Below are 72089 nucleotides of genomic sequence, written 5' to 3'. Positions count from 1 at the left end.
CACTTTCTATAGCCCTCCACTGGGAGAACTGTCCATTTATTCCTACTCTCTGCTTTCTGCTTCTTAACCAATTCCGTATCCACGAGAGGAACTCTCCTCTTATTCCATGACTGCTAAGCTTCCTCAGACGTCTTTGGTGAGGTACCTTGTCAAAAACTTTTTGAAAGTCTAAGTACACTATGTCCACTGGATCACCTCAATCTATATGCTTGTTGACACTCTCAAAGAATTCTAATAGGTTACTGAGACAGGACTTTCCCTTGCAGAAGCCATGCTGGCTCTGCTTCAGCAAGGCTTGTTCTTCTATGTGCTTAGTTAATCTAGCTTTAATAATACTTTCTACCAGTTTTCCAGGGACAGAAGTTAAGCTAACTGGCCTGTAATTTCCAGGATCCCCTCTGGATCCCTTTTTGAAGATTGGCGTTACATTTGCCACTTTTCAGTCCTCAGGCACGGAGGAGGACCCGAGGGACAAGTTACATATTTTAGTTAGCAGATCAGCAATTTCACCTTTGAGTTCTTTGAGAACTCTCGGGTGGATGCCATCCGGGCCCGGTGATTTGTCAGTTTTTATATTGTCCATTTAGCCTAGAACTTCCTCTCTCGTTACCACTATTTGTCTCAGTTCCCCAGAATCCCTTCCTGCAAATGTTAGTTCAGGTTCAGGGATCTGCCCTATATCTTCCACTGTGAAGACAGATGCAAAAAATTCATTTAGCTTCTTGCAATCTCCTTATCGTTCTTTAGTACACTTTTGACTCCCTTATCATCCAAGGGTCCAATCGCCTCCCTAGATGGTCTCCTGCTTTGGATGTATTTATAGAATTTTTTGTTGTTGGTTTTTATGTTCTTAGCAATGTGCTCCTCAAATTCTTTTTTAGCATCCCTTATTGTCTTCTTGCATTTCTTTTGCCACAGTTTGTGTTCCTTTTTATTTTCTTCATTCGGACAAGACTTCCATTTTCTGAAGGAAGACTTTTTGCCTCTAAGGGCTTCCTTGACTTTGCTCGTTAACCATGCTGGCGTCTTCTTGGCCCTGGTGGTACCTTTTCTGATATGCAGTATGCACTCCAGTTGCACTTGTAATATAGTGTTTTTAAAGAACTTCCAAGCATTTTCGAGTGATGTGACCCTCTGGACTTTGTTTTTCAGCTTTCTTTTTACCAATCCCCTCATTTTTGTGAAGTTTCCTCTTTTGAAGTCAAATGTGACCATGTTGGATTTTCTTGGCAATTGGCCATTTACATGTATGTTTAATTTAATAGCACTATGGTCACTGCTACCAATCGGTTTGACAACACTTACGTCTCGCACCAGGTCCCGGTCCCCACTGAAGATTAAGTCCAGGGTTGCCGTCCCTCTGGTCGGTTCCATGACCAACTGGTCTAGGGAATAGTCATTTAGAATATCTAGAAATTTTGCTTCTTTGTCATGACTGGAACGCATATGCGGCCAGTCTATGTCCGGGTAGTTGAAGTCACCCATTACTACCACATTTCCTAGTTTGGATGCTTCCTCAATTTCATATCTCATCTCCAGGTCTCCCTGAGCATTTTGATCAGGGGGACGATAGATCGTTCCCAGTATTAAATCCCTCCTGGGGCATGGTATCACCACCCACAACGATTATGTGGAGGAGTCCACCTCTTTTGGGGTTTCGAGCTTGCTGGATTCAATGCCTTCTTTCACGTATAGAGCGACTCCGCCACCAATACGTCCTTCCCTGTCCTTCCAATATAGTTTATATCCAGGGATAACCGTATCCCACTGGTTCAATATTCTCCTGTAAGACCAAGCACTCCAGTTCTCCCATCTTGGTTCAGAGGCTTCTAGCATTAGCGTACAGGCACTTGTAAGCAGTGTCTCTCTTCAAGCGTCTTTGGCACTTTTGGTTTGGCCTGTGGTAAGACTGTTCTTTCTTTGAGAACAGAAAATGTACAGATCTTATAACAAAAACATGTACTCTTGTTGAAAATCAATAAAATAATGTGTTTCCTTACAAAGCAGCATTTAGCTGCTGAACACTAAAGTGAATCATCTTTTCAGCCAGTGTTTTTAAAAAAACCTATTGAAAAGATGAAATTCACTATGGTGAACCTGGACAGGGAATACTATCACCTCTTATTTTAAACTCAGTACCAAGTCAGAAGTTACTGATTGGATGTTGTTGTTACACCTTCAAGAGAAAATGCCTTCAGTTTATCACACAGTGCAGCTGGGATATAAGAAAGCACCTCAATGTCCCTGCCATCACAATAGGATAGAGAATTCTAATACTGGTACTTGCCCTGGTTAGCAATTTGAGAGTCACTCCATCACTTTATACTGATCCCTCTAATCCCAATAACTGATGTTGTTGTTGTTGTTAGATTTATTTAAATATATTAGTTGCCTGCTACCCAAAAGTCTCCAAGTGAATTATAACACTGTTGAAAACAAGAACAAATATACTATAACAACAAACCAATAACACAATACCCCCATGTAGCCACAGGAAGTTTTGGCAGCATACTAACAACAGACATGATCTCAATCTATCAAATCCCTGGGGGGAAAAATAAGCCTTTACCTGGCACCACAAAGATGTCAAGCAAGGCACCAGGTATACCTCATTGGGGAGTGTATTCCACAGATGGGAAGCCACAGCTGAAAAGTCCCTCTCCCTTGTCACCACTCTCAGAGCCTCCCTCAAAAGAGGGGCCTGGAGAAGAGCCTCAGAAGAAGATTTAAGGGTCCAGGTAGGTTCATATCAGGAGAGGTGTTTCAGACGTTATTGGGGTCTCAAGCTGTAATGAGCCTTTTATATGTCAAAAACAGCATTTTGAATTAGCCTCGGAAGCTTACTGGTAGCCAATGTAAATGGAACAGAATTGGTGTTATATGATGTGCTTGCCTTGAACCCATCAACTATCAGGCAGCTGCATTCTGCACTAACTAAAGCTTCCGAACCATTTTCAAAGGAAACCCCACATAAAGCACATTGCAATATCCAACTTTGATGTTACCAGAGCATAGAACACTCTGCAGGTTATCCCTATCCCAACAAAGTTGCAGTTGGGCTACCAGCCTAAGCTGATGGAAGACACTCTGCATCACTGAGGCCACCTGTGCCTCAAGTGACAGCACTGGATCTAGAAGAATCCCCAAACTACGAATCTGCTCCTTCAGAAGGAGTGCGACCCCATCTAGAGCAGGCCACACACTACTCAGCCAGTCAGAGGAACCACCCATCAACAGCATCTCAGTCTCCTTTGGATTAAGCTTCAGTTTATTGGCCCTCACTGAGTCCATTATCACAACCAAGCACTCCTAATAATAATAAATAATAATAATAATTTAATTTTTGTGTCGCCTATCTGGCCAAGGCCACTCTAGGCGACGTACACAATTAAATTCCAGTAAAATACAATTTAAAATACGATTTAAAATACATAGCAATACAATACAGTTGACAATAAAGGATTAAATTACAGCATAAAACAGTATGTAAACAACGGGCATTCAGTAATAGTGATAAAAGCTTAGCCCACCCCGGAGGTCCCGAAGGCCTGTCCAAAGAGCCAGGTTTTTAATGCTCAGCGGAATGCATCCAGGGAAGGGGCATGTCGAAGATCGAACGGGAGGGAGTTCCAGAGAGTGGGGGCCGCCACTGAAAATGCCCTCTTCCTAGTTCCCACCAACCTAGCTGTTTTCGTTGGTGGTACTGAGAGAAGGCCCTGCGTGGCTGATCTAGTCAGGCGGCTAAGTTGGTGGTACTGGAGGTGCTCCTTCAGGTAAACTGGGCCGAGACCGTATAGGGCTTTAAAGGTTAATACCAACACCTTGAATTGGGCCCGGAAAGCAACTGGAAGCCAGTGTAGATGAACTAACACCGGCGTAATGTGATGACGGCGGCGGCTATTTGTAAGTAAACGGGCCGCCGCATTTTGTACCAGCTGTAGTTTCCGGGTCGTTTTCAAGGGTAGCCCCACGTAGAGCGCATTGCAGTAGTCCAGTCGAAAGGTGACCAGTGCATGCACTACCAGTGGGAGCTGATGAGCAGGGAGGTAGGGTTGCAGCCTCCGTATCAGGTGTAACTGATACCAAGCTGCCCGGCTCACTGCCGAAATCTGAGCCTCCATGGACAGCTTGGAGTCAAGAATAACCCCGAGGCTGCGGACCTGATCCTTCAGGGGCAATCTTACCCCATTGAGTTCCAGGTCAACAATACCCAACTGTCCCCTGTCACCCACAAGCAGTACCTCGGTTTTATCAGGATTGAGCTTCAGCCTGTTTCTTCCCATCCATCCACTCACGGATTCCAGGCACTTGGACAAGGTCTCTACAGCCAACTCCGGTGAAGATTTAAACGAGAGATAGAGCTGCGTGTCATCAGCATATTGGTGACACCGCAGCCCAAATCTCCTGATGATACCACCCAGCGGTTTTAAATAAATGTTAAATAGCATGGGAGAGAGAATAGAACCCTGTGGCACACCCCCTCCCTGCCTTCTGACCCTCGGTTGCTGCGCATAATGGAAACCTGGTGGACACATGGCCCCAAGAATGGGTGCTGAGGCCTCGTCCAACCAGGTTTCCGTAATACACACCAGGTCTGCACACTCATCCAGAATCATATCATGGATGATAGATGTTTTCTATCCTAGGGAGGAGTACAGTGACACAGGGTGTGTGTTGGGCAGGGCTGGCCCAAGGCGATTGCTGCCTGAAGTGCCCCCTCTTCCACATACAAAAAGCCAGTTGGGCAGGCAGGCTGAATATTACTTCAGCACTGGTGATGATGCAGTTTTTTCCAACATATCTGATGACAGCAGGTAGCTTGGGGCTCAACGCTGACTGTGTAAAATACTGTGTCTTCCAACACCTTGCCACCACTTACTCACTGCTCCGCCTGGGCATAGTGTTCACTGCCCAGTCAAAAAGATCCTGTGGCAGCAGTGCCATTATTATTGTTGTTGTGTCACTTTCCTTGCAAAGCAACCCAAAATGACTTACAACAACATGAGTCCCTAGAAGAGCCTCCCATACCTGTAAGGCCAGGGCCTGGACCTTCATGGGCACCTTCTCCTGAGCCCAAGGAGCCAATGCCTTCCACAGGACCTCACTGGTCCAGTGGCAGAGAGAGTGCACCAGGCAGGAGGCTAGGGAATGGAGGAGTATGCATCTTCAATACAGAGGGTTGCCATTTGAGAATCTAAATTTAGCCACAAGAGGGCAGAATCTGGGAGAGGTAGTTGGCGGACAGAGGCTTCAACAGGCTCAGTCTGCTGTCAACCTTTGTTGGAGCAAGTTGCTCACTTGGAGCTATCTTTGGTCCTGCAATGTCTGACTTGCCTAGGGTTGCCATATTGCCCGGTTAGCCGGGTTTTACCCGGATTCTATGCATGCCACCCGGCACCTGGATTCTCAGCTTTAATTTAAAAAAAAAATTAAGTTTCTAGGTGGTCCGGTTCTCGAGATATACATAAAAACGTCAGCCGCCCCCCCGACTGTTAAATCTTTCTTTAAACAGTACTGTATAGCACTTCGTAGCTTTAACCCCGCCCGTTCAGGATTACAGCCAATCAGGGATTGTGTTTCAGTTTCATTGACCTTAGGCAGTGTCTAGAAAACAAAATGGTGGTTTCACCCCGTTTATCTGAAAATCTCATAAATTGGGTAAGTATATACATTTCAGTTTTTTTCCTTCTTGCATGCAGGAGTCAGATCTTGGGCAGTGTTTTGAAAACCTTCCCAATGCTTGCTTTTTGTAAAAGCAATGCTAATCCCATATGCCCAGAGTAAATCCCATTGAATTCAATAGGATTTACTTTTGAGTAGACATGGTTATGAATGTGCTGAAAATCAATGGGACTTTGGAGTGAATGTAAAAAAGAATTGTGTTTGTGCCCTCCAGTCCTATTTTAAAGCAAGTAGGCAGGGCTTACTTAGGTATTACAGTTTTTATTCTGTAGAAAAATAATACTGATTTTTTAAAAACTAATACTGATTTTTCTGCAATGACCAACTGGTTTGACAATAAACTATTATATGGGCTGTATGTATTTATACATCTGCAGTGTGTGCGTGTATGGAGTCTTTCCAACACCCCTGTGAGGTAGGGTTGGAAACCAAGGCAGCTCACAACAAGAAATAAAGCCATTTAAAATCCAATAACCATAAAAACAAGTATAAACAGTTGCAAAACAGCGTAAAGTGGCATGATTCGGAATTTTGGGTTGTGTGAATGAAGTTGCTTATCACTTGAAGTTGCATTTCTGTCCCTGTTTGAGTAAGCCCCACTGAATACGCTGGGACTTGCTTCTGAATAAATAAACCTAGGATTGCACTATAAATATCTTTACAGTTTGTGTAAATAATAAATATATTTGATAGTCATGCTTTTATATAAATATTTCTTCATTTATCATATTTTTGGTTGTGAGATGCTTAGTTTTCTGCCTTACTCCTAGGAATCTTGTTGTGGTTGGTATGGTATTACATTTAGGAAAGTGTTACTGCCTTTTGTGTTGTTTTTTTCCTGTTTGCATTTCACTTATCTTTAACCTCACTCCGTTACAGCCATAGAAGCAACAGCAGCATATGCAAGATAATTAACTCCCATTAGTGATAAGAACAAGAATTTATAATTATTATTTCAATTAAAACAAGAGGCTTATCAATACTTTGAAGAGGACCAGATATTTATTTTCTTTCTGAGCCCAGGACTGGGTCTTTCATGATGCCCGGGGGGGGGGGAGCAGGAGAGTAGTCGATAAGACAGACATCCTGGCATTGGTAATCTAATTAGCAAGGTATGTGTGGGGTTGTTGCACATTTCCAGGCCCAGTTTCATTTTGAGTATGGAGGTGGAACCTGTGTAGATGTGGTTGATCAAAGGGAGAAGAAATTTTGAGTTAAGCAAAGCTCTGCTTTTATAAAACCTAAGAAACATACAGATACTTTGAATGTCTGAGTGCCTGCACCAGTGGAATACTGGAGGAACTTGTAAAGCTTGCTGCAACAGTATTTACAACTGAGCATGTGGTGTGAAAGACTCCTTTTCCTAACATCCCACCCCACCACATCTTTGAAATATATCGTATATGGTTAACCGTACTGTTGCCCTGACTTACTTTGTTTGTTGCTATTTTGTGTTTTTATTATGTTTTTATATTGATTGTGTATTTTTATTGTTTTTATTATATTTGTAAGCTGTGCTGAGCTCTGTTTTTAACAGCAAAAGGGCAGGATATAAATTCTCTTAATCAATCAATAAATACTCCATAGTGTTGGAAACTAGAGTCTAGGCATTTAAGGCTAAAAATGTTGCTTTTAAAAAAAAGATTTCTCCCATCTTTCCCCAGTTTTGGTGGTAATTCCTAGGCACAAAAACAAAACAACTGGACAATCCAAGTATTAATATGCAAATATTTGCATAATATGCAAATAATATGCAAATAATTCGCATAATATGCAAATAGTTTACATAATATGCAAATTAACCTGCCCGGATTTGTGGAACTGGAATATGGCAACCCTAGACTTGCCTAGATGTTGCTTAAATGTGACAATGTGTCACGCCTGCTGGAGTGTCTGGGCTGGGCTAGCTGCTTGCTCACTCAGTCAGGGTTTCTGCTGATGCTGAGGTCTTGTGAGAAGTTGGCTAGTTGAAACAGTCAGCCAGGCCAGGCCAACAGACACCCCTGGGGCACCAACTCAGATAGATGGGAATGGCCTGGTCTCTCAAGGGGAATGGCAGAATGACAGGCATGGCTGCTGCAGCCTCCCACATCTGCTACCTGAGGTGGCCACCTCCCTCTGCCTAATGGTAGGGCCACTCCTGGTGTTGGGGAGAGGAAAGAAATTGCCAGCAAAGACAAATATTAGATACAGGTTTCTACCTTGTATTAGTAACCTGAGGTTCAGGCAATATGTGCCAATCAGTTGTCTGATTGTCCCCAAACTTTAAAACTGTCGCAGAGGCTGTACAAAGGAATGGCAGGGGGGAAATGCTGCTTAACCCTTTCATTTCCCTTCCCTTTTTTGTCTGTTCAAATCACTCTTTCTCTCTCTCATACACACAAATGCACACACTCAAGTTGTTTCTTACCCACAGGGAAAAAGATTTGGAGGGCATCACCATATCTTTCTCTCTGCAAGACACTTTGGGGAGGATGATTTTGGAGCAGAAAAATTGTCAATAGGCAAACGTCTAAGCAGAACCTCTGCCTGCCATTTCTTTGCTTGAACTGACAAGCTTCTGCTACAGAGGGGAAAACCTGCACAATTGATTGTTGCATGTAGTGTGATGTGATGAGAGACTGCTATAGCACAGAGCTATCGTAACACCTCCCCAAGCATCTGACACTGTTTGTTCAGAAGAAAAGGCAGTATTTTCCTGTATGCTATTCCCCTGCTAAGTATGAAGTGCTAATACACATTCCCTCTTTGCCAGCACTGGCAGAACTGCCAAACCACCTTCCTAGATTTGTTCAGCATTTCAGTTGCAGCACAGATCCTAAATTGCTTAACGCTAGATTGCTTAAGACTAGGTTGCTAGGCTATGATAATTTAGCCAGTCTCATTTCCTCTTCCTCCCATCTAACACTGCTTCCAGATCTGAAATATGTGGCATCATCAACCTGAGTTTATTATAATTCCTAAGAAGATCAAGCAGAAATGCACCCACATAAAGAAGAGGAATGGATAAGAGAAATAGTGGGAGAAGCTTAAAGCCTAAGCTGTAGACCTGGGGTCCCCAACATTGAGCCTGTGGGCACCATGATGCCTTCAGATACTCCCTTGATGCCCACCAAGGCCCTCTGTCTCTCCCAATGGTTTTTCTAAAACATTGTGTGGGATTCTTCTTCTTCTTCTATTGGAGAAGTTGTCTGGGTTTTTTTGGGGGGGGTAGATTGCTTTTTTGTCTATGTTTTATTTGTTGAGGAAGTGTTGCTGTTTTACCTGTTTCATTGGGGGGGAGTCTGAGTATTGCAACTTTTTCTACTATGAAATGGATATTTTGTGTTGCCCATAACAGTTTCTTAGTTTTCCAAATGTGCCCCCAGCCCCCAAAAGGTTGGGTACCCCGCCTTACTGCAACATGGAGTAACAACTGAAAGCTGATTGGTCTTTTGATTTTAGATTATAAAACAAATTCAACACAAAAACAGTTAACTATTATATCAAGGTGAAAACAGAGGGGACTTTTGCATTCTAAACCCGTGTGTGTGTGTGTGTGTGTGTGTGTGTGCGCGCACATGCACACATGAGAGACAGGGAGAGTATAGACAGATTTATTTATTTAAGATAGTTATAGGGACATTGATAAAGAAAAATCCAGGGTGCAGTAATCTTCCAAGAACTATCCATTAACAATAGAGTAAGTATAACAGGATAAAATATAGCTCATACACTTATCTTATTCAAAGTTCCAGGGCTTGCTGAATAATGTGTTAAGTAATTAAGATGGTACTCAGCATCATCATGAGAAAAGCATTTAGAGCTAAAAGCCCTTAAAGGCAGGACAAAGAAAGCCAGCCCCATTTTATAAAGTACCTTCCATGGGAAGCACAAAATAGTTCAGAGCCCTCAATTATACCAGCTAAAAGGCAGAAAAGGAAAAGAGAAATGGCCTTGGCCTACTTTTAAAGATGCCAGAAAGACTGGAATTGCTATCCTAAAGTCATGAGCAGTACTTCAAGAGCAAAAGAAATTCTTGGTGCTTTTGGGGAGTCCTTCATTTGTTGCTACCAAATATGGGAGAGGGGGAAGTGGGGCAGTTTCTCTTCAAAGGCATTCTTTTGAGACATAATTCTAGTTCTCAAGGGATTTATTTTCCCTTTTAGAAGGTACTATGTGAACATGGCATGTGGTACCCATTCTTTCCTACATCTGAAATACATCTCCTATGAATCCTGCTAATGCTGAATACAATATGGACGATACTATTTTTTAAAATAAAGTATGCATTCTAACCAATTTAGGTTTTCTGTTTCATATACAAATGGGAAATGTAGAGCCAAATGTAGGCATCACCTGAGGAAATGATCTAACATAATAAATGGTCTATATAGCATTTCTGGATGTAGAGAAACTGAACATTTTTATAGAGCTACCATAGGCATGAAATACTCAGAAGTAGGTCTGTTGTGTTCAATGTGCCTTACATTTATTCTTAGTAACTTTGTTTAGAACTCAAGCCTTCTAGCTGTGGAGATGAAAAGTCCTCATTGCATTTAATATAAATGTGCCTTTTCTTCCACAGATCTAACTCTGAAAATCCAGTTCTGCAAGTTTCCAGCATTGTCAGTTTGTAATGAACAAACATACTGCTTGAAGGGCTGTAGCTCAGTGGCAGAACATTTACATGCAGAAGGTTCCAGCATTTTCAGGTGGGACTGGGAATGTGCTCCATCTGAAACCATGGAGAGCCGCTGTCAGCCAATGTAGACCACTGTTCTTCAACCTTGGTCCCTAGATGTTGTTGTTGGACTGCAACTCCCATCATCCCTGACCATTGGCTAAGCTGGCAGAGGGTAATGGGAGTTGTAGTCCAACAATATCTGGGGACTCAAGGTTGAAGCACAGTAGTGTAGACAATACTAAGCTAGAGGGGTCTGACTCAGCATAAGGCAGTTTATTGGTTATTGCTCCTAATAGCTCCAATACACAGCTCCAAAGTGTTTGGCCTATGTTCTTTTATTTATTTTTTCTTGGCAAATTGAAGGATGGACATGTCGACAAATGCAACACTTAAAAAATGACAATTAAGGCAGACAGCCTGCATGTTGAATGAGAGGCAAGAAAAGCACACGGGCTGATCCAGCATTCAGTTTGCTGAAATGTCGGTCTGAAATGCACATTTTGGAAGAACCTGCTAGACTGGTCTTAAAATCTCTCATTTGTCTTCATCCTCAAACAGCCAGCCTATCAAAGTGTTGGTGCAACTGATATATATATATATTTAAAAAATCAGCCTATGTAAGGCTGAAAACAAAAACCTGCTTATGCATCTGTTGTAAACAGTGGATATTTTAAAAAGAATCCTGATAATGGTTTTGCTATGGGACGCTTCCACACAGCAATGAATTGTGGACTGTTCTGCTCGTATATGCAAGGTTTGTCTGTTTATTTGGCAGTATCCACATGTTATCAAAATGTCATTGTATATTTTCCCCCATTTAATCTGAATTTACCATTTCTGCAGATTTTTTTTTTCCTTATCAGATTTTCAGCAGAAATAATACATCTGGATTTAATAAGAAAATTGTTGAGGGTAAAGCACCAAGCAACTTGAACCAGTGGGGGTGATAGACAGAATGCTGTTCCAGCCTTTGGCAGGGGCGTGTTTGCCGCCACCCCATTGCCTGGAAGACTCGGGAAGGTTCTAGAAGCTTTTTAGGTAGTCAGGTGGTTTTCTTGCCCTATCAGGCGAAGGGATGGAGCAGCTATAAATAGTGTGCGCCTCCCTAATATTGTGCCTGATTGCCTTGCGGCACGCTGTGCAAGGGCTCTGTGACTGTTTGGCCTAGATCTTCCTGCTCATCGTAACTAACCTTGATCCTGAGTCGTCGTTGGTGATTGTATTGTCAAAGAGGTTTCTTGCTTTTCTACCCGCGGTTCTCAATAATTGTTTAGGCGGGCCGGAGCAGGTGTGTGTGTGTGGGTGGGTGTCCCCCCCTTCTCCCCCTTGTCCTTCCCCACGCATTAGCTGGGGATCAGGGGGCAGGTAGCTTTCCTCCCTGCCTCCTGGCCCTATAGTATACCGCTGCTCTGTGCCTGTTCTTGCTGGCTTGCTCCGCAGCCCTGAGCAGCGGCTGCTCTTTTAACGTTTGAGCCCCTTACCACATGTCAGCTGTGCAGCGTGCATCGGGCCGGCCTATTCAGCTCGCTTGTTCATCTGCCTCGCAAGCCAGTTCTGCGCTTGATTGTGGCCACCTGCGTTGATTTCTATTCCCAGCTGGGCGGCGCATGCAGGGTGGCTTTCCTGGCTTGTCCGCTGCCGCTATAGTAACGGCGCTAGGCATGCCTCCGGCTCTGCTTTAAATTGCTGCCCCATTGTCCATTATCTTTGCCACCTCTAGGGCCCAGCTGGGTGGCTTGAATTGGACTGAGGCAGTTTTAAATCTCCCCTTCCCACGGATCAGCTGTGAGGCGGGCACGGGAGGCTTTTATAGGCTCGTCTGCTGCCTCTGGGGCCTCGGCACTGTGCCTGCCTCTGGTATTTTCATTCAAATTTCCTGCCTCTGTGTACATTATCTCCCCGCGTTCCAGACTCAGCCGGGTAGTTTGCGAGTTGGGATGAGGCCGGGGGCAAGTTGTCCCCTGTTGCTTTCAATTAATTAATAAGTTAAAATATAAAAATATATTTGATTGTAATTCATTGGTATTTTAGAAATAAATAAATATATAAATAAACATTTAAATTTAGGCTTAAATATATAAATATCAATAAATAATTAAATTGATTCGTTCCCTCCCCCCCATTTAATTTCTTGGTGGCTTAATTGATCTGGCAATTGGGTTGTGCATGTGATTACTCTCCACATTTTAAGGTCTTTGTTGCTGTGGTTTTGTAGGTTAATTTTATAAAAGGCTTTTGGCTTGAATTGCATCTTGCTAATAATTGTTGTGGTTGTGGTTGTTGTTACTACTAAAAATACTTGGAATTCAACATGCCACCAAAGAAGGTTCAGCAAAAGAGAGGGGTTCGAGTGGTGAAGCAGACTACTAAGTGCCCTCCCTCACGGCAAGAGTGCCTGTCTTTGGATGATGAAGAAGATATAGGGACAATTCGTGCTTTGGTGGCAAGGGTGGAGGCCCTTGAGGGAGAGCTCAGGCGTCCTTCAGAGCCGGGGCTGGGCCTAGCACCGCCCCTTCAGGTAAGAAATCAGCCCGCTTGGTGGCTAAGGCAACGAAGTCACATATTCTTTCTGATTTGGTTGCCAGAATTGGTGTTCTTGAAGCAGCGGCACGTAGAGATGAGTCCACCGTCCAGGCTGTACAAGCCTGTCCATCTGTGGCACCTTCGGTATTCACTTCTTCCCCACCTCCAGTCTCTGCAGGCACTGCTACTCCCCAGGAACAACTGTATCTTGCTCAACCTGGCAATCAAGCTCTTTCTACATATCCTTCTGTGGTGGTTGCGCCTGCTGTAGTTGCGTCTCCAGCTGCTTATATGGGTGAGTGGTTTGCACCATCACATGCTTCAGGTACACAGATTCAACAGATAGAGCAGTATCCTGCAGCTCCTCAGGTGCAAGGTGGGGCCCAGCAATCTCTAGTGTATATGGGAGGTGTTTTAGTTCCACAGCAGTCTGTGCTTCCTTGGCCAGCTGCTGCAGTAACTCCATGGCAGCCATCCATGGCTTCAGCTGGTCAGCCTGCTCTTCTGCTGCCTCTTCCCCCTGGTGTTTACCCACAGGGTGATACTTCCCTGCCATTGGGTGATCATTTATTGTCTTCCACTAAGGAAAAAATTTGGTGGGGAGAGTATTGTGACACCCTTCCCTGGCTCTCCCTGTCAGGTTCCTACCTGCTCGTGGCTACTGTCTGTCACTAGGCACCACCAGGGACTCCACCAGTCCGGACTGTCCTTTTTTATGGTTTCTCTCCCCGCTCTAGCACAGATCTCAACAGATCCCCCTGCTAGACAACCACCAGTCACGTCCTAATACCAGTATTCCCAGAGACTCTGAATACTTGTATTGTTATTCTCTTCACCACTGCCACCATTTGTTACAGTTTCCCTTCAGCCTTGGTCATTACCTTACCCTCCCTTCTGGTCTGTGAAACCCCAGCCAAGGATCAGGCCTTTGGTAAACCAAATTAAGTATTTATTAAATATAACAAAGATAACAAAGATAACAAGATTTCTTCATAAGGCACATAAGCATATGGTTTTATCTAATACTAATACGAACTCCACCCCCCTCCTTCTCCACGTTCTCCTGGCAAACAACTCTCTAAAACCCACCAAAACAACCCACTCACTTTCATCACATCACATCCACCCAGATTCCACTGACACTCTTCCTTTTATACGCTCAGCCATTTTAAACACTCAGCCAATCATCCAGCATTCTACTGCCCATTCACTCCCCCTCCTCTTTCACTCCACTTACCATGTATCTTCTATTCAAACAGCACTTACCCTATTTACACTAATACAGGATCATCACAAGTATATAGATATATTCACTCTCCTTTTTCGGGAATTGGAAACGAAGCCCAAAGAGGGTGCTGATTCAAATGAGTGTGAGGCAGCGATAAAAAAGAAAGTTGATCGTGTATGGCCTAATTGGCTTAATGCATTTACCATATACATGGGCGTGATGACTCAGGTTTATCCATCCAGGGCCATGTCCTTGATTAAATATCAGGACATCATTCATCGTGCCTTTAGGGAATTCTCTGGCACAGCTTGGTTGTGGTATGACGAGAATTTTAGGCAAAGGGCGGCCTTAGATCCCACGCTTCGTTGGGACATTGAACATCCTGGTCTTTGGCTGCGTTCTATGACCTCAGCCAGGCCCACATCTGGAGATAGGGCCGATAGTGGGCATCTCTTGGTGCGTGCGCAGACTTCAGCCTTTGGTTCCAGCCAAGGCTGGCAACGGGTTCAACCCCCTCAAGTCTGCTGGGCCTTCAATAGGACTGGACGCTGTAACAGGAGCCCGTGCGGTTTTAGGCATGCTTGTGGATTGTGCGGGAGTCCTCACCCCAGTTCCACATGTCAGCGAGCCCATCAGGCTCAACAGGGTTTGGGGGAATCACAGCAACCTAAACGTGGGTCCGGCCACAGAGGCAGTACGTCGCAAGGCCAGTAGTCCTATTAGGTTACTTCCCCTTGCCAGATTATTGCATAGCTACCCTAATAGACTGGCGGCTAGGTGTTTGTGGTATGGTTTTTTGGAAGACTTTCGCATTCCTTTCAAAGGTTCAAGGGTTCCCACTTTCCCAGCCAACCAGCCTTCTGTTCTTGCACTGGCTCCGGTGTTTCTAGACAAATTGAATAAGGAAATAGCTGCTGATAGGATTTCTGGCCCATTTCCTCACCCTCCTTTACCCAATCTGAGGATTTCTCCTCTGGGTATAGTGCCCAAGAAACAGCCAGGCAAATATCGCCTTGTTCATAACTTGTCCTTTCCACTTGTTAATGATGGCATTTCATCCTCATATGCTTCTGTTAGATACACTTCCTTTGATGAGGCCATTAGGGTGGTCAGGAAGGTTGGAAAAGGTGCTTTGATGGCAAAGTGCGACATAAAGTCTGCCTTTCATTTACTCCCAGTACATCCTTGCGATGTTGACTTATTAGGTTTCAGGTTTCAAGGTCTGTATTATGTAGATCGAGCAATGCCTATGGGATGCTCTGTTTCCTGTGCTGCATTTGAGACCTTTAGTACCTTCCTCGAATGGGCCTTATGAACAAGGGCTGGTTCTTCCTTGTCAGCTCACTACTTGGACGATTTCTTGTTCATTGGCCCTGCAGGCACATCTCATTGTTTGCATTTGATGCAGACTTTTGAGCAGTTAACAACCGAATTGGGTGTCCCGTTAGCTCCTGAAAAGTCGGAGGGCCCTTCTACTTCACTTACATATTTGGGAATCCTTCTTGACACTCAGACTCAGTCTTCCAGTCTGCCTCAGGATAAATTATTCGCATTAAGACAGAGGCTCCATTCTGTTCTGGCACTGAAAAAAATCACACTTGATCAATTACAAGAGCTCCTTGGACATTTGGTTTTTGCATCTAAAGTCATATCGCCCGGCAGAGCTTTCCTTCGTTGTCTCTGTGACACCATGAAGGGAGTTCATCCTCGTTTTCATTTTCTCAGGATCACATTAGGCATGAGGGAGGATCTCAAAATGTGGCTCACCTTCTTAGACAACTATAACGGCCTATCCTTTTGGCGTGAAGAGTTATTATTGGAAGCTGAGCTGCAAGTGCATTCCTATGCTGCAGGTGGCATTGGTTTCGGGGTAATCTTTAGAAATCAATGGTGTGCTGAGAGATGGCCTTCAGAGTGGTTAGCTTCCGGACTTGCTACTGATATGACCTTTTTGGAGTTCTTCCCAATTATAGTGGTCGTGCATATATGGTCTTTAGCATTCCAGAACCGGACAGTGCGTTTCTGGTGTGATAATTTGTCCACTGTGTGTGTGGCCAACACTCAGACTTCGAAATCTCCTCGTGTGATGCGCCTAGTGCGGGCCTTTGTATTGCAATGTTTGCGTTTTAATATATTGTTTATCGCTCGCCATGTACCAGGCTTACAGAATTGCATTGCTGATGCTCTTTCCTGCTTACAGATGGTGCGCTTCTGGGAACTGGCACCTGGAGCAGCTCAGGATCCGGTCCCAGTCCCGTCCTTCCTATGGAGCCTTGGGAATTAGAAGTTGGGGCGGCCATAACATCTGCCCTTGCTCCCAGCACTCAGAGGGTGTACCAACATGCCTTTGGAACATTCCAGGCATTATGTGCCAGTAGTGCTTTGCCTCCTGTATGGCCTATTCCTGTTTCACATTTGCTGCAGTTTATGTTACATCTGAAAGGGCAATTAATTCTGTTTCTACCATCGCCGGACACCTCTCTGCGCTGGCCTTTATTTCCAAGGCTAGAGGATGGCAGGATCATTCTGTAGATTTTAGGGTCAGAAAGGTCCTTCAGGGTTGGTCGCGTTCCGCTCACAGGGCTGCTGATTGGAGGAGACCAATCACGCCCCATGTTCTCCTCCAGATCCTGCATTTACTTAGGTCAATGTGCTCATCTCAGTATGAGTCGCACCTGTTCACCGCAGTAACTCTGATGATGTTCTATGGTGCTTTTTGCCCTAGCGAAGTTTTAACATCCTCAAAGTGCGATGTGTCTTATCGAGCCTTATGCTTTGGCAATTGCACGTTAGGTGCTAACCTAGTCAGGTTTTCCCTACGAGTCTCTAAGACTGATCAACAGGGCAGTGGCAGTGTTATTTCTTTGTGCGTTTGCCAGGTTCCTGATCTATGCCCAGTTACTGCAGCGCATCAATTTCTGTCTATCAGGCCAGCGGGCCAGCGTTATCTCTTTATACATGCGGATGGTTCTGCCCTGACTCAGTTTCAATTTTGGGGCGTTGTTCGGCGGGCCTTGTTGGCCAGTGGTCGCGATGCTGGAGTCTATGGTCTGCATTCCTTTTGGACTGGGGCGGCCACGGCCACAGCCCTCGTGAGCATGAGCATTGATGAGATATGAGCAATAGGAAGGTGGTGTTCTTCTGCTTTTAAATCATATATCAGGTATTGATCCTCACGTTTGTTGTTTCTGTTTCCTTTAGGTGTGCAGAGCCTGCCAGTTCCTGTGAGGGTCGTCCTCTGTGTCCATTCGATTCTATTCTGGGCACATTGGAGGGCCTTTTCTTCGCTTGCTGGGACGCAGCTGCAGCTTTCGGCTCGGGCGACAGTTAGCTGGGAGGCTCAGAGGGGTATGCTGTGGGATGCGTTAATGCCTTTGGTGTGCCGTGTTATGGCTTTGGCTGATCGGCCCCATGTTTTGGTTGTGCATTTGGGGGAGAATGACTTGGTCCAGTGGCCAGCTATGGATTTGCTGCTCAAAGTCACTCAGGATTTCACTAGCCTCATCCAGTCATATCCTGGTCTTATTCTTGTATGGTCAGACATGCTGGTGAGGAGAGTTTGGGGGGGGCAGCACCCCAATAGGATCGATAAGACCAGGAAATGGGTGAACAAGAAGGTTAGGGACTTGGTTTTATCCCTGGGCGGGGCCTATATTTTTCATGATACAATTAGGTTTCACTCCCTGCATTTGTTTCGTGATGATGGTGTACATCTCTCGGAGCGCAGTTGTGATTTTTTGTTGGAAGATTTTAGGTAAGGTTTGGGGGCTCTGTTTTCTTTGGGTTGAGGGGACCAAGCTTCAGCTGATCCCCTCTTGTGGCATGGAATTTGGGCAGGTGAGGTAATGGGGGTTAAAAGTAAGGAGGATGAGGCATTTTGGTAAAGGGCACTCCCTGGGGAAACATCAGGGCTTAATGTCTGGTGGGGATCTGGGGAGTGTCCTTGTGGGACCGGCTTGCGCATCAGGGTGAATGCTTGTACGGCGGGGCCAGGATGCGGGGGTTGGGACCACATACCTGACTCCGATAGCAAGGAGGGATAACTTTGCCCAAATCCTTGACTGGGGAGTTACAGTCCGAAGCGACTGAGTTGCCTCTGTATTGGAGGGTCTATACTCTCACAGATAGGTGGAGCCTCACCTGCCCAAAGTAATTGAAATATATAATGATTGGCTGATTTGGATTCAATTGATTATGTGTTATATTTTAATAAATATAACATTATTCCATATATGTGTCACGAGTCTTCATTGGTGTAGTGGCAAAGTCAACCTATTCTTCGCTCACTGGTTCCTTTTTTAATAACTTCTTTGTTGTTTTTCTCAGGCTTTACTTCTTCCTCTTTCATCTTGTTAGTTAATGTGTGAGAGAGTGATAACTCTGTAATGGCCACATGTATGCCTGTACTTAGAATGGCTTTATTTCCCAGTAAGTATCCTTTCAGCCACTGGTCTTACTAGACTATTGATTTCTGCACTCTGCTGGTACATATACCAAACATAAAAGAGAAAAAGCAGAGGGTGGCTAGCATCCAAATGAGAAATCAAAAAGAGGAGGTCAAAGATCAAGATGCTGAAAAAAGGAACTTTTATTTTTAATAAAACCCAACGCGTTTCAGCCTGTTATCTACAGGCCTTCATCAGGGGATAATAGCTTATAAGATTATGAGACAAGCAAATCGCTTTCTGTACTGTGCCAATATCAGTACAGAGACATTTGATATTGGCACAGTACAGAAAGCGATTTGCTTGTCTTATAATCTTATAAGCTATTATCCCCTGATGAAGGCCTACACATATACCAAACTCCAGTCAAAACAACACATGACAGCATTTTGATGAAGGTGTTGTGTGGACACTGCACAGAACTTGCATGATTAAACAGCACATGGAAGCATCCATTTATTTATTTATTTATTGTATAGCCGAAGCTCTCTGGGAGGTTTGCAATACATGGACTTCCCCTCCTTCCCCTTCAGATTCAACCAGTCTCTGCTGCATGGCAGTAGACTACATGAGCCTCTGAACCCTGGCCTACCAGACACTTCCACCTTTTCTTCCATGCTCTGCTTTCATCCAAAGGACTAGTACTTTGTAAATGCCTTCAGTCACTTGTACTTCAACATGCTCAGTACATATACCTGAAATGTTGCTCTCTTTCCAATTTGCCTGATGAAAAGTTCTATGAGTTAGCACAATTTGCATGCTGAGTTGCTCTAATTGATCTGTTTTGTACCACCCATGCTCTGTAACAACAATAGCAATGAGTGGAGAAGAGCAGTCTATGAAAACAGAAGGCTAGTTCACTCTTCTCAGCATACCTTTCTGTTACACTTCCCCTCTTCACCCACCCCCCATTCGCACTTCTGATTCTCACTTCCTCATTATCCACAGCTTATAGGTCAACTTTTAAAATAAGTTTGAGTGTGTGGGAATAGGCTTTTCATTTATGTGCCAGTTTAATAGTGACTATTGAGAAGTGACCTTTTTTGAAATCAATGTCATGCAAAGCGCAGTGAAGATTAGCAGCAATTTCCTTTGCAACAAACATCAGGAAGAGTAAAAAAAAGGTGTAGCAAGAGAGCTCATCACAATTAATTTCTTTCTCTCTTTCTTAATTTAGTCATCTTTTTTTCTTTCCAGATGTCTTTCCTGAATTAAGAGAAATCTTATCCTGAATAATGCCTGAATAATATTAAAATGTCCTTATGAAAAATGGATCTAGTCAATATCTTGAAAATCCCAATTCAAATAATTCCTACAACGAATTACCAATATTGCAAGTATTGTAAGCTTCTTTTCCAATACCATGGCATGCTTGTACACACACTCTGCTCTTCTTTTTCAAATGTATTGGTGTGAATTAATTTTGTCCAGTATGAACTTATATAAACAGTAGCCTTCAGTATTGATGACAAGTTGTTATCAATAAATGATTGTTTTTCCATAACCCTATAATTTTATTGGTAGATGTCATTAGTGGAGAGAAAGAGAGCTCACTGAAAAAAATTTGGCCCCCAGAATTCTCCTTTGCAAATGCTGAGTCCTGTTAGAATATTTGACATCTGTATCTGACTCCCAATAATATTTTATGTCAACATCTGACATATTTGACACAGTATTTAATATCGTGGACTTCCGGGAAGGGTGACTTCGCTTGTGCCTGCTTTTGGGACGGGCTCCCGCCTCAAAAGAAGCTTATTCAGATATAAATCAGTCAGAACATTTTTTTTTTTTGACTGATGAAATTTCTCCCGGGCAGGGAGAAACGTAGAGATCAACCTCAAAGCCTGTTTTTGTTGGGAGGACTGGATTTCATTAATTTATGAGATAAGGTCCAGCCAACAATGCCGGACAGACTTTCTAACAAGCTCTATCTGCTTAAGCGATACGTTTATCTTTTCTTCAAAGAGAGAACGGACTAACAGGCAAGCACCCTTCTTTCTATTATTTTTTTTACTTGGTTTAAATTGTTGCAGCAAAAGGAGATTTGTCAGATTGATCGGCTTTGGACAACTTCTGGGTGAGATATAGCTCTTCTCTGTTATTCACGAAATTAACAGCTTATCTCTGTTTCTGTCGCAAAAAGCTGTCCTGGAAGTGCATTCTAAAGATAATAAACAGAAGAGGGATTTCTATTCCTGATTTCTATTCCGAGGAATATTATATTGTCTGGGACTATTCTTTTTTTGGTCTATTTTATTTTGACGAATCTGCTTCTTCACGACGCCACTAACTGTTTTGATGCTGGGAACTAAATTTGTTTTGCATTCTTGCACAAGAGAGATAAGGCAGGTTGCTCTGTTTATACTGTGATGTCATCAAGCCTGGAATATTAACCCAATTGTTGCTGAAATAAGAAGTGGTTCTTCTTTATTTGTGTTTTGCTTTGTTTTCGTGGTTTTAAAAATGGCAATCAAGAAAGTGGCTGAGAATCTGGAAGTAATTATGTTTCAGAAAATAATGGATGAGATTGAGATAACGAAACAAACCCTGCGACAGGGTAGTAAGGAGCTGAAAATTGAACTGAGCAAAATGACGCAGGAGCTTAAAGAAATAGGGGACCCTGTGAGAGAGGAGAATGAGATCAGAGATGAGAAAAGAAAAAATAAAGGGAAGATACAAGCCCTGGAGATTGGAACAAATGTGGAATTGGAAAAAGATCTGGAGTTTATGGATTTTAGAAATAAAATCTACTGTTTGGAATTTAACGTTATCTCTGAAGAAATTAATGAAGATATTAGAGATAAAGTTATCAATGGCTTGGATAATCTTCTGGACTGGAATGATGTGATGGAGCTTGATATAGAGAAAATCTATGGAATTAACTGCAGCCATGTGACAATGGAAAAACTCTTAAGAGATGAGCCAGTGCATTTTGTAAAAAAGAAGAACACAGATATGACTTTACAACAGTATTTCAGCAACTTATTCAGAATGGATGGCAAGAAAATATTTGGGATAGAGGAAATTCCCATCAGACTCTTATTATATGACTATGGCTACAACAGCAAGATTATTATGGAATACTGATAATGGAAGATTGGACACTGAAATTACTGGACTTAACAAGACTATTGAAGATGGAAGATGGAACTAATAGGGATAATGGAATAATGGCTATTGAAATTATTGGACCTAACAGATTCTGATGAGATGGATTAATCGAAATGTTTATTTGGACTATGGTTATGACAATAAGATTATTATAATTATTAACGAGATGGATTAATCGACATGTTTATTAGGAGAAAAATGGATAGATATATTTCTTAAAGAATTGAAACCTCTCTTTGACTTTTTGTGGAAAGAATAAAGTAATGTTTATGAGATTTGATGATTAATTAAGGTAACTACTGGAGGAAAGTGATTTTATAATATAATTTAAGAGACAGGATTGTTATATATTGTAGACCTATAACTGATTTGATCTGCGACAAATGGGAAGTCAACATTTTTTTATTTTTTTGTTTAATCATTTTTGTTTTGTTTTGTTTTTTGTCTTTGAATGTTTTATGATTTTGTTTTGTATGTTTTATGAAAATTTGAATAAAAATTATTGTAAAAAAAAAAAAGACACAGTATTTAATATCAGACATGCAATTATAACTGATATCATAGAAGATTTCAAACTTTCCAGATAGCGTTTTTTTCCTACATCAACTTTTGCCAAGTGACCTCTGCATTCATCTACAAACTCCTATGAGTTGCAGATTATCTAGAGTATATTCTAGGCTTTTACTTGGGGTAGGGATGGATGGATCTCACCATTCTTCATCACACACTTTCTTGGGGCTGAGCATTGCAGCGGAAGATAAGCAGTGGTGGCCAGGTTGTCCTTAAATGAACCTTAGGAACATAGGAAGCCGCCTTATACTGGAACCATTTGTCCATCAAGCTCAGTATTGTCTACACTGACTGGCAGCAACTTTCCAAGGCTTTAGGCAGGAAGCTATCCCAGCCTAGAGATGCCAGGGGTTGAACCTGGGACCTTCTGCACGTGATGCTATACTACTGAGCTACAGCCCTTGCCCTTGACTGCCACTCCTGATCTTTTCACTGGAGGACCTCTGATCAGCTTTCACAGAAGCCAGGTTCCCTGAAAGTGCTTCTTTTTGTTTTTGGTAAAAAAAAAAAGGGGGGGGTCCCATATTCATACCTTGATAAAAGTGCTGTGGGGGGCAGCACAAAATGGTTGCCATGGATAGCCAAAATAAGTGGTGCCAGTACTCTGTACCAGTAAGTACCATCACAAAAAAGTATTTGGCATACCATATTTGATAGTATTAAAATGATACAATGCAATATTGTTAAATCTTAGATAGCATTCAATAGACAGCATGTACTGGTAAATGTATTATGCAGCCACAAGAGTGGCTGTATAATTCTGATGCTTCCCATAAGACATTCTGCTGCTTCCCATAAGCTCATTTCAAAACAAAACCATATAACGCTTTATAGTCCTGAACTCAGAAAAGTTTGCTTAACAACCCTCTAAATTTTCATAGTGATACGTAAAACAGTCAGAGAATCGAGAGTTTAAATGTAAAAAGGGGGGGGAACCAGACCCTTGTTGGACTTTTTTCTTTCAGTGTTCTCATAATTTGCTGAAATTAATTAAAAATCAGATATGTTCACAGAGTATCTGTAATCCTATTGCTGACCTTGCCCCATACTCTGACCTTCATCTTCTGCGGTTTAAAAGTTAAAAAAATTCCTGGCCGATTTTTAATTAATTTAAGAAATTTAGCATTGAAGCCAATGATAAGCCCAGGCATGCTCAGTAAGAACCAATTGTCAGTGTTCTAAAAGCCAGACTTATAGCTACTTGGCTTGGCTAATCAGGGGGCCACACCCACTTCAGACCTTTGTTTCACTTTAGACACTCATGACTTTCCCCAAAGAATCCTGGGAAGTGTAATTTGTGAAGGGTGCTAAGAGAAGACTCCTATTCCTCTGACGGAGCTCCACTAGTCAGAGTGGTTTTTAACAGTCAGCCACTCTGATTGAAGTTCTGTGAGGGGAAAAGGGCATCTCCTAGCAACTGTCAGCACCCTTCACTAACTACTCTAGAATAAAAAGGTGGGGAAACCCCTGAAAAGCAATGATATTGTTCACAATGTTTTCCTTTTTGAATGGACAGGGGCTTCCCCCCTGGCCAGTACCCACCTACCCAATCTCTTCCCCTCCCCTCTCCCCTTGCCCTTCCTCCCTCTCTCTTCCCTTCCCTTCCTGTCCTCCTATTCTCCTCGCAACTCCTCCCCCAGTCAGTTTCACCTATCCCAAGCATGATTGCACAAGAGTAAATCCCACTGAACTCAAAAAGCATGCAAATGATCAAACCTGCCCTACCCTCCTCCTCCCTCCTATCCCCTCTCTCTTGCCCTTTCCCTCCCCTTCTTTTGCTCCTCCCTCCCATCCCCTTCCAATCCTCTCCTTCCCTGTCCTCCTCCTTCCTTGCCCCTCTCCCTTTCTCCTCCCCCATGGTCAGTTTTACGTATCTTAACCATTATTGCATGGGAGTAAATCCCATTAAACTCAAAAAGCATGCAAATTATTAAGCCTGCCCTCCCCTCCTCCTCCTTCCCATCACCTCCCTTTTGCCCCTTCCCTCCCCCTCCACTTTCAATCCCCTCCTTCCCCTCCCCCTCCTTCCAGTCCCCTCTCCCCTCCCTTCCTCCTTCCCTCTCCTCTCCCCTCCCCCTCCTCCTCCCCCATGGTCAGTTTTATCTATCCTAACCATGACTCCACAGGAGTAAATCCCATTGAACTTAGTAAGCGCACAAATGATCATACCTGCCTTTTTCCTCCTTCCCCTCCCCCTTCCTCCCCCTTCCTCCTCTCCTGCTCAGTCCTCCCTCCCTCTTCTTCTCCTCCCCCCCATGGTCAGTTTTACCTATCCTAAGCTTGATTGCATGGGACTAAATCCCACTGAACTCAATAAACCTGCAAATAATCAAGCCTGCCCTCCTCCCCCTCCTGCCTGGTCCCATACCCCTCCTCCCCTCCAGTCGCAATGGACTGGACTGTGAAAGACTAACCCAAATTGTTTGCATTTTTACAAATTTGTAGGGCAGTACAATATCTCAGAGAGGAGGTCAGGTCTCTTGCTCCCCTGGTGCATTCACTATAGCTGCCCAATTTCCCTGCTTTTTAAAGTTCAGTAGAAATATCTCTTGGCTAGAAGTACATTCTTAAACCACAAGGGTTTTTCTGCATATTAGTGAATCCTACACCGCTTGATAAGCAAACTGTAATGATTAGCATTTGACAACTTATAGATTTCATATTTGAAGCCTGCCAAAATGAAAACAATCAAGAAATGTCAAATGTCTACAGCATTCACATTTCAAAGTTTGAGTGTATGAATTCACATTTAAAATGCATGTATTTTTATTATTACTACTACTATTATTGTTTAGGAAAGAGAGAAAAACATTGCCAGCTGACATTAACAATAAGAATATTCAATCAATCCTAACTTAAACATATAGATTAATGTACACAGTCCATATGATTTTTACTGAGAAAGAATATGAACATATGAAGTTCAGAAGTGTCATTTTCACTTTAGTAGCTAGATTGGCAGAGTCTCCTTGCTAGTGAGACAGGCTATGTTATCCTGCTGCTATCCCACACACACACACAATGGTAATTATTTTTCTTTTCTTTTTTGATTGAAAATGTGAAGATGTTCGGTAGTGAAGGGGAGAGGGATGAGCCCATGTGAGTCCTTTCAAGGATCAGTTAAGTCCTCTCCAAGGACTCAGGCAAGCTGAGGACTTTCCCTGCTCTGCTAACTAAAATCTTTTTTTCTTGGTGGAGATGCCTAGAAATCGCATTTAGAACATTTTGAATATTTTTTTACTCTCTAGTGACAGGCAACATCAGCATGCAATGCAATGCAATGCTTGCAGATTGGAGGGATGCGATGCGGGGGGAGAAAGAGAGAGCACTTCTTACTCCCCTATCTTCAAATCCCCATAGACGGACTGACAATGCCAGGTGTGGATAGATCCTTTTTTTAACCCCAAAGCAACTATGCTGTCTTGATAGCGCTGGCATAACTTTTAGTCTGCCATTGTGGTAAAAGCAAATGCATATAAGTGCAACATGCAGCATATATTATTTATATTTGTATAACTTCTTCAGTGGGATAACATAAGACCTGCATTTGAAAGATAATTAAACAATTCAGTGGAATTATAGAGAGTAATACATACTATCTTGGGGCAGAAGAGGAGGGAAATGAAGTATAATGTAAAAATTAAGGTGATATTCACAGGGTCAGTCATTCAGTTTTATCCTTTAACTCTCTGATACTGCAAACCTATGTATATTTCCTTGGAAGCAAGCCCCATAGCCATCAGGCACTTTTCTTCTAGGAAAGTGTGTGTAGGGTTGAAGCCTGCGCTGAAATAAAACTCTTCAAATGCCTTACCAGATCTTTCTGGCTGGCTTTGCTCATGACATCTCCACAGCAGGCACCACTAAATACACACATGTGGTGTTAGGTTATTCCCGAATGGGGAGGACAGTGGCTCAATTATGTCACTGGCTTTTATATTCATCACAACAGACAGTGTCAGTGTTAGGTCAGGGTCCCTTGGCTTTTGACATGATTTGCTGTACTCCAGCTAACATGCAGTTCAGATTTAGTGACCACTCCAGGCAATGATCATTCCCTCTAGAATGATGAACTGGAATTATAGATGTTAGATCATTATAATGTATTGATCTTTTAATGCAATTATCATTGAAACTGAATTGTATAGTGGTTGAAAAACAGTCAATTTCTGTGAAGGTCAAAGAGCTTTGACTCAACATCAAATAACTACCCATTCTATCAGGAAATCATTCTCTGGGCCTTATTTTTTTTCCCCTTGTTTTTCACTGCCTGCCATTCAAAGGCAAAGTTCTGTTCTATAGCAATTGATGCACTTTTCCCAATAGTTTTAACAGGATGAGAACTGCACTCCAAGAGTTTAGTCGAGAATGCGAGCCTGATTCCAAGCTTTGGTGCTCTGCTACTAGAAAGTCTCAAAGGTATCCTGCAAGCGGCACAAGGTTTACATTTTCCTCTGTATGAGCCCAAGGAAAGAATCTGCCATTACTACAGGTCCTGCTGTCACTGCGGCCATGGTCCCTGATGTGGTACCATCATGCCAGGTGCAGCCACTTGCATCAGGCTAATAAGGACACTGACCATGGTTCTTTATGTTGCATACTATGAAGGTGAGGCTGCCCAGATGCCCTCTTCTCCAGAGGACTGCGCTCCTTTGCATCTCCTTTCTCTTTTGATGTCCAGGATGCCTCTTGTCCTTTTAAAACAGGGATGAGGAACCTCAGGCCTGGGAGCCAAATGTGCCCCTCGAGGCCTCCGTATCTGGCCCTTGGGACTCTCCACAGGCCACACCTCTCACCAGCCATGTATTGTGCCCTCCTTGAGTGTTTTTGCCTGGCTGAGATGTGTCCTTGAATTCTGGTCATGCTTCTTGCTTGCCTGGCTGGAGGATCGAGAGGGGAATGGGAGAGTCTGTGTAGAAAGAAGGCTACTGTACTAAAATAAAATTAGCATTCATTGCTCTGCCCTCTTTTGCTTCTGGCTCCACCCACCAACCCACCAGTGATACCTGAAAGGGAAGGGAGCCCTCAGGCTGAAAAAAGAATCCCACCCCTGCTTTAAAATAGCCACTCTTTTGACTCTGAGTACTGCATGGCACAAAGTTCCCTATAACGTCCGTCCTCACGCTGCTGCTGCTGCTGCTGCAAGATGGAGAGCAGCTGGGTGCTGCCTTTCTGGTTGGCTGGGGTGCCTTAAGGCTGGGGATAAGGAGGAAGGAAGAAGGAAAAGGAGGAGCAAGTCAGTAAGCAGACACCTCTCTATGCACGTGCACAGGGCAAACTGCTGACACCCAACCTTGTTTTAATCTGGCATTGTCAGGATAGTCAGCAGCAGCCCTATACATTCTATGTGTGATTTAAAAAAAAAAACACTCCAGAAGTGGCTCACTGGTTGGGGCAGAGTTGTTATCCTACCTTCCCAACAACCCAGCAAGTGGGTCGCTGTTGCTTACCAGGAGGGTGAGGTGGCTGGAAAAGTAAGGCAGCAGGAGGTTTGTGAGGTGCAAATGCAGGAGCACTAGATTGGCCCCACCAGCGTGTTTGCTGCACGCTCACCTCCCCATCACCTTGCTGCTTCCCCTCTTCCTTCTGGTAAGCAACAGCGACATACTTGGCAGAAAGCTAGTGTAGCAGTTCCACCCCACCCAGTAAGCTACTTCCAGAGTCTTGGAACTCTAAAAATGAGTCTTTGGTCAATTACACATGTTTGGGTTGCCCGATTTGTTGCTTCTCTTCAGAAAGGGCTCAGAAAACAGCTGCCATGCCTGGTCTTCTGCATTGTCAAGGGAGGGTGGGGGGCAAATACCTCATAACCAGCATTAGCATCAAGAACAATTGCTGAGAGCTGCACAGATTGACCAGCAGTACAAAACACAATACAGGCTTATAACAGAGAGAAGAAATGAGAATGCTAGGGTACGTTTCTGCAGAATTGCAAAAGCTGAGTGGCCAAACACATCTTGAGTAAATTGCTTCACTCTCTCGACCTGAGCTTTGTTTGCTGCGATGTTTGAATATTTTTTGTTCGTCATTATCCCACATTCTTATTATGGTATGTATTAATCTGTGAACAGTGTTAAACAAAAAGAAAGCAGTAATTTAGAAAGAAAAAAAAAGCAATGAGCAATCTCTTGTTCATTTGAGATAGTGTTCTGAATTGCGTATGGAGAAAATACAGCAGTTCCCTTATGGGCCAGAATCATGACTCATATCAATGAGGAGGCATGCCTACAGTGTAGTGGTTCCAACTCTATAGATCTCCTTCACATCTGAAATCAGACAGGAACTTACCCTACCGAGTTTCAGATGCCAGATTAAAATTGTTTTATTTCAGGAGGTCTTTACTCAATGAATGTTGTTCTAATGTTTATTCTCTGATGGTTTAATCTATGTTTTAAATTTTGAATACTGTATGTTTTTTCTCTGAAAGCCCATTCACATATTCAGGTTATTGCCTGCTGATAAACTCCTTTCCTATAACTGAAACCCTCTTGCATCCCCCAAGCTGTCCAGTTTTTTGGAACAAATCCAGAAAGCTGTTCCATGCTTCTCTTCTCAAGACCTCTCAACCCAATGGATTTTTACAGGAGCCAGCTTTTCTCTCCTCCCTTCCTCTGCTCTAGCCAGCATCCTCTCCTTGCCTCTCAACCCCCTTTCCTAGCCTCTTGACAGTGGTTATTATTTTTCTATTTAGGATTAGCCAAGACACCCCTGTAGAAATATCAGCCAGTGTCTTTCTACAATGGAATTTTTTCTCTATTTTGAACCCAAAGGAAAAAGTATAAAGGGCATGAGTCCTAGGTTGGTTTGTCAGCTACTTTTTCAAGAATGATATTTTGACAAGTGGAAAGACATAGCAAATCCCTGTTGGCTTACTAGCCCTAGTTTGGATAGAGTATCACAGTGTCAAAATCCAGGTAACACATTACAGTAGAAATCTATGTTTCTGCTTCTCTGATTTCTCTTACATCAGGACAGGTAACCACTGCATGCCAACCCTCTCACCTGTTTCTACCTTTTTTCTTTCATGTATTTGGTATGTTTCTAGCTTTCATAACTGCTGAAATCCTGCTATATGAACTTTTTTTTAGCCTCCTTTTGGGTCTGCTAGATTAAAACATCTCTCCCCCCTCCCGGCAATTCATATAAGGCCACAAAACCTGGGTGTTTTTTTTACTTCAGCCATAGATAAATGCACACCGTGCATGTATAATTAGGGTTTTAATTACACCCTAATTATAATTGTAATTTAGAGCTGGCCCCAAATCAATTCAAATCCAGATTCAGATTGACTCTGGATGATTCCAGATCAAATTTAGGCTGACCAGACCCTGGATTCATGCACAGATGTAATTTCAACTAGAATGTATCCATGTAATAAGCTACCTAAAGTATTATTATTATTTATTAGATTTATGAGTCGCTTGCCACTCAATGGTTTCCAAGTGACTTACAACTATGTTAAAAACAAAAACAAAATATCATAATATATAAAAAAAATAAAACACACCTATGCAGCCATAAGAAACTTTGGCAGCATACTAATAAAAGACATCATCTCAGTCTATCAAGTGCCTGGGGAAAAAAGGAAGTCTCTACATGGCACCAAAAAGATGTCAATGAAAGCACCAGGCATACATCACTGGGAAGCATATTCCACAGACAGGGAGCCACAACTGAAAAGGCCCTCCCCCTTGTCACTACCTTCCGAGTCTCCCTCAGAGGGGTACCTGGAGAAGGACCTCTGGAGAAGATCTAAGGGTCTGGGTAGGTTCACATCTACCAAAAGATATTGGAGTCCCAAGAGCCAGTGTGGTATAGTGGTTAAGGTGTTGGACTACAACCTGGGAGACCAGGGTTCGAATCCCCACACAGCCATGGAGCTCAGTGGGTGACCTTGGGCCAGTCACTGCCTCTCAGTCTCAGAGGGAGGCAATGGTAAACCCCCTCTGAATACCGCTTACCATGAAAACCCTATTCGTAGGGTCGCCATAAGTCGGGATTGACTTGAAGGCAGTACATTTACATTTTTAAGCTGTAAGCATTATTATAAGTCAAAATCAGCACTTTGAACTGGGCTCCAAAGCATACAGGCAACCAGTGTAACTTGAACAGGATTGGTGTTATATGATCTGTTCACCTTGAATCCATCAATAATAGAGCAGCTGCATTCTACACTAACTGAAGCTTCTGAACAGTTTTCAACATTGTATTGGCTGAAGGGATTTTTAATAATATAAAATACTTTAAAATACATAGGAAGTTGCCTTCTGCTGAAACAGACCTATGTTCCATCTTGTCTAGTACAGCTGACACCGACTGGCAGGGGCTCTCCAGAATTTCAGGCAGGAGTATTTCACAATTCTTCCTAAAGATGCCAAGGACTGAAGCTGAGATATTCTGCATGCAAAACATATGCTCTACCACTGAGCTACAAATCATTTGCCTAAAAGCTGACTCTCTCCCACTTCCTACTTCTTTTCATTTATATTCATTGGCTCAACTGTCATTAAAAATGAATGGTACGTTCTTGTTCTTCTTTTCTGGCTCAGTAAATTAAATACTTTGGTGTCCATTCTAGTTAACAGCTCACTTCGCAAGTACTTCATTTGTTACATAATCCGTGGAAGGTGGCAGAAGTGCAGAAAATGTCTTATTCCTTGAAATACCAAAGTGTCTGGACTTTAAATAACTAAAGAGGCACATGACTTTGCATTGAATAGCCAAGGAAAGTGGCATGAAGGGGCAACTCTAGGATAATAGGAGAGGTGTGTCCAGGATTTGAAGGTAGGTGTCCAGAGTTATTATGGCTAAGATTCCCCTCTCTCCCAAGTAGCATAGGTTTGTTTGATTGACTGAGTGAAGGGCTGGAATCCTTCACGGTGAAGTTTTATCCAAACCATTTATATCTGACTTATCTATGACAATAATGAGAGGACAGTTACAGAGAAAAATAAAGTAAGGTGTGGTAAGAGCAGTAGAAGAAAGACCACCAAATACAATAATCTCAACAAAACACTGTGTGTGCATGCACACACACACATGCTTATGCTCTCAAGAAGAAATAAGTAGCTAAACATAATTTATCAGAAGTTTGTGATGCAGTTCTCCAACCAAATAATGTTTATAAAATTGCATACATTAGGGGAAAGTGTCCATAAAAAATGAATACATTAGTGAAAATAACATGCAACAATAAATTAGATTAGGAGATATTGCTTGAAAAAAATGTACATTATTCAAAACTGCTTATTAAGAGAAATTCACGCTAAAATGCTGAAGAGTTTTAGGAAGTTTTTAAAAAATCAAATTTCTGCAGAAATGTGGAGAACTGAATATGAGATGGGAAAAACGTGAGAGAACCAAAATTGACAGATACTTGCATTCCTAAATGCAAGTAAGGTAACATGATAATGTATGCAATATGTAGATAAGACATGGAAACTTTACTTTTTATGGTAAAATCAGCATGGGGTGTGAACAGAATTTGTGAAAATACTTTGTAAGACTTATGTATAGTAATGCAGTGTGCATTTAGCACTCGGAAATTATGTTTGTAGGTTTTTCTGAAAAGTCCTCAACAAGACAGACAGACAGACAGACAGACAGAGAGAGAGAGAGAGAGAGAGCGAGGAATGGGGGAGGCTCCTCCAGATATCTTTTTTAGTGCACATTCATGATAATTTGTGTTCATGATGCTATTGGGGCAGTTACACACAATGATTTCAATACTGTTTCTACCTGCAAACTTTTTAGGGCAGTCACAGTGCTTCCAACTGGTGTACATCCCCCAACCTCCTTCTAAACTCCTGCAACTTTTTATACCACACATATTATGATTTATTTTTGGTCCCACTTTTGTTGCACTACAGCCCTTCTGCACAGCTATAATGTGCTAGCATTCAGGAAGCACTACAGAACAAAGCAAAGCAAAATAAATCCACCACTAATGCACTATTATTGTTTTGGTCTGTGACCACAATAAATGACTTGACCACAATAAATGACTTGACCCTGTAGAACTCCCTCCCAAATGATCTCCACCCTGCCCCTTCTATGATGAGTTTCCGCCGAGCCTTGAAGACCTGGCTCTTTAGGCAGGCTTTTAGGGTGGGCTAGGTTTTACTATTATTGCTTCAGATTTTTAATGTTTAATGTATTTGTACGTTTTATTTTGTACGTCGCCAAGAGTGGCTGGACAACCAGCCAGATGGGTGACTAATAAATTTAATAAGAAATAAATAAATAATAAAACATGTTACAGAATGCACCCATAATAAAATACCAGTCAGGAGGGAGCCAGAGATTTCTTTGCTGCAGCCTTCTTTATCCAAACCCCCTTCTTTTTCCTAGTGCTATCTAGCATTCAGGAGAAATCATGCTTCATTCTAAAATAACTTCTGCCAGTGTTTCACATACTGCAGTGCCTCTTCTCTCTAGCTATTAAAACATTGCCGCCCGCAAGTAGAATAAGGTCCCCTGTTTACTGCATTTTCTCTTCATGTTGAATAATTTAATAAATCATGTGTTGTGAACTACTTGCAGATTTTGCTGCTGAAATAATTGGTGTTTCTACAAAGGACTGTACTTCAGTCTTTGGGTGCCCAGGTTAGCCTTTTCATTTGGCTTAATGAGCAGTAATTGTATATACTCGCATTCTCATAAAACAGCCAAAGAAAAGCTGTCACTAGCCAAAAGCTTTATCAGTGGAATGCAGGCTTGCACAAATCCTAGAAAAAATACCAAAAGAGTATTTCTCCAACAAAATGTCCAAATAATTACTCTTAAGAATTTTTCATTAAGGATGTTTGCTCTTTTTTTCAGGGAGTCTATTCAAAGTATATGCTTCCAAGGGAGTAGGAAGAAACTGAGCAGCAATGTTTGAAAGCAATCACTATATAAATATGCACATACCTTTTTATGCTGCTTCAACTAGTCATAAGTTGCTTTCATGTATACTGTGTAAAAGTCAAAATATGGCAGCCTATTAATTTTATAAGTTTTATAAGTTTTGTAAATGATGAAAGCAATACTGTGGTCATTCTGCCTCAATATATATGCATGTGGAATTCTTGAGGGGTTTGGCTTTTGAATGAGACTCAGTGCCTTGAGTGAAATATCACCTTCTTTTTTAATCACTAGCCTGTGTGAAAACTTTTCCTGTGAATCTGCTTTTTTTTTCGTTTTCACAGATTGGAATTCTTGATGTAAATGTTTTTCTGTTTCTATATTTATTGATGATGGCTCTCCACCTTTCCTCCTAGAGAAGGGATGGGAGGGAGGCGTTGGGGTTGAGGAATGAACTTCCTGCAAATGCGTACTTCTTCCTCTTCTTCTCTTGTTTCTTTGATTTTTTTATGACAATTCAATAAAATATATACTTTTAAAACATGTGGCAGCCTAATGCCCTATGCACAAGCTCAATCCAACTTGAAATGTAGGAGATCAGGTCTGCCACTTCACTTAGCTGCCTCTCCCAGTGACCTCATATTGAATGTCACATTCACATATGAGCCCATGTGCATAGATCCCAGAGTAAACAAAAATAATTATAATATAATAATAAATCCTTAAGATCCATATAGTGCTTTCACACATTCAGGCCACTGCACACTCCATCCCACTCCACTTCCCCTGGTTTTCCATTCCCCGCAACAGTTGCTCAGTATTTCATGTCCACTGAGCATGCTCAGTCCTTATTAACCCTCGTGCAGACTTGTGGAGCCATTTTTGGGCCCAGGTGCACTTTTCATTGTGTAATTTACACATACGTTGAACTACCAGTATGTCCTTCTAGGATATTTTCACAAATTGTGATCTGTGCAACATCCCCAAATTTCAGCTAGTTACCACTTACTGTTTTTCTTCTGGAAACTGGGGGCCAAAAATACCCTAGAACCCCTGCGGTAAATTTCTGCCTTTCATTGTGTAATTTACACATGAGCAGACCTACAGGGTTGTCCTTCTAGGATATTGTCACAAACTGTCACCCATACAACTCCCCTAAATTTTAGCCAGTTACCACTTTCCGTTTTCCTTCTGGAAACACAAAAGCCGCTGGGATCCAAAAAAATACCCCAGAAATTGTGTTGTTTACTCAATATACACGGAGAATGGGGCCAACATATACTGCTCAGAAAAATTCCTCTGAATAAGTGTTTTTTTGCTCAAGGTGCTTTGGTAGTGTCAAGCTCACTTGTGGTGTCCAAAAGAAAAGTATCTGGGAGACAGTGACACACCCCCATCTTTCCACTGGAAATTTCACTGGGGTCCAAATATATCTCAAAGTCAGCCAGTGTGATTTTTTTGTCAGGTCTGCATGAGAGTTAATCTCTTGTGGGGGGTCTCTCCTTTTTAAGGTTTTTTTCCTGAAGATTTTTTGGTACTTGACTAAGCTTGCTGATACTTCCCTCTTATGCATGGATGGTGTCGTGAGACCCGTTTTTTGATCCAAATCAGTCTTTCAGAATATCCTGTGTTAGTCACAGGTTTGTCCATTCAAGGATATTAACAGGAAAAATGAGAGATTCTAGAATAAATTTGTCTGCCAGTAGCTGTGTGCAGGAAGGAAACTGAACATTAAAGTTTACATGTGTTAACCATATTCTGCTTCCAGATTCTTATTCCTAAGAGGCTCAACCCTTCCATCACCAATTGCTTCTCTTTTTCCTCAGGCTGAAAGTAGGGAAATTCTACTGTGATTAAATACATGTCACTGATCTAAGGAATCCTAATGAAGAAAGCTTTTTATCCTGTGGGACTAAAAACAATTCAGGAAGACAGTACAATGTTAATGTATCTTTCTACCTCCTGATACAAAATAGGCTATGTGCTAGCCAGGAAAAATGAAGTGTAAGGTTTGGACAGAGTGGTTAAGAAGCCTTTCCAGCTTTACTAAGATGGAGGTTGTGTTCTTTGTCTTTTCTTTTTGGTAAATGGGTCTGCACGGCTCATTGGATAGTGTTTGCCAGGCACTCAACATTTAAAGAAAATAATAAGCTTGAACTTTCCTGAAAACCTTTGAAATGCATTTTGTTTTGGGGTTTTTTTGTTTGTTTGTTTTGCTTTTAAAAATGATGGAATCACAGCAGGGGAATAATAATAATTTGGAGAAGCAGAAAGAATCGCAGTTATTTGGGAGTGGAATAAAACTTTCAGGCAGTGTATCCAGGCAATCAATTTGCAGTCATTGTGCAAGCCTCAGTAAGATCGTTTGCCCTCTGACACAACAGAGCTAGATATCTCACAACTTAATGCATTTTATAACCATGGCAGGCAAGAGACATACAGTTCTCTATCCTATTTCCAACATAGCCTGTGGCTGCACCAGGTCTTGGATTCCAGTGATCACTATAGTGCCATAATTCTATCACCGCATGATAGATAGGATGGATGGGGAACAGCCAATAGCCCTGGGTGTGAGAATGAAGGCAGCCTATCTTGTCAGGCTTAGCCAGCATCAGAAAGGAGACTGTTACATCACTATTTCACTATCAGACTCCAAACAACTCATCCTCCTCAAATGTCATGAGCAGCTCAGGGACAACACAGCCCTGCTCACAGTCTGTTGCAAGTTGGGATAAACTGAGCAGCTAATTCTGTCCCATTCCAGTCCCACTGGCTCTCAATTAAAGATCGGTTCCATCTTGGATTAAAGGGAGCATCAGGTACATTTTAAAATACATGATTAAAGATGGATTACAAATATCTAACTTGGAATATAAATGGAGCCAACACGGCGCAGAAGAGAAAGAAAGTGTTTCATTATTTGAAAAAATTAAAATTGGATATAATTTGTTTACAAGAAACTCATATTAAGAAGAAAGATTTCAAATATTTGATTTGTAAAAATTTGGGCGAAGAATTTATTTCGGCTGGATTAAAAAAAAAATGGTGTTCTTTACATTAACCCACAATTGCTTCCTAAATTGATATTACTGGATGATAGTGGTAGATTTGTGGGAGTTGAAATTACTTTACAGGGCATAAAAACTTTGATAGTGGGTATTTATGCCCCCAATGAAGATAAAACAAGGTTTTACACAGGACTTATGGAAAAATTGTCAGAGTTTTCATATGATCATTGGTGTGTCATGGGTGATTGGAATGGGGTAATCTCACCAAAAATTGATAGACTTTCTGAAAAAAATATTAAAGAGACACAGGGTAAACTACCGAAGATTTGCTTTGAATTGATGGAAAATTTAGAATTGGTGGATACTTGGAGATATATAAATGATAACGCAAAAGAATTTACTTATTTTTCAGAATGACATAAAACATTCTCGAGGATTGATATGATTTGGATGTCTAAAAACCTAGTGAAATACATTTTTAAAATGGATATATTACCAAAAACTTTTTCGGACCACAATCCTGTGATATTAACTTTCAAAAAAAAAATCTTGGATTTAGATGGAGACTAAATGAATCCTTATTACAGAATGATAAAGTAGTACAAGAATGTAAGAAGAAATTAAAAGAGTTTTTTGAACATAATTTACATAAAGGAACAAATGAAAATATTGTCTGGGATACAAGTAAGGCACTTATGAGGGAATATTTTATTAAATGTAACTCTGAATTTAAAAAAAAGAAACAACAGAAAATGCAATTAATTTTGGAAGAAATAAAACAAAAAGAGGAAGAATTGAAAAAGAATCCAACTAAAGTTTCTATTGTAAATCAAATTAAAATGTTACAGAATCAAGTATGAATGCTGACAGTTAGAGAAATGGAAAGGAAACTAAATTTTGCTAAACAAAGGACTTTTGAATTTGCAAATAAACCGGGGAAATGGTTAGCATATAAATTAAGAAAAGAACGTCAAAAAAATCTTATTTTAAAGATACAAGAAGGAGATGAGATGCTGACAGATAATGTAAAAATCAAAAAGATTTTTCATCAATATTATTCAACATTGTACAAGTGTCAGGAAATCCCATCTGAAAAAATAGAAGAGTATATATCTAAACAGAATTTGCCTAAAATTACAGATTTTCAGAGACAAGTTATTAATGGTCCTATCACGTCAAAAGAGATATCTGAAGCTATAAGCAAAATTAAATCAGGAAAGGCGCCAGGACCGGATGGGTTATCAGCAGTGTACTATAAATGTTTGGAGGAAGAACTCTTGTTACCTTTACAGTATACAATGAATTCTATTTTGCAAGAGGGGAAGATACCGGATAGTTGGAAAAATGCTAACATAACATTAATACCTAAAGAGGAGCAAGATTTAACTAAAACAAAAAATTATCGGCCGATATGTCTATTGAATAATGACTATAAAATTTTTACAATGATTCTGGCAGAAAGAATGAAAATAATATTGCAACAATTTATCCAGGAAGATCAATCGGGGTTTTTACCTAAAAGACAATTACGTGACAACGTCAGGAATGTTTTGAATGTGTTGGAATATTTAGAACAACGAAATGATAAACAAGCAGCTTTGATTTTCTTAGATGCTGAGAAAGCATTTGATAATTTGAATTGGAAGTTTATGTTTCAGGTTTTGGAGCAAATGGATTTTGGAGACAATTTTATAAAATGGATTAGATTGATTTATACATCTCAGAAGGCTCAGATAATTGTTAATGGAGATTTAACGGATTCATGTGAAATACAAAAGGGTACAAGACAGGGATGTCCATTATCTCCCCTTCTATTTATTCTGGTCTTAGAAGTGCTGCTTAGAGATATAAGGCAAGATAAAAGGATTTCGGGACTAAAGATAAAAAAAGAAGAATATAAACTGAGAGCATTTGCTGATGATTTGATAATTGTATTAGAAAACCCTTTGGAAGGAATTAATGCATTGATGGACAAATTAAAAGAATTTGGACCGTTAGCAGGATTTAAGATCAACAATCAAAAAACAAAGATGTTGGTGAAAAATTTATCTTTAAGGGAACAGAAAGAGTTAATGGACAAGACAGATTTTACAATAGAGAAAAAGTTGAAATATTTAGGTATTATTATGACAAATAAAAATTCAAAGTTGTTTCATAATAATTATGAAAAATTATGGACAGAGATTAAGAAAGATCTGCTAAGATGGGATAAACTACAATTGTCATTAATGGGTAGAATATCTGTGATAAAAATGAATGTATTACCGAGAATGATGTTTCTGTTTCAAACAATACCTGTAATATCCTCTGACTTACCTTTTAAACAATGGCAAAAAGATATCTCTAAATTTGTATGGCAAGGAAAAAAACCAAGAGTTAAATTTAAATTACTACAAGACGCCAAAGAAAGAGGAGGTCTGGGATTACCAAATCTGAGACTTTATTTTGCTGCCTGTTGTTTAGTCTGGATAAAGGAATGGATTTTATTGAGGAATAAAAGACTATTGGATTTGGAGGGCCATAACCTGAAGTGGGGATGGCATGGATATCTATGGTATGACAAAGTAAAAGTAAATGTAGACTTTAATCATCACTTTATAAGACGTCCTCTGTTGAAAATATGGAATAGATATAAACCAAGGTTCTATTCGAAAATACCATTATGTGTCTCAAGTCAAGAAGCTTTTTACAGAAGAGAAATGGCTGGAAAAGAGAAATGGTTAGCTTATCAAGAACTATTAGAAAATGTACATGGAGAATATATAATGAAAGAGAGAGAACAACTGATAAAGGAAGGATATAGTTCTCAATGGTTTGCCTATTTACAATTGTTAGAAAGATATAAAATGGATAAGAAAATGTATGGGTTTGAAATAAGTAAATCTGATTTTGAAATAGGTTTGTGTACAAATGATGAAAATATAATTGCGGAAATGTATAAACTCTTGCTGAAAAATGGATATGGAAGAACAAGTAAAAGAGTGTATGGTAAAGTGGGCAAAAATTTTGGTTATAACATACAAATGGATCAATGGGAAAATATGTGGAAAAAAGGCTTGAGATTTACATTATGCTATAATCTTAAAGAGAATTTCTATAAAATGATGTATCGTTGGTACATGACTCCAGAAAAGTTGTCAAAAATGTATAGTAATGTTTCTAATGTTTGTTGGAAATGTAAACAACAAGAAGGATCATTTTATCATATGTGGTGGTTGTGTAAAAAGGCAAAATCATTTTGGGCACAGATAGGTAGGATGATGCAAAAAATTCTAAAGATAAATATTCAGTCAAAACCAGAATTTTTTTTATTGGGTTTTATGGATAAACAAATAGAAAAGAAATATGGAAGAATAATATTATATATGATTACGGCAGCAAGATTATTATATGCACAAAAGTGGAAAATGGAATCAACACCAACAACGGAAGAATGGCTATTGAAATTAATGGACTTAGTAGAGATGGATAAATTGACATGCTTACTTAGAGAAAAATCGACAGACACATTTCTTAAGGAATGGAAGCCTCTCTTAGACTTTTTGTTAAAAGATCAAAATAAAACGATGATATTGGGATTTGACGATTAACTAAGATAGCCTATGGAGAAAAGTGATCCTGTATGTATATATTAAGGGACAGGTTTGATATATATTATATACTTATAGCTGATCTGCGACAAATCAGAAGTCAACTATTTTTTTTATTTTGTTGTATTGTTATGTTTTTGTTGTTTGACTTTGTTTTGTTTGTCTTTTGAATAAAAATTATATATATATAAAAAAAAGATCGGTTCCATCTTGTTTTATGCAGATTTTTTTTAAAAAAAGGAATGCATGAAAATGCCACATTTGAATTGTACACATCATGTATGTAAAATATTCACTTTTAGGGTAAACTTTGTCCATGTGGCTCCTTTAAACTTCCCATTTTGGAGGTTTAAATAAGCCACACAAAGCAGCTTGCAAAGTCCTTGGCAAGCAGCCCCATGCAGCTCCTTTAAGCCTCCTAAATCAGAGGCTGAATGAGCAGCACATTAGGGTTGCCAGGTTCAATCCCTGAGACTGATCCTGTATCTTCAGGAGAAGAGAAAGTCATCCAAGTGCAGGTGTTCTGGCAACCTTGTAATAGGAAAAACCACAAGATGGAATTCTCCCTTCCCTTTGCACAACTTTTAAAGGTACAGAAGATCTCTTGGTTGCCAGGCCCAGCCTCCAAGAGGTCTTTTGTATCTTTAAAAGTTCTGCAAGGGGGAGGGAGAATCCCACCTTGTGATTTTTCCCATTAGAGGGTTGCAAGAACACCTGCACTTGGCTGACTTTCTTTTCTCCTAAAGATACAGGATCAATCTCAGGGATTGAACCAGGCAATCGTACAGCACATTGAATGGAAACTGCTTTCCCTCTCCTTGAGCAACATGTGTTTCTACTGCCCATCAGCAGAGCAGTTGGGCGTGTGCCTTACTCCAGCAAAGGAACAATCAGAGCTCTTGATTTTTCCTTTGAAGCCCATCTTTATCAGCCCTGCACCAGACATCAGGTTTGGCCTTGTGGAGTTGTAGTAGGCCAAGTTTGGTCCGTGGGTTGAAGGTTTCCCACCCCAGGTTTAAGCCCTCTCCAACACTAATTGCCTGAACCTCATCCTAAGAAAAGAGTATAGAGTGGGGATGAAAGATGACATGCCCAGGGGTATACCATCTCTGTCTGGCCTTCATCACCAAGCCAAAAATTGTGGTTGCCTGCCTATGACAGTTTGGAGACATGGAGCATGCCCATCTAGGTGTCTTGATAAAGTGGGACAGAGGCATCCAGATAAGACCCCCAAGCTTTGTTTCCTATGAGAAAGTGAGACATGGAGCTTGCCTCTTTGGCTGCACTCTGGGCAGCTGGGGCACGGCCCTTTGAGCATCTCAACCAAGTGAGGCCAAGGAAAGCTCATCCACCTTCATGTCTGGGAAAAATGCTGGGACTTGGTATGCTAATCAGGCAATGGTAGCAACTCACATGAGTGTGGCAAGTGAAAATGTTGAAGTACTTATTGTTACAACTTTATACCTTGCCTTCTATTCATAGTCAACTCTCTAGGAGCATACACAGAAACCAATATAAAAACAAAGCACACACACACTATATATTTATTTCCAAAGAGTAGCATTTGTCTATAATAGCAAGAAATAAATGCAAGGTTAAAGTCCCATCTATGCATGAATTTCTGAGGTGAAGGCCTCCTTCTGTGATATTGTTAACAGCAGAGTATTATAATGGCACCTGTTTGGCTAGAAAGCACTAGTATGTTTGAAATGCATAATTTAATATGTCAGAGGGACAGTTTGAGAACTAGACGTTAGTGAGATTTGTTGTGACTCTTTCCAAATGCCATTCTATATTAATTGAGAATCTAAGGTTGCCAGATGTGGACTTTGCTATCAAGTGGCATTGTAATCAATTTTGAATTGCAGGAATTCATTGTGACAATCCCCATAACAATGCCTCCAAGAATATTTCATAGCCACACCCCAAGGAGAATCAAAAAATTAGTTATGCTGATCCATTATTCTCTCTGTCTCTCAAGCAGTACTGAGAATAATACCCAATTTATTAGGATAAGCTGACATCCATAGAATAGTAAGATGGCTTCATTCAATAATTTATGTTAATATGTCACAACAATAGTAAATCGGGAAACCCTCATTATCACCTCATTCATTTGCTATAACAAGGATGGTCTGACAGTTACCCTGGCACTCTGACAGATTATGCTCTGTTGTGTGTGTGTGTGCATACACACATCCATATCCACCCAAACAATGCTGAGGAAGGGCTGATGGCAACAAAAGAAAGGGCCTTCTCAGTGGCTGTACTAATATTGTGGAACCCCTTGTCTGATGCGTCATGGGTGGCTGAAATCTTTATCATTGGTTGGTAAACATTTTTATTCTATGAAGTTTTTGCCTCTTACCTATCTGCTGTGAAAAAAAATCATATTTTATCTCTTCTCTGTTTACAATGTTGTACTTTATATGTATTTTATTGTGTTTTATTGTGTATTCTGCCCCCTTTAGGATGTACACCTTAACGTGGTGAGGGGGTTTGAGAGTGTTGAAGAAGCTGAGAGCAATGCTGTCAGGAGTCTAGACCAAGAGACTAGACTCCTAACAGGGGCAGCCAAGGCAGAATGGTCAAAGCTGAGACACCAGACTAAGATACATCCAGACTCAGAGGAAGGCAATGGTAAACCACCTCTGAATACTTCTTACCATGAAAACCCTATGAACAGAGTATCCAAAATGCAACATGAGATAGTGCTGGAAGATGAGACCCACAGGTCAGAAGGCACTCAACAAGCTACTAGGGAAGAACTAAGGACAAGTACGAGTAGCGCTGTGACTAATGACGGAGCTGCGTCAAAGCCAAAGGAAGCCCAGAGGCTGATGCGCACAGATGCAAAAAGAGAATCCGGAGTTGTACAATGCACACAATAGGAACATGGAATGTGAGAAGCATGAACCAGGGAAAGTTAGAAATTGTCAAGCAAGAAATGAAATGTATCAACATTACCATACTTGCCATGAGTGAATTAAAATGGACAGGAATGGGACATTTTCAATCAGGCAACTACAAAATATTTTATGCAGGAAATGTGAAATTAAGAAGAAATGGGGTTGCTTTAATAGTGAGAAGTGATGTAGCAAAAGCAATTAGGAGCTACAATGCAAGATCTGAGCGAGTGATATCAATGAGATTAAATGGGAAACCTATTAACATAACCATCATCCAAGTCTACGCTCCAACAGCAAACACAGAAGAAGAGGAATTGGAGAGATTTTATGCAGAAGTACAGGAGGAAATTGATCACACACCAAAACAAGATGTGCTGATAATCATGGGGGACTGGAACGCAAATTAGGGAACACTAGGAATTGTGGGGAAATGGGGCTTAGGAGACAGAAATGAAGCAGGAGAAAGACTTACTGAATTCTGTGAAGCCAATAATTTGTTTCTTGCAACACATTTTTTGAGCAACCGAAAAGACAACTGTACATGTGGACATCACCAGATGGTCAATATAGGAATCAAATGATTATGTATTTGGTAACAGAAGATGGAGAAGTTCCACACTTTCTGCGAAAACAAGACCAGGAACAGACTGCGGTACAGATAATGAACTGGTCATATCGAAAATCAGAGTAAAGCTAAAGAACAACAAAGCAATCATAATGCCAACATACAATTTAAATAACATCCCAGAAGAGTATAAAGATCAAATAAGGAACAGATTTGAGGCTTTAAACTTAGTTGACAGAGAGCCAGAGAAACTATGGAGTGAAGTCAGAGACACGATCAAGGAAGAATGCAAAAAGACAATACCTCTAGTTAAAAAGGGAGAAAGACTTCAATGGATGACTGAAGAAACTCTTAAAATGAGTAAAGAGAGGAGAAAAGCAAGAGCAAAAGGAGACAGAAACACGGTCAGAACCCTAAATGCAACAATACAGCAACTAGTACGTAGGGACAAAGAGAACTATTACAATAGTTATTGTATAGAAATAGAAGAGGACAGCAAAAAGGGTAGAACAAGAGCCCTATTCCAAAAGATTAGAGAAATGAAAGGGAAATTTAAACCACAAGTAGGGATGTTGAATCATCAACAGGGGAACACACTGTCTGACCGAGATGAAATAAAAGGAAGATGGAAGCAATACACTGAAGAACTCTATAAAAGAGATGCAAGCAAGACAGATTTATTCATGGAGGAACCATGTGATGAAGAACCAGAAATTTTAGAATGTGAGGTGAAAGCTCCTCTTAAAATACTTGGAAGAAACAAATCACCAGGAACAGATGGCATACCAATAGAGTTGCTACAAGCTACTGAGACTGAATCTATCCAAATTTTGAGAAAAAATTGTCAAGAAATATTGAAAACTAAACAATGACCCAAAGACTAGAAGCGTTCAATATATATCCCAATTCCAAAGAAAGGGGATTTCAGGGAATGCAGTAATTATCAAACTATTGCCTTAATATCTCATGCAAGTAAAGTAATGCTCAAGATTCTACAACAAAGGCTCTTACCATATATGGAGCAAGAAATGCCAGGTGTCCAAGCTGGATTTAGAAAGGGAAGAGGCACCAGAGATCATATTGCATACATATGATGGATAATGGGACGGACCAAGGAATTGAAGAAAATCACCCTGTGCTTTATGGATTACAGCAAAGCCTCTGACTGTGTAGATAATAATAATAATAATAAATAATAATAAAATTTTATTTCTAGGCCGCCTATCTGGCCGAATTAACGGCCACTCTAGGCGGCGTACATAGACTAAAATATAACATAGAGTAAAATATAACATATAATACTAAACAAAAGCCCAGTAGTCTATAGACATCCTGAGCAGCAGGTTCACGCACACGTACACACACACACGGTCTCTGGCCCCTTCAGCAGTTGCTGCTTTTGTAGCTAGAGAGAGACAGGGCCCCGCCCTTCCAGGCCAGGTGGAAATCAGCCAGAAATGCAGGGAGCAGGTCTTGCAGAAACTCACACAGGTAGATGGTCTCTGGCCCCTTCAGCAGTTGCTGCTTTTGTAGCTAGAGAGAGACAGGGCCCCGCCCTTCCAGGCCAGGTGGAAATCAGCCAGAAATGCAGGGAGCAGGTCTTGCAGAAACTCACACAGGTAGATGGTCTCTGGCCCCTTCAGCAGTTGCTGCTTTTGTAGCTGGAGAGAGACAGGGCCCCGCCCTTCCAGGCCAGGTGGAAATCAGCCAGAAATGCAGGGAGCAGGTCTTGCAGAAACTCACACAGATAGATGGTCTCTGGCCTCTTCAGCACTTGCTGCTTTTGTAGCTGGAGAGAGACAGGGCCCCGCCCTTCCAGGCCAGGTGGAAATCAGCCAGAAATGCAGGGAGCAGGTCTTGCAGAAACTCACACAGGTAGATGGTCTCTAGCCCCTTCAGCAGCTGCTGCTTTTGTAGCTGGAGAGAGACAGGGCCCCACCCTTCCAGGCCAAGTGAAAATCAGCCAGAAATGTAGGGAGCAGGTCTTGCAGAAACTCACACAGATAGATGGTCTCTGGCCCCTTCAGCAGTTGCTGCTTTTGTAGCTGGAGAGAGACAGGGCCCCGCCCTTCCAGGCCAGGTGGAAATCAGCCAGAAATGCAGGGAGCAGGTCTTGCAGAAACTCACACAGGTAGATGGTCTCTGGCCCCTTCAGCAGTTGCTGCTTTTGTAGCTGGAGAGAGACAGGGCCCCACCCTTCCAGGCCAGGTGGAAATCAGCCAGAAATGCAGGGGAGCAGGTCTTGCAGAAACTCACACAGATAGATGGTCTCTAGCCCCTTCAGCCTATGCTGACTGGCACCAGAGTTCCAAACCTTTCTGCCTTATGGTTCCAGGGGTTGCTTATGGGAAGGCAACCTATGTCTGGTTCCATTGCTTTATGTTGAACATCCATCTCTCTTAGGAGAGGTGCCACGCAACCAACTACCTCATGTGTAAGTAGTTAGGTGAGTTAGTTTGTTATTTTCTTGTTGTGTGTATGAATTCTCTTGTAAGAACCTAAACCCCTGTTGGGTAAATGGTCTTAAAGGATTACTTGCTGCTATATGTTATGTGCACTTATATATCTTAATAAAGCTACTTCTATTTAACCTGGTGTGTTCAATTGAGAGAAGGGGTGGTTCTGGATTTAGTACCTTGACCAATCTCAGTCTCTAACTACCAAAGAAGGTTAAGAAGTTAAAGGCTTGGATTTTAAGTGTTAAACCAGAGGTGCCTGGCAAGGAGTGTAACTGTGACTCTTGCCTTTTAGGACCTTGGTTTTATATATCTTCTGGGCTCAGAGATCCCCTGGCTCTGAGTGGACCAGTATACAGGGGTGGTGGCAGCCTACCTTCTACCTTGCAGGGTTGTTGTGAGCATACACAGCCTTGGCAAGGGTGAAGTAATAGCTTTTTGGTTCCAGTCTCATTTCCCTAAGGGTGGGGGTCTGAGTCTGATGCATGAACCCAGTACCTTGAGGGTCTGGGGGTCATGACATGGTCATAGATCATGAAGAACTATGGAATGCTTTAAAAGAAATGCAGTGCCACAGCATCTGATTGTCCTGATGCGCAACCTATACTCTGGACAAGAGGCTACTGTAAGGACAGAATATGGAGAAACCAATTGGTTACCAGTAGGTAAGGATGTGAGACAGGGGTGTATTTTATCACCCTATTTGTTTAATCTGCACGTAGAACATATACGGAAAGCGGGATTGGACGAAGGCTGCTTTCACAAATGGGGCTTGCGTTAGTTTAACGGATTAAAAAGGAAGCGCTTTTGTCCTGATTTCTAAAACCCCTTTCACACTGCAGTACCTGTTATACCGGCATTTTGCACAACAGTCTTTCACACACACATACACACACACACAGAGCTACAATGAAGAGAGTAGAGTTTTTCTTCCCCCCCTTCATTTTAGGGGGTTTGGTGTATCTTCCCCCATCTTGGTTTTTGAGGCTCGTGGAGGGTTGGGGTGCGGTGGTGCCTGCTATTGTGGCCGCCGGGAGCTCACAGAGGTGGCTCTCCTTATTCTTAATTTTTATTTTGGGGTCTATGGGAGGCGGTGCCAGCTTCAGCAGCCGTTGGTAGTTCACAGAGGCAGCTATATTGGACTAGCTCGTGGTTGTGGCGACTGTGGCTCCAGTCGATTGATAACACACCTCCCTTCATCCTCATTTCCCCCCTCTGTTTAAGGTGGCTCCTGCTTTTTTCCCCTGTTCCACACTGCATGCTGGGATGCCTGTCACGTGAGCGGCAGCTGCTAGCACAATACTCCTGTGATCTTCCGGGTTCCCAGACTTGCTAATGGATTATTTCTGGTATCATTTATTGTGGAAATTAGCGCTATACTTGCACTACATTCCACCAGAATTCTGGAGCTACCCGGTATGTCGTGTGAAAGCTCAAATATAATGTGCAAATTACCAGGTAAGAAATCGTCAGAATAACAGAATAAACTGCAGTGTGAAAGCACCCCAAGATGAAGGAGGTGTGAAAACTGGAGAGAGAAATATCAATAATTTAAGATATGCAGACGATACCATACTGCTAGCAGAAACCAGTGATTATTTGAAATGAATGCTGATGTAAGTTAAAGAGGAAAGCACATAAGCAGGACTACAGCTGAACATCAGAAAGACTAAAGTAATGACAACAGAAGATTTATGTAACTTTAAAGTTGACAATGAGGACACTGAACTTGTCAAGGATTATCTATACTTTGGCACAGTCATTAACCAAAATGGAGACAATAGTCAAGAAATCAGAAGAAGGCTAGGACTGGGGAGGGCAGCTATGGAGAACTAGAAAAGGTCTTCAAATGCAAAGATGTATCACTGAACACCAAAGTCAGGATCATTCAGACCATGGTATTTCCGATCTCTATGTATGGATGTGAAAGTTGGACAGTGAAAAAAGAGGATAAGAGAAAAATCAACTCATTTGAAATGTGGTGTTGGAGGAGAGCTTTGTGCATAGCATGGACTGAGAAAAAGACAAATAATTGGGTGTTAGAACAAATTAAACCAGAACTGTCACCAGAAGCTAAAATGATGAAACTGAGGTTATCATACTTTGGACACATCATGAGAAGACATGATTCACTAGAAAAGACAATAATTCTGAGAAAAACAGAAGGGAGTAGAAAAAGAGGAAGACCAAACAAGAGATGGATTGATTCCATAAAGGAAGCCACAGACCTGACCTTACAAAATCTTAGCAGGGTGGTTCATGACAGATGCTCTTGGAGGTCGCTGATTCATAGGGTCACCATAAGTCGTAATCGACTTGAAGGCACATAACAACAGCAACAAATTGTATTCTGACATTGTGATTTTAAGTTGTTGTGAGCCACCCGATGAGTGGCCTTAGAAGGGTAGGACAGAAATTTCTTTATTCATAAATAAACAGATGAACATTTCTTTGTTTTTGCTCTAATCATTTAACATACATTAATACTGGGGAATCTGTATAAGGGTGATATTTATTAATCCAGTGATGTAGACAGCTTTTTAAAAAAATTAGGTCAGTCTTACTGTAGCACAATTTTGATTTTAAGATACGCATCATGTAATGTATAAAGGAATAAGAACAAGAAGCTGTTTATATGTGATTGGAGTGTGAATTCCAGATATTTTTTTTTCTGTCCTTGAGCAAAGCTAAGATAAATGTCAGCCTGTAACATCTCTCAGATTGCCCACTTCATCTTCACACCACCTTCTGACTCCATTATATGATGTGTGTCTCTTGCCTTGAGTTCTGTAACCTTTTTATTTCCAGATTCCCTAGTTCATTTCCTTCTTTCTCTCTTCTCTTCTAATACTTATCTCAATACATAATAGCACATCAGAAGATTGTATAGGATATAATTTTCAGAGATAATAAAACAAAAGCGAAAACAGGTATAAATGGCTTTTTCATGCTTGTCAAAATTTATACAATACAGTCAAATTTTCTTCATGCAGGAATCCTGCACAAAAGACATATGAATTCAGAGTTTAGTGCAGCTAATTGTTATTTCTTCCATGTCAATGCATCCAGAGAATTATTTATAATAACACCCCAAAAATCTTCCCATAATTTATTCTTCCATATGCAGATATTTGAGTTAGTCAAATACACCACTGGAAATATTAAAAGGCATCCACATTATCTTGTTTTGAACAAATCTGCCCGGGGATTAAAATTAATAATACTTCACTCATAAAGGCAAACTATGCACCTTTTGTTCTTGTACAAGCACATTGCCACTCAGTCTGCCTGACCCAGATGATTTGCTCAGTGATGGCGTTGTGTCCAGCCCTGGATGAGAGCAGCATGCACTCACACAGTGTGTACAGGTGCTGGCTGGGAAGAGGGACTGCTAGGCTATAAAGTCTGACTTTGCACCAACCTGGTTATATTTTGTCAGCAGTCTTGATGCCTGTCTCTCAATCCATTGAGTACCAACATAGAAGCAGCTGGTCATGTTGTGCTGAGTAAGAAGTTTTTGCCTGTCAACCAGAATGGCTCAGGGAGACAGATATTTCACTTGTTCTTAGGGAGAAATATGTTGAGTCACCTTTCAATGCAAACCTACCTAATTTCCACTTCCCAAACCAATACATGTACCGAAATGCAGCCACATTCTGCACTAACTGAAGCTTCTGAACAGTTTTCAAAGGCAGCCCCATCATGTAAAGTGCATTGCAACAGTCCAACCTTTAAGCTACCAGACCACAGATGACTGTAGCCAAGTTATCCATATCCAAATAGGGTCATAGTTGGGCCACCAGCCTAAGCTGATAGAAGGCACTCTGCACCACCAAGACAACCTGTGTCTCAAATTACAGTAATGGATCCAGGAGAACCCTCAAACTATGAACCCATATCCACTGGTTCACCTGCAGAAGATGAAAAGGAGAAATAGAGCTACATGTCATCAGCATAATGATAATCCACTCCAAAATTCTGTATGATCCCAGTCATCAGTTTCGTATAGATGTGGGACTACACATTGGAGAACCCATGGAGCCGAGTAATGCTCCCCAAGATTCACCTTCTGGAATTGGCTAGTATTGAAACCACTGCTACACAGTTCCCCCATTACCTAACACAGACAGTCACTCCAGAAGAATACCATGGTGAATGGTATAGAAATAGTATGAGAAGAATCAACAGACTCAAATTCCCTATCTCTCTCCTGACACAGATCATCATACAGGGTGACCAAGACAGTTTCCATACCAAAATCAGGCCTATATGCCAATTAAAATGGATCTAGAAGATCTGTTTCCTCCAGAAGTACCTGAATCTGGTTGGCAACCACCCTCTCAAGAATCTTGCTTTGAAAGGGGACATTTGCTACTTATCTAAAGTTACTAAGATCTTTCCAGTTGAGGAAAGGTTTAAATCAAGTTCCTGATCTCTGAGAAACCCTAAAACTCAATCAGTTGCATAGTCTGTGGTACCCATGTAGCCTTTTCTAATAACATAATTCACACCATTTTAGGGTTAATCTATACTTTTTAGGGTTGATCTCAGTGCCGGATTTAGGCATAAGCTAAACAAGCTACAGCTTAGGGCCTCACAATCCTCAGGGGCCTCAAAAAAATTCAGAATTTTTTTGGGGGGCTTTTAAAATTTTATGTGTACTGAATATATATATATATATATAGTGTAATTTTTTAACAAAGGGCCTCCAAGCTTTATATAGCCTAGGGCCTCACCAAGTCTAAATCCGACACTGGTTGATCTATATATATTTATTCTGAAAGTGCCATAGTCAGCATCTGAAGCTGTTGTGCCATGGAATAGTTATTATGTGCAGAACAGTTCACCATTTATTTATTTATTTATTATATGATTTATATCCTGCCCTTCCTCCCAGCAGGAATATACATTCAGGGATGTAGCAATGGGGGGGGGGAATGAGGGCACTGCCTTCCAAATGATAATTCTGCCCCCCCAATGAAATTTTCCTTCAGTCTACAAATTAGAGTGGGCATGGATGGACAAATCTGTCCGTTTCAGTTTCTCATGTTTTTCCAATCATAAACTCCTCATCAGTCTGTGGATTTTTTTTAAAAGGCTACATCAAAATTTGCTTGCATTTTTCTAATCAATTTTTATTTCATGAATTTTTGCAAGCCATTTTCCCTAATGTAATGCATTTTGTACATTATTTTCACTAATATAAGATTGTTATACACACGTTTCACAAATACATGCTTTTTTGGTATCCATTTTTGTGATTGGAGAACTGTGTCACAAAACTTGGAGAAGTGTGAATTTCAAAGGATAGCTGCATTTTGGTACAGGACATATGCTGGAGACCTAGGGACCCTGCTGGGACCTAGCTTCCCAAAAACAAGGTGTCTAACCCCCCCCAGGACCCTGGACAACTACACTCCTGAAAAAGATGATTATATGTCCTGAGCCATAAAGAGCTTTATAGGTCAAAACCAGCACTTTGAATTGGGTTCAGAAGCTTACAGGCAGCAACTATAGTTGTGACATTATTGGTGTTAAGTGATCTGTTCACCTCAAACCTGCCAACAGTTGGGCAGCCAAGTGGGAAGGACAGTATTGTAATGCACTGCAGAGCATCTCCCCCTCCCCTGTAGTGCTCAGCCAGCCTCTGTAAGTAGATGCCATGCCTCTATCAGATGAGTCGTTGGAGGAGGAGGAGGAGCAGTAGATTGGCTCAGCAGACCCAGGAGGGAGAATAAGCAGACTCATCAAAGCTCTAGACCTCCCACCACTGGAAGATGTTCAGGACACAGCTGAAGCCCCTCAGTCAGTTTCAGGGAGTGAACAGGAGGCCCCTCGGCTCCCTGCAGAACAAAGACATCTGGCGTTCTGGCTGTTTAAGGCTACAAGCACCCAGGAGTCAGAGGGCTGATTGCCAGCTGTGCAGTATTCAGATTGCTTCACATACATTATCTCAGTAATCCTTATAACAGCCCTGGATGATAGACAAATATTATTATCCCTTCATTATAGAAATGGATGGGGTTGAGTTTGAAAGGATAGTAGCTTGCCCTTTTTCTGAGATGAAATTACTGAAAGAGCATTGCATATACCTTATTCATAATACAGTAGAAGCTCATTATAACGCTTCTCATTGTACCATGGTTTTGGATATACTGTGGGTATGGTCATGTCCTCCAAGTAAAATACACAGTAGAGCAGTTTACACATATCTCACAGACTGAAAAATGCAGTAGGTTCCTGTCCTTCCAAATAATTTTCCTCACTTCAGTGCCTGTTCTTCTCGCGGGGTTTCTAAGTCACTGGTGGTTTGGCTTCTCTCTAGGAACCAGTACTTGCTGGCTTTAACCCTTTGGGCCCAAGCTGAAATGCAACAGGGGAAGGTTCTGAAATGCAACTGGGATGGTTGGAATGTGCAGAAAATGGAATGCATAGAGATGATGTCTACCGGGCAAACAAAGGAATGTTCCCACCAAACTGCTGGTGTCTTGGAAACCAGGCAGGGAGAACAGCAAATGCTGAGTAATAGCAAGCAAAAGACAACAATATATAGTGCAGGAATAGCTGGAAATTGTTGAGAGTTCTGTAGTTTGCACATCATTCTAAGTGCCTGCTGTTCTTCCTGTGAGTTTCAAAGCCATTAACGGTTTGGCAGTCTTTGGCTTTAACCCTTTCAGCGTAGTTTTCATTATAACATGGAACCCATATAAATTTGTCCCCTGACCTCCGCATTATAATGAGCTTCTTTATTTATTTATTTATTTTCTGCGATTTATGAGCTTCTAATGTATAATTTTGTTTAATTTCCCTCTATTTTCTTCCTTTTGATATGGCTTTCAGTGAACCTTCATTTCTGGGAAACTTTGAACTTATTGGATTCTCCATTTCAAGTTGAATCAATGATATTTTATTATCCAGTTATAAAGAGCTGCATATCATAAGACTTTTTCACTACTTCATTATGTGAGGAATCTTGATGACTTTAATCAGATACTGAATAGTTCAGGTCTTTAAATAATCCTATCTGATTAGGAATAATCACCACTTGAAAGATGTATCTAGCTTTTTACTAATAAAGGCTGCAGTCCTATGCATAGTTACCTGGAAGTAGGTCCCATTTAACTGTTTAAGACTTATTTCTGAGTAGATATGCATAGGATGACACTGTAAATAGTCTTTACAGGTCTGCTGAGTTTCTTTTTCATGCAGCTTGCATGAAATAGATGTCTGTGAATAATCTTTTATGCTTATATTCTTTTTTTGGTTTTGGTTTTGATTTACTCTAACTGTTGATCTGAAGGCACCACGGACTGCAGTTAGATAATTTTCTTTTGCACTAATCTAAATCCAAAAATCAGTGCTCTAAGTATGTTCTTAGTGGGAAGGAGAGAAATAACCTAGCCAAACGTAAACATTATAAAGTTTTATTTGTTTCAAGAGAGAGGGCTAGCCCAGAGGTGTAACAGGACTGCACACATCACATATTTTGAACTGGATCAGAATAGAGAGAACTGTTAAACCCCAGCAACACTTGGTCATTAAAACCAAGTGAAAGGTAAGCAGAAGATAGAATCAAGTAGACAAAGATCATGACAGAAGTATCAATACAGAAAGAATACACCATATTGTTTAATCCAGTCTGTCCAACAACTGATTCTGAGAAGGCTGTTACAGAAGCCCAGACTCAAAGCAACCAGGATGGAGGTTTCTAAAAAGGCCTTAAGTTGACAATGCATCTGGCTAAGGATTTAAATAAATCATGGCAACATAGATAGAACAGCCATCCTAGAAGTCAAACTTTGACTGGAAAGAGGCACCAGTGATGTGTCTACAGGCACACTGGAGTCTGAGAGTTCCTACACTGTAGCCAGTGATAGCTCTGCCCCTAGAGATCCCATTACCAGCTTGATTCAGTCAGACTCATAGGCTGTGGCACCAGCAATCTCAACAAGCCCTCGCTATCCCCCGGTGAAAGAGCCTAGTAACTGTAATGTGAGCAGGAACTCAAGTGATTTAGAAATAGCTGTATGGGGGAATCAGTTCTGGATGAGACCAGCAAGGAAAGGAAGCTGAGAGCGTAGAGCTATCTGTTTCAATTATATATATATATAGTTATGCACCGACATGTTTTTCAGTAAAGTTTGTTCCTTCTAATCCAGTATTTGTGGTTCATTTATAATCTTGTAAATATTACATGGTGTCAGAAGACTAACTAAAAAATAAGACAGTGAAAAATGGACTAGCTGAAGCCTCCTGGAAAGCTGGTGTTTGAAGGAAATGCTGCAGAGAACTGGAGAGGATGGAAGCAAGGGTTTGAATTGTACTGCATTGCAAGTGGAGTAGACAAGAAAGAAGAGAGACTCCAGTCAGCAATACTTCTGCATGTGGCACGTGAAAAAGCAAGAGAAGTATTTAATACTTTCCAGTTTGATGATGATGATGCAGATAAGTATAAAATTCAAGTTTTGATGAATAAATCTGAAGCATATTGTGTGCCCAGAAGAAATGTTGCTTATGAAAGGCACAGGTTCTTCACTAGAATACAGAGTGAAGGAGAAAGGATAGACCAATATGTGACTGATTTGAAGCTTTTGGCTCAGACCTGTCAATTTGGGGAGCTATGTGAATCTCTTATTAAGGCTTACATAGTGTGTGGCATTCAGACAGACAGATTGAGAGCCAAATTACTGAGAGAGAGTGATTTAACCCTTGACCATGCAGTGAATATATGAGGGGCAGAAGAAGTGGCTGCAAAACAACTGAAAGATTTTGGGGCAACAGAAAAGCAAATGGATGTCTTAAAGGGCAAAAGTATCTTGGAAAAGCTGAAAGTAACCCAGCCTCAGAGCAAATGGAGTCCTGGCATTACTACCAGCCCCAGAGAAAAGGAAATGCCACAGAGGCATGCAGAAGCAGCAGAGGCCTGTTACAAGTGAGGTATCAGTCATCATGACATAAATGTTTGTCCTGCATATGGAAAGGAATACAGAAGATGTGGCAAACTTAATCATTTTGCTAAAATGTGTAAAACTAGGAACAGAAAAGTTCAAGGCAGACACATGTTTTCAATAGAAGATACAGCTAAAAATGCTCATGATTTCTTCATTGGCACATTGAATTCTTTAGCTCTGGAAGATGAATGGTGTATGGAACTTCTCATAAATGATCATGTGACCTTTAAGATTGACACAGGAGCACAGCCTACTGCAATGTATTTAAAAGCATACAAAGCCTTGCAAGCTGAACTGCTTCAGCATTGAAATACCAGATTACTAACCTACTCTGGAGAAAGGCTACATGTGTCTGGTAAATGTAACCTGGATTGCAAATATAAAGATCAAAGAGCTGAGTTGGAATTTCAGGTAGTAGACTTTGATGTTCAAGCTGTACTGGGTCTCCAGGCTGTGACTAATTTAAATTTGGTGCAAAGAGTGAATTTAATTAAATAGCTCCAGTAGATCAATGGGATGTTGCAGCATCATACAAAGATGTATTTGAAGGCTTAGGTTGCTTACCAGAGAAATACTCCATCAAAATCAACCCATAGGTCCCACCGGTAATTCATGCACCTCAGAAGGTTCCAGTGGCACTAAGGGATAAAGTCCAAAAAGAACTGACTCATATGGAATAATTGAAATTCACAGAGCTTGGAAAAGCTACTTTTTTAAACTACAACTCCCATCAGCCCCAGCCAGCATGGTCACTGGATTGGGCTGATGGGAGTTGTAGTTCAAAAAAGTAACTTTTCCAAGCTCTGGAAATTCATAGTTAAGGTAGAATGACCTACAGAGTGGGTGAATTCAGTTGTGGTTGTAGACAAGCCTGGCTGAGACCAGATAAGAATATGTTTAGATCCAAGAGATATGAGCAGAGCAATTTTAAGAGAACATTTTCAATTGCTTACTGTAGAAGAAATTACCAGTAAGCTGGCAGAAACAGAATTGTCTACCATCCTTGATGCCAGTAGTAGATTCTGGCAAATTCAGCTAGATGACAGAAGTTCCAGGCTATGTACATTTAATATACCTTTTGGCAGGTACTGGTTTATAAGCAAGCCATTTGCTATCTCTTCAGCTTCTGAGGTGTATCAGAGGATGATCCAACAGACATTTGAGGGTATTAATGGGGTCACATGCTACATAGATGATATCCTGATGTGGGGAAAGACCAAATAGGAACATAATGAGACTGAAGCGAGTTCTGGACAGATGCCGAGAGAGGAATCTTAAACTGAATGAAGTGAAATGCAAATTTGCCATGACTGAAATAAAATAGCTAGGACACATCTTATCAAAAGAAGGACTAACACCTGATTCATCTAAAATAGAGGCCATCGTTGAAAATGCCCAGTCCAAGGAACAAAGCTGATCTTCAAAGATTTCTAGGAATGTTGACTTATCTAGCGAACTTTATCCCAAATTTGGCAACAGTGACAACTCCTTTAAGACAGTTATTGGCCCAAGATGTTGAATTTTGCTGGATGCCACTTTATGAAACAGCATTCACACAGTTGAAAGAGCTACTAACAAAATCTCCTGTTTTGAAATATTATTATGTGAAAGAACCTGTAACTCTGTCAGTGGACATTAGTTCTACAGGATTAGGTGCTATACTGTTGCAAAGAGGTGCACCTGTTGCATATGATTCTAAAGCAATTACTGCAGCCCAAAAGAACTATGCTGAAATAGAAAAGGAAATGTTGACAACGGTATTTGGATGCACAAGATTCCATCAGTTTCTCTATGGAAAAAAGTGACTGTGGAAACAGACCACAAACCATTGGAGTCAGTTTTCAGAAAACCTTTGCATAATGCACCTCCAAGAACCCAAATATGGCAGTAACACTGCAGAAATATCAATTACAAGTGAACTACAGACCAGGCAAAGAATTAATAATTGCTGATACCCTGTCCAGGGTGCAAAAATTGTTAGCTGTTTCACAATGGCTATAATAAAAACCAGCTATTCTGATAACAATATCAGCAATTTCCTGTGTGCAGAATAGGGATGGGAAATTTTATTCAGTTCACATTTAAATGGGAATTTACCTAATTTTTACTTTCTGAAACATTACACAAATTGAACCACAGCCTTACTTCAAAATTCACACCTCTCTGAATGTTTAGTGCAGTCCTCCAGCCAAACAATGTATATAAAATGCATATACTAAAGTGTACATAAAAATGTGTATATTACTGAAAATAACACACACAAAAGCTTCATATTAGGAAAAATTGCTTTGGACAATTATGTGTATTCAGAAAAATTGCATACAGAAATGTGTACCTTAGGAGAAATTCACACTGAAACACTGATGAATTTCATGAAGACATTTTTTTAAATGCAAACTGATATGGAAATGTGAAGAACTGAATTTAGGATTGGAAAAATGAGAAACTGAGAGAAACTGAAATTGACAGATCCTTCCATCCCTAATTCAGAGTACATACACATATATGGTATGAGATGCCATTTTGTAATAGTTCTCACTTGGCAAATTGCAAATTGGAATTAGGATCCCCTTTGAGAAGGAAAAGTCCATACTTCTCAGATTTTTTGGATGTGAATGTTTTCTACACTTTTTTATACATGTTTTAAAACTTGTATAGTCCTATAGACTTCTATTAGGACCCAATAGAAATGTAGTCCTCATTGCCTCTAGATCTTTCTTGACACTAACGCACTGCTACTTAGGTACACCGTCTATATATGGGGCATTTCACTTTTTCTACTTTTTCCTTAGTTACATCTTTCTTCATCTCCATCTCAGGCTTGGTGTCAGCATCTGGCACCTGGATCTCACTGCCCCAGAAGAAGCCAGCAGTGCTCACACCTGCCCCAGGCCCTCCATGCCAGGTTGCTGTAACTGCAAGTCCCCATATTAATGTCTCACATTGCCCTGGAGTGACACTATGCTGGTTGCATTGTGGGAAACTAAAATAGCAGCCACCCCTGGAAATCTTCTGCTGCCACTACCAGGTAAGCCTAAAGGGGACCATCAACATAGGATGAGGCCCAATAGAAGGCATTTTGCTCAGTGCCCCCTGTTCCTGGCCCTGATCCTCTTGCAGCTAGCTGCCTAGTTTGACCTAGTTTTTGTTTAATTTTCTTGTTTCTTGGCCAGTCAGCCAATTGCTCCTATATCTGTTTCCACCTTACTCCCCCACCTCAACATCCCCACCTGTTCCTGACCTGATTAATACCGTTTTGTTCTTTTAGAGTCCATGTTGATAACTAAGGATATCGCTATCAAAATAAGAACCTGTTTTGGAAATTTCTCCCTCCCCCCCATCCATGTACCTTTCCTACTTTCAATTATTTTTGTTAATTTTGAGTCACTTTGTTTCAACCAGGCCTCAAGTCCTATTAAAGCTTGACTTCCTACAGAAATGTGACAACTAAAGAGTTGCACTGAATTCAAATGCCACCTCTCAAGTAAAAAAAAATAACTCAGAGAGGTTTTGAGATGGAGTCCTCAGCAGCTTAGTTCTGTAATATTTCAGCCCTTTAGCCCTATTTACGCATTGTGAAATAATGTAAGCTATCATGTGAGGAGGTCCTCAGGGATGAGCACCTCTGTGCTCATTTTCATTGCATTCCAAAAGTTGGAAGGCATCCATGTGCAGCAGGGAGCCTCTTGTATCTGTGGAGACTCCTCACACATTTTGGAACTCTGGAAAATCACAGCTCCAAAGGAGGCGAAGCTTATGTGCTCACTTCCATTCCATTCCCCCCAGATGATAGCTTGCATGTTTTCATAATGCCTGAATCAATCAGAATTCGTCATTTGGGTCAGACGTTTCCATTAAAAATGGGTTAAACAAAATATATATCTGTAAACAAACCTAAGACAAGGTTATATAACAAACTCAAACAAGTAAGAAAACAATTATGGGCTTCTCCATTCCCAAGCAATGAGAATGGGCTGGTGTCAAAAATTGTTTAGGTGTATTACTGGCAAATTTTATTTATTTTATTTATTTATTATCAAATATAATTTATTTATTATCAAAGCTTTGGTTTGAAGGACAACACACTCTTCTGAAGAATGAGATGTCACGTGTAATTGATAGTGATTGATAACAAGGTACGTGCAAAAATATGTTATGCTTTCGCTTTTGTTATATCTTTACACAGCTGTTTACTGTAACTCCTTATCAGGTTGCCAGGAATTCATTTTCTTCTTGCTGGCAAAAGTGAAAATACACACCAAGTTTCCAAGCAGCTTCACCCAGGATTGGCACAAACTGAGTATCATCTGTTTTGGTTCATCATGGCTGCTCTCCCTGTGCATCAACACATTGTAATGCTATAGTTGCTGAGTGTGCAGGGACCAAACTACCATGCTGCTGTCATAACATTAGTCCAGAGGAGTGAGTGATCACCTGTTTCTTTTCCTGAGCTGCTGAATCACACCACTTTCTCCTAGGGACAGAACAATAAATACAAAGAGAGGAAAAGAAAAAGGCTTCAGTTTTTGAAAATATTTGCATATCGTGCACTGGTCCATGGCTTCCATGCAAACAGGGTCTCTCCAAAATACTACTTTAGCCATTTTATTCTGTATGCTGGTCAGGAGTAGAGATCTGAGCAATTTCCATGACACCAAAGGCATTCATTTCCATGACCATCAGGGTTCAAATAATTGCCAACAAACAAAAGAGATAAGGGAAGGATGCCCCTTGTCAGTTCTGTGGTTTGTGTTATGTCTAGAGCCACTTGCAGTAGTGATAAGAAATCAAACAGGCATAAAAGGGACAAAAATAAATGAAGAAGTGTTCCAGCTGAGTCTTTATGCAGGTTGCATTGCCCTAACAATAATGGATGCATTAAATTTGATTAAAGCATTGAAAACAGAACTGACAAAACAGGGTTAAATTGGGTTCAGAATTAATAAAAGGATAGCTGAAATAATGAATATGCCCCTTCAAATAAAAAAAGACAAATTATTAAAATTACTTTGGATACTATTAACATTAGAAATCAGTAAGATAGGAATGCAGTAATCAAAAAAGAAAGGAAGATATATAGATATAGATGTGTGTACTTACGTGTTATGAAAAATTACATAGTAAAGCAAAATTTCAAGTAAAAAAGTAGCATGCATCAATTTTTTGTAGCTGTGGTTCAAATTATCATAATGATGAGTTTGCCACAAATAAGCTTTGTGTTCGAGACATCATGAATAAAAATAGAGAGTCAATGGAGTGTATGGCAAATGACTAATTACACATTTGTTACGGGTCAGCAAGAAAGACAGAATTACCAAATCAGTCACGCAAGATGAAAAACGGGAATGAAGTTTAGGGGTACCAAACATTCAATTGTATGGTTATGTGAATGTTCCACAATGGATAAAGGAAAATGAATAATAAGCATATGTAAAGGGAAATGCCTGCTGCTAACGGGTTATAGGACCCTAGCAAAGAGCAAGCAAAGGAAAGGGCGTAGAATCATGAGAACAAGCAAAGGGATGGCTGTAGGAGAAGGAGAAGATACTGAAGTGAAACCAGAGAGAGAAAGAATGAAATGAACCCAGCCAGACAACTGAAGAAAAGTAGATGAAGAACAAGAGACCTGATAGCGAATTATGAGAATGCAATTCATGTTGCTGCAGATACCTGACACTGTTGTCATGTAACCAAAAGTGGATGAATTTGTGCTTTTGCTTGTTCAGCATTCATTAATTTGTTGTTGTTTTTAAACCATAAAAATAAATGTTAATTCATATCCATTAGACTAAATAGCTAGACTGCCAGTCTACCTTCCTCATGCATAATTGGGAATTCTGTACATGACAAAAGGTGGGGTAAAGTCTGCAGTTCAACCAGTTTATGGGTCCCCAGGTGAATTACCCAGAAAGTAATTCTGAATTTTGCAGATAGTGATAGTTCATAATAAATAACTTGCCAAGGAGCTGGGATATATTTAGATGTAACATTAGTTGATAAATATCACCACTAGCTGCTGATGTACCATTTAGACTTCAACCCTACTGGATAAGAGTATTATTTATTTATTTATTCAACAACATTTATATACCACTTGAATGTAAAGACCTCTAAGCAGTTTACAAAAAACATGAAAATGATCAATAAACAGTAAAAAACAAGTGATATATATTTAAAAAACAGCTACTAACTAAAAAGATAAAAAACACATTAACATCTGGGTGTCTGGAAAGGCTTGTTTTAACATAAATGTTTCAAGCAGGCACTGAAAGGAAAACCACGAAGGCGCCTGCAGGGAGTTTCAAAGAGTAGGTGCTGCCACACTAAAAGAACAATTTCTTACAAGTGCAGAATGAGTATTATGTGATACCTGTAACAGTGCCTGTTCCGCAGAGCAAAGTGCTCAAGTGGGAACATATGGCGTAAGGTGATCTCGCAAGTAAACTGGTCCCAAGCTGTTAAGGGCTTTATATACTAGTAGTAACACCTTGAACTTAGCCCAGTAACAAATTTGCAACCAGTGCAGATCTCTGAGCAGAGATGTTATAATTTGACATGGTCTCATCCTCATCAGCAATCTGGCTGCAGCATTCTGCACTAATTGCAGTTTCTGGATCAAGTGCAAGGGAAGCCCCACATAAGCGCATTGCAGTAATCCAGTCTTGAAGTCACCAATGCCTGAACTACTATGGCCAAGGTCTCCTGGTCAAAGGATGGTTGTAGTTGTCTCACCAAGTGCAACTGATAAAAGGCACTTTTAGCCACTGACTACCTGGGTCTCCAGTGGATCCAGAAGCATCCCCAGATTACATACCTGCTCCTTCAGGGGGAGTGCAACTCCATCCAGGGCACATAATTGACCGATTTTTTGGACAAGGGCACCACTCACCCACAGTTCCTCAGCTTATTTTCCTTCATCCATCCCACCACTGCATCCAGGCACTGGTCCAAGGCCCACACAGCCTCTCCTGATTCAGATGTTATGGAGAAGTAGAACTGAGTCCTTGCCTCAAAACTCCTAATGACTGCTCCCAGTGGCTTCATATAGATATTAAATAGCATTGGGGATAAGATGGTACCCTGAGGCACCCCATAGCGTGACTGTCAGAGGCCTGAGAAACAATCACCCAATGCTACTCTCTCGGCTCAGACCTATAGTTAGGACTGTACCCACCATAACACGGTGTCCCCATTTCCATTCCATGGAGGCAGTCCAGCAGGATACCATGGTGAATGGTATCCAAAGCTGCAGAGAGATCGAGAGGCTGAAGCAAGATTGCACTCCCCTTGTCCCTCTCTCTGTAGAGGTCATCCATCAAAAGATAATGGATTGGAATGAGAAGAGCCATAGCTCAGTGGTAGAACATCTGCTTTGCATACAGAAGGTCACTGGTTCAGTCCCTGGCACCTGCAAGTAGGACTGGGAATGGATTCTGTCTGAAATTCTGGAGAGCCACTTCCAGTCAGTGGAGACAGTGCTGAACCAGGTGGACCAATGGTCTGATTCAATATAAGTCATCTTCCTATATTGCTATGATGGAACTTTCCTGTCTCCTACACACACACAGCCCACTGTGCCCTCCTAAAGGCCACTCCCAAGATTCAAAGGACTCTGGAATGGCATGTGATGGGACACTGAAGAACTGTAACACGATAGGCAAATCAGCAGAAGTTGGTGAGCCTTCCTTTTGCACAAGTGGAAATGGCTTTCTGCTCACACAACACATCTCTGAACACAAAGCAATATATATACATAAATATTAAGGTCTATTTAATCAAAACTAAATCAGGATATAGGCTTGTAATATGTAAGATGAATTGCCAGTTTCTAACATGGTTTGGATTCTTACAGTCAGGGACATGTAATCCTAAGTGCTGGGAATGCAAAAAAAGGGATAGGTGGGTGGGGGGTTTGCTGCCTGCATTGTGGCCCTACTTGATAGCAAAGAAATCCTAACAGAAAAATAAATTTGGCAATTGGGAAAATAACTCGGATGTAGCTTCCTTTGCACCCATTACATTTTTTACTAACCTGCACTTAAGATATACTGACTAATTATCAGGGACCGATTTCATACATGATTACTTCTGCAAGAACATTCCACAAAAACCTTCAGGGGGAGTGCAACCCCATCCAGGGCAGACAATTGACCTATTTTTTGGACAAGAGAACCACTCACCCACAGTTCCTCATCTTATTTTCCTTCATCCATCCCATCACTGTATCCAGGCACTGGTCCAAGGCCCACACAGCTTCTCCTGATTCATAGTATCTATATGAATTGAAATAGTAACTATATGAATGGGAAAATAAATCATATGAGTAAGCCAATCAAAACTTACTAATTACAACTGAGTAAAAGAGGGTGGTTTTAAAACTCCATTCAGAAGGTATGCATGGAAATTGTTCCAGGTTCAGTCCTGGCATCTCTAGGTAAGGCTGGGAAAGATCCATGCTGGAAACCCTGGAAAGCTCAGTACAACAATGCTGAGCTAGATGGACCAATGGTCTGACTCAACATAAAACAATTTCCTACATTCCTAATTGGATTATATTCATGGTGTATTTGTCAATTAAGGATCACACACCCCAAATTATAATCTATGCATTTAATGTTTAGTTGGCTTCTCCTCCTCCTCCAATTCTTCTTCTAGACCCTAGTGGACAATGTTTTTTGAATCCAAGGGCCGTATAGGGCAGTGGGTGGTGGGTTGGGAGCCACACACTTACATTCACACAGACACACACCTGCTCTCACTTCTTTTTCTTTTACACACATATATATATATACACACACTTACTTTAACTTTCCCCTCCGCAGCACTTTTAAGATAACTGTCTATAATTATATTGGCTGCATGGGAATCACGGGTGGGAGGGAAAGAAATTAAACCACTCTCAAAGAACCAAAGATCACTGACCACATACTGCTCTTGGCTCAATTGGAAGTGCCTGGGGGATTAACACCTCCCCCTGCCCCCAGGGTTTCTGGCATCAAAGATTGCTATCTATGTGCTGCTCTTTGAATATTAACCCCGTACCACCAGCCAGAATCACATTACACCAATTCTAAAAGAATGACACTGAGGGCTCATCCAGACGACTGCAAAATGTGTGACACGCCCGCTATGTGTGTTCATTATTTTTCGGTCGTCCAAATGACGTCTCGAGTTGTTACGCATTTTCGCTGGTTAAATCTGCTCCTTGAAATACCGGCAAAAATGCGATTTGCTGTTTAAAATCGGGAATCATCCACTGTGCCTTCAGGAGTTAGGATGCAATACCGCAGACTTTACAGCTGATGGGCGGTTCTTGGGCATTTCCCCTTGCCCCTGATGGGCGGTTCTTGGGCATTTCCCCTTGTCCCTTCTCCTCATTCCAGCCAATCACATATCTGCACTTTTGCGCATGTGCAAGAATAAGCCTGGGAAAATTGAACCAATCATCGCAATGGTGAGGTGTTGGGGGGGGGTCTGCAACTACTGCGCAGATGCATTTTATTTTTTGCCAGCCTGCAAACTGGGTGGCCACTCTGGGTGAGATCTGCAATGCACAGCAAGCGAGAAAGGTGGTGGTGGTCAGTTTCAGCCTGCCTCCGGAAAGCTTTGTCAATTTCATTGTACTTGCTGGGGGGTTTGCTTCAAATCAGAAAAGCATACATTCGTTTAAGTGTAATATCGCAAATACAAACTTAGAAAAGGGTTTCTGGTCGGTTTCAAGCCTGCTCCCTAAAGCTTTGTCAATTTCATTCTCTGTGGGAAGGAAAGGGAGAAGGAGGGGTGTGACACGTTTCTTGCTTTTTGGGAGAAATAAGTGCAATTGCCAGCGTGTGTATCTCCTTAAATATCAATAAAGGCAGAAAAGCATACATTCATTTAAGCGTAATATCGCAAATACAAACAAGGCAGCCGTGAAACCGACCAGCAGCCTTTCCTTCCAAGCCAAGAACTCCTTTACAGCCATATTGTGCTTCGTTGCAAAGGGGGAGAGAAGCATACGTAATTTTTTTGCTGACCAATTGGTTGATAGGGGGAGGTTTTAGAGGCGGAGCTTGGAAAAAGCGAAAAGCATGTAGGGGTCTTACCGCTGCGGGTGCGGGTGCAAAAAAGTGTTTTATTTTCATTGGGAAAGAGCGAACTAAAAGGCAAAGTGAGGACTATCAGATGACAAACCGAATATGGAAACCGTGGATTATCCCGCTCTGTTTGGATAAGCCCTGAGTGTCTATTTAAAGCTGCTGGTACATGCCTCTAAAGCCCCTAGTGACAAATACTGTAGGAACACCTCTCACTATACCAGCCTTCCCATGTCTTGAAACCTTCAGAGGAGGCTCTTCTCTATATTTCATCATTGGGAGCTCACTGTGTGGTACTTCAGGCTAGCGCTTTCTCTGCAATGCCATCCTCTTACATTGTTATCATTTTGGTACCAAGTTAAGAATTATGTATTTGCCCAGATATTTTACATTTTTAAAATAATGGTCATTGTTTAACAGATTTCTCTGTTGTTTTAGTTGCTCTATTTGATGGTAAATTTTAAGATGTACTGTTATTTCATTATATGGTTGGATATTTTTATATATGTTCTGTACTCTGTCATTCCCACAGTTATGTGGGGATGGATTTGCCCTCACTCCTCCCTGTGCAGGGATGACTTGGGAGGGTGACTCCCAAAGGGAGGGGAGGAGGGGTGACATGTTGCATCACACGTCAGTGGAAGACCTAGAGCTTCCTCCTTGCATTTGTTTGCACCCTCCCTTCTCCCTAATGTAGTATGAGCAATGCTGGTCGCCTCATGGGGCCAAGTAGGAATTTTTTGGTTAGAGTCCACTTTATGGAACCCTTCACATTTTGCCTACTTTATTCCGTTGGGATTAATTCATTTGGCTTTTAGGGAGTGGCGTGGTTGCAGCCTGTTTTTGGCATTGAGTTTGGGCAGGTGATGAATTTTGGGGAGAGAGATGTAGGTAAACTGAGACATTATTGTGTAAGGACACCCTTCAGGACTCTGGCAGGACTTCAGGTCTGTGGAGAACTTGGGTGTGCCCCTTGAGGGTTGTAATGTGCATCAGGGTGAACTTGTGTACAGCGGGGCCAGGATATGCATGGGGGATCCACACCCAAGGCTCACCTAGCAAGGAGGGAGAGTTAGCCCACATCCTTGCCTGGGGAACCACAGCTATCAGCTGTGATACATGCCCAGGGGTCTGGGGGAATTGCATCCCTGCCAGAATAGTTTAATTCCTCACCTGCTGCATTTTATAATTTGGTTGACTGGATATGTTTGAATTCTGATTTGAAACCTGTTATATTTTATAAATATAACACTCAAACCAATGCTGCGTCTCACAAGTCTTCTTTGCAGGTGTAGGGGCAATGTCCTGGTATTTGTGTAGACAAAAGGCGGGTTAAAAATAAATACAAATAAAGGAGAAACCAGTCCAGTAACAGTCACATCTCTAGACAGCACCCTTCACCAGATGCTGGCTGCGGCTGATGGGAACTGTAGTCTAAAATATCTGGAGGGCACCAGATTGGTGAAGACTGCTATACAGAATGTTGGTCACATGCTGACAATAGAGAAATGTTGGAGAAACTGCTTTGGTGATTTAGTAGGAAGGCAACTTTATTTATTCATTAATTACATTATCCCACTTTTTCTTCAAAGAGGTCATGGCAGCATATATAGTCCCCCTGCTACTTTACTCTTACAATGACCCTGTGAGGTGGGTTAAATTGTTAGAGAGCGCTTGGCCCAAGGTCACCCAGTGAGCTTCATCTCAGGGGTGGGTGGGCTGAACCCTTTCCCAAGCCCTAGTCAGCCCTCTACCCACTGCAGAAGCTCATGCCCTTAATCCTTTTTTCCAAAGCAAACTGAGAGACAAGACAATTTACAGATAAAGGCTGAGCAACTGCCTGGCTGAGGGATCTGGGTGGATTCTTGGGGAGTTGAATGCAAGCTTTGCACACAACACTAGTGCACAGTCAGTTGGTCCACAGTAGTTAATGTCTAAACAGTAACTATGCTTTCTTATTAAATGTTTAATTATGTGGACATAACCTTTTTGCAAGTTTGTGTTGGTTTTTAAACTACTAGTCATCATGATACTGACAGTTGGGAATGAAAGTTAGGGGTTTCTTATTTTATTTTCCACTTGTTCTGCTACTAGGTGCTTTCAGCCACAAGCTCCAAATTGCTGGGTTTTTTTTAATCTTCAGACAGATGATCACATAATAAGGAAACAATAAGAAAAATCTACTGAAACAAGCACTATACAAACAGAAGTGAAAAATATACCAAGTGGGAGATTAATGTTCCTAATCCTTTGCTGTTCTCTCAAGAACATCCAGAAACAATATACATCAATTATATATCAATAAAATACCTGGAAAGAAACTTTTTTAAACACAGTTATTTTCAGTTGCATGAAATACAACAAAGATACTGAGTCTATGTCTCATTGTTTTGTGAAAGCTTTAATCCTGCAGGGTGATTGATGTGAATGCAGGAAAACATTCATGTGTAGCTCAATGGAACATATTTGTATAGTATGAAAACCAAGAACTATGAGAAAAAGGAATCTGGGTGATACAGGACAAAGGCTTACTGATTTATTGTTTCTTAGCATGAGTTCTACCCAGGCAGAGCCTGATACTTCAGTAGTACCTGATACCTGAGCAGTAGCAAATGGATGTGGCAGATAACATATTTTTAAAATTCAGAAGCATGATATCTTAAACCAGGGTTGGGATGTTGTTGACCTTCCAGATGGTTTCCTTCCAGCTCCCAACATCTCTGGGCCATGATAGCTGAGGCTGATGGGAGTTGAATCATAAGAACATAAGAGCCTGCTGGATCAGGCCAGTGTCCCATCTAGTCCAGCATCCTATTCTCATAGTGGCCAACCAGATGCCCTTGGAAGTCCACAAACAGGGCCTTAGTGCAAGAGCACTCTTCCCTCCTGCAGCTACCACCAACTAGTTTTCAGAAGCATACCGTATCTGTCTATGGTGGGAGCCACTGATAGCTTTATCCTCCATCAATTTGTCTAATCTTCTTTTAAAGCTGTCCAAACTGGTGGCCATCACTGCCTCCTGTGGGAGAGAATTCCACAGTTTAACTATGCACTGTGTGAAGTACTTTCTTTTGTCTATCCTGAATCTTCCAACATTCAGCTTCATTGACTGTCCACAAGTTCTAATGTTGTAAGAGAGGGAGAAAAACTATTCTCTATCCACCTTTTCCAAGCCATGCATAATTTCATACACTTCTATCATGTTGCCTCTGCATTCAGCAACATCTGGAGGGCCACATGTTCCCCATCTCCATATCTTAATCAAAGGGTGCAATTCTATATGAACTTACCTGGGAGAAAGTTCAATTGACCTCAATGTGTTATGGAGAAAAGCTTTGACCTCTTGCCCTCCATTCCACCTGAATCAAGCCAAGCATGCCCTTTCCGCCAAGTTCCCCAAATACAGAAGTACAGGATAGATTCTGTCTGGAAGCAACATCAAAAATGCTGTCGATGCTTAACACCATTTCACCATTTCTCCATTTCTCTCTAAAGGCATGAAACGTCTATCTGAGAGATATGATTGTTGACCATTGAACCACACTGTCACTGAGTGTTTTTCCATCAAGTCTGAAAGTGTGGAAATCTGTAGCTAAGAGAAGTTATGTCTTTGCTCAGTCTGGGAATGGATAGCAAGGCCGTTGTCATGGCAGCATCAAGATAGACTGGGAGAGTTCTAGCAGTTATCTGTGTTGAGCTGAGTCTTCTGTGTATTACCTCTGAACTGAGAGGTTGTCTTCTGTGTAATGTCTTTGAACTGAGAACTTCTCTCCTAGAAGGGGGGATCTTAAAGCCTTAAGCCATAATGTCTTAATAAAAGACTCTTAACCTGATCTAATGCAGCTGAGAAGTTTCTTGAGCAACTTAACTCCAACGTAACGTATGCTGTTTCATGCAATAACGCACACACATCAACAGGGTTATGGGCCCAGATCCACAGCGCATTACACGGGAGTAAGTTGCTGGTCTGAACGGCAGACGGAGTTCCAGAGGGCAGCTTGATTGATTGTACCAGACAGAGGTGAGCAACATGGCTGTAAACCTGTCTGGGGGAGGCTTGCCAATGGAAAGATTGACGGAAAAGAATTATGGCAGCTGGAAGCCGAGGATGAGGGCTTTGCTGATAAAAGAGGATTTATGGGACATTATAGATGGACCCCCTCCAGCGGTACTGACCGCGGCCTGGACGCGTAGAGATCAGAAGGCGCAAGCTTTTATACTTCTGGCTCTATCAGACTCTCAACTTCTACACGTGAGAGATGTTACAAATGCCAAACAGATGTGGGACGTGTTGGAAGGCATTCATGTGCAACAGACTGCAGGATCTAGATTGTGTTTGGCACGGAAGCTTTACCAGATGCGCTTCACGGGTGAGTGCGAAATGAGTGAGCATCTCACGGAATTCAGACGTTTGTTTGCTGAGCTGACGGACCGAGGCGTCGAACACTCTGAACTTCAGAAGACCTATCTGATCCTGGCTTCACTCGATGGGACTTGGAATAATATGGTCATGGCTTTCGAAGCCATGCCTGACGGAGGTCTGAACGTTGCATTTATTGAGGAAAAGCTGACCCAGGAATGGCAGCGGAGACAAGAGGCGAAAAGTGCTGAGGAAAAGCAAAGAGCCAAGCTGAAAGAAGAAAGCAGCAGCAGACAGGAAAACAAGCAAGAACAGCAATGGCTGAAGGCTTGTTATGCCTGTGGGGCTCGTGGGCATCTCCAGAAAGACTGTGCAGTCAAGCGAAACTCCAGGGACAGAGGCTTGAAGCAGGGAAATGTGAACTTTGTTTGTAAACAGAAGTCTCAAGATTTAGCACCTGTTAACTGGATTGTTGACAGCGGGGCAAGCCATATATTAATTAAAGACAGGAGTTTGTTTTACACGTCTACAAATGAGCAGGACTTTGTTTTACTTGCGGATGGATCGCAAAAGAGCGTGGAAGCCCAAGGTCTGGTGAGATTTGACAAGTTGGGAATACTTTCAGAATGTTTGTTTGTTCCAAAATTAGCTCATAACATTTTGTCAGTCAGAAAACTGGTGAGTTGTGATTTTTCTGTATTGTTCCACAAAGACCAATGTTATGTAATGAGGGGAGATCAAGTGTGTTTGCAGGGAAGCCTTAATGATTCACAGTTTGTAATAAAGAGCAGTCAAGCAGGGTGTGCTGTGTTAAACACTGAGGCACAGGTACATCAGGGCTGCGTCCATGAATGGCATCAAAGGCTGGGGCATGCAAACCTTGACACGATTAAGAAAACCCCAATGCATAGTGAAGACATGCGTTTAAGAGATTGTGGGCAGTTAATGGATTGTGATTCTTGTCATAAAGCTAAAATGACTATTGCACCAATTAACCGGGAGGCTGAAAGAACCACAACAGCTCCCTACCAGCTAGTTCATGTTGATTTATCAGGGCCAATAAATGTTTCACGTGGAGGTGCGAAATTCTTCATGGTACTGGTGGATGATTTTTCAAGATTTTGTCATGTTTTTCTGTTAAAGCATAAAAGTGAAGCTGAGCAAAAGCTGAAACTGTTCATTAAGAGGATCGAAACTCAACATGGCACCACAGTGGGGGCTATACACTCGGACCAGGGGGGGAATTCACGAGTAAAGCATTGAGTGACTTCCTTGAGAGTAAGGGAATAAAACAGAATTTTACTGCTCCATACAGCCCGTTTTCCAATGGAACTGCAGAGAGAAAAAACAGGGTGCTGCAGGAGGCAATGAGAGCCATGTTAATGGATTGCAGTTTAGGGAATTCTTTCTGGGTAGAAGCAATTCTTTATGCGAATTATATTCACAACAGGGTATTACACAGAGCACTTGGAATGTCTCCTTATGAGAAAATCACTGGCAGAAAACCGAAAATACAACACATTCAAAAATTCGGGGCAAGATGCTGGATCCACATTCCACAGGGAAAAAGGAGGGGCAAGCTTGCGCCCAGAGCACTGCAAGGTTTTGTTTTGGGATTTCAGAATGCATATTTCAGAGTTTGGTGTCCAGAAAAACAGCAGTTAATTCTGAGCAGAAGCATTAAAGTCTCAGAAAAACCTTGGGATCAAAGGGAAACAGTCATTCTTACAGGGTCAGATGACACACAATCACAAACATTTAAGCCAAATCCAGACATAAAGGTGGAGGGCACACATATTCCTGTCAGAGATGCATTAAATGAGCTCATTTGTGGGAAACGAAGATCAAAGAAACGTAAGGCTGAGGAAATGGAATCTCCTGCGCAGGCTGTGCCAAGCACAAGCACAGATGGGGGGGGGCAGAGAGAGCAGAAGCCCTAGTGCCATTAAGACATTCTACAAGAGTAAACATAGGGAAACCGCCAGAAAGATATACTGTGGGGGTAATTACCAGTCCTGGAATGCACAAACTGGTTGAAATGGATCCTGACACGTTATATATGACATGTGTTCAGCCAAAGTTTGATTGAATAAAGTTTTAGCTAAATGTGCAGAGATGTTCTGAACTGTACTGCAATGTAAGCTGTATTGCAAGATGTATTGTAGAAATGTATTATTGTAATTGTTGTAATGAATTACAGACATGATGGGAAAAAGGGGGGATTGTTGACCATTGAACCACACTGTCACTGAGTGTTTTTCCATCAAGTCTGAAAGTGTGGAAATCTGTAGCTAAGAGAAGTTATGTCTTTGCCCAGTCTGGGAACGGATAGCAAGGCCGTTGTCATGGCAGCATCAAGATAGACTGGGAGAGTTCTAGCAGTTATCTGTGTTGAGCTGAGTCTTCTGTGTATTGCCTCTGAACTGAGAGGTTGTCTTCTGTGTAATGTCTTTGAACTGAGAACTTCTCTCCTAGAGGGGGGGATCTTAAAGCCTTAAGCCATAATGTCTTAATAAAAGACTCTTAACCTGATCTAATGCATCTGAGAAGTTTCTTGAGCAACTTAACTCCAACGTAACGTATGCTGTTTCACGCAATAACGCACACACATCAACAATGATGTGCAATATCATTCGCTAAGGGATGACAGCTGCCATTCAAAGACAACGTGGGGTGAGAGCCCTTTTAAAGGGGTCTATAAAGACAGTCCTCTGTCCCTCACTGAGCATCAGAAAGCCAGCAACTGATCATCACTGCCACTCTCTGGGTGGTTTACAACAATTAAAAACATTAAAAACAAATATACAAATTTTAAAACAAAAACAATTTTAAAACACATGCTAAAATGCCTGGGAGAAGAGGAAAGTCTTGACCTGGCGCTGAAAAGATAACAGTGTTGGTGCCAGGTGCACCTCATCAGTAATATCATTCCATCATTTGGGGGCTACCACTGAGAAGGCCCTCTCCCTTGTTGCCAGACTCCCAGCTTCTCTCCCAGTAGGCACCCAGCAGAGAGCCTTCGATGTTGAGTGTATAGGTGGGTTCATGTCAGGAGAGGCGTTCCATCAGGTATTATGGTCCTAAGCCGTGTAAGGTTTTATAGG

The sequence above is a fragment of the Rhineura floridana genome, chromosome 1 (assembly GCF_030035675.1).
Source record: "Rhineura floridana isolate rRhiFlo1 chromosome 1, rRhiFlo1.hap2, whole genome shotgun sequence".
NCBI classification, from domain to species: domain Eukaryota; kingdom Metazoa; phylum Chordata; class Lepidosauria; order Squamata; family Rhineuridae; genus Rhineura; species Rhineura floridana.
Note: the sequence above shows the minus strand (reverse complement) of the source record.